The following is a 72,089-nucleotide window of genomic DNA, read 5'->3' as shown; positions in this document are numbered from 1 at the left end:
ATACATTATTGTTGATATATATGTGTATGTGTGTGTGCGTGTGTGTGTAAATTATAATTTACACACACACACACACACACACACACATATATATATCAAAAATAATGAATTTATATATTACAAAGTGTCTGCTATTTGTGATTAATATGAATGATCTAGATGAAAATATAGTGGTGGATTAGTAAGTATGCTGATGATACAAAGATTGGTGAAGCTGTGACTATCATAGAAGACTGCCAAAGGATAGAGTGGGATATTGATCAGTAAATTATATATATAATTTACATATATATACTATAGATATTATTGTTTCTTGAGGAGAGACTACAGAACGCAAGTAAATAGTTCAACCCAAAGTCCTCCTTCAACTACCAGATTATAGACAATATGATTTTAATTCTATTTATCTTCCATGCTTCTGTTAATCCTTAAAACCCTTAAAATCTAACATTCACAGTTTTGAAACATAATAACTTCAAGCCTCAACTTTTTGGAGAAATCATTCAGTCTTATTCAGCTGTCATCTTTAAAGATGATGGACTGTTGGTTCAATTTGGGTTGGGAAGGTGCTTTGAAATAGATAGCAGGCTCACTATCAGCATATGCAAAACGGTGCTTGATATGATATCCCTATTCTTCTATGCTTAACTGTTTAACCATGTGGAGGGCGTTGCTCTTTCAGTGCAGCGTACCATCAGATGAAGAGCCACCTGCTTTTAGAGCAGTGTTTACCAACCTGGGGTTCACAGACCCCTCGGTTAGTGGTAGGGGTCCATGGCATAAAAAAGATTGGAAACCCCTGCTTTAGGCCAACGAGCACACCATCAGCACATGCATAGGCCATTGTATCAACTCTAGTTAAAACCATGACGGATATCGGGGCAAGTTTATGCTTCAATGTTGTTGTCCACTGTGACCAACACAGAATATTTATGGAAGGAAGAAAAGCCTGTTAACTAACGATACTTTATGTTTTGTATTCTAACAGCTGTGCTTATAAATTCACTATTTTCCTTGGGGAGATGTTCACTTACACATTTTACTCTGGTTGTCCTGATGCTGATCAACCTATTGGATTCTTTTCTTTGGGGGGGGGGGTACATCAACTTCTGGTTTATTTGGTGAACGAATTCAATGAACTGAATTCATGAGGTGATTACATACAGAGTGAAACATACTCGCAAGCTTCAAATACTGAGAGACAAGGATGAATTTCCTTGCTGCCCCAGTTCTAACTCTCTCTCTTTGTCTCTCTCCTAATAACCTCTGATACGGATGATACTGTGCTACTGTTCTTGGATGCAATCCAGAAAACTCAGCACAATTGCCAACAGCTAAGTTTAATGGAACTGTTCAATTTTTTCAACTTCTGTATCTCAGAATCAGAATCAGATTTACTATCACATACTTATGAAATGTGTAATCTGTTTTTTTACATTGTAAAAATATGAAATTGCTATAAAAATACAAAAAATAAATAAATGGTGCAAAAGCAAATAACGGAACGGTGTTAATGTCCATTCAGAAATCTGATGGCAGAGGGGAAGCTGTTTCTGAAATTTCCTTATGGGAGGGTTGTGTTCTTGATGGAGCTTGCTGACTCTACAACCTGCAACCTTTTGGAGTCTTGTGGGATGGAGAATCCATACTAGACTGTGATGCAATCAGAATGCTCCCCAATGTTCATTCATAGAAATTTGTGCGAGCCTTTGATGATATACTGAATTTCTTCAAACTCCAAATGAATGGAGGGATTATGACACCACTTCTGTACCACAATAATATATCCATGATATTTGCCATTTAAACAGATTTCTTCTCTTTATGTTCTGGGGGATTTAACAATTAAAATAAAAAAGACATTATATTTGATGTTCTGCAAAGGAAGAGATCAAACAAGCTGCAGAAATCATTTCATTTGAAACTATCTATTGTTAAATAGACTGTGACAACAGGCTACAATTCTGTATAAGCCATTCATAACTTTATCTCTTTACATCAGGTCTATTTTACCTGACAAATCTTATCTACTAAAAGAAATTGGCAATCGGTTAACATCCCTGTATATGGGTGGCCAGATTTTACTCTAAACCCACCTACAAGTTTACAGATGATACCAATGCAGTAGGTCCAATCTCAAGTAACAGTGAGTCAGAGTACAGGAACGAGACAGAGAGCTTAGAGACATGGTGTCATGGCAACAATCTACCCCTCAAAAGAGCAAACCTGAGCAGAGGTTATTGACAAATAAGAGAAAATCTGCAGATGCTGGAAATCCAAGCAACACACACACAATACTGGAGGAACTTATCAGGCCAGGCAGCATCTATAGAAAAGAATACAGTCGATGTTTTGGGGTGAGACCCTTCGTCAGTTGGTTATAAGTTTCAGGAAGGAGGCCAGTGCTCATCCTCCTGTTTACATCAGTGATACTGAGATTGAGGGCTTCAGATTCTTAGGTGTCAACATCACCACTTGTCCAGGTTCAACCACATTGATGTCACAGCCAAGAAAACTCACCAATGCATCTGCTTCCTCGGGAGGCTAAAGAAATTCAGCATGTCCCTGCCAACTCTGACCATTCTGCCTAGATGCTCAATAGCTTGGCATGGAAACTGCTCAGTGTGAGATTGCAAGAAACTGCGGAGATTTGTGAACACAGCTGGGCACATCGCAGGAGCCTGCCTCCCTTCTATGGAGTCTGTCTATACTTTTCACCACATCAGTAAAGCAGCCAGCATAATCAAAATCCCCAGCCACACTGGATGTTCTACTTTCTCCCCTCTCCTATTGGGCAGAAGATACAAAATCCTGAAAGCATGTACCACCAGGCTCAAGGACAGCTTCTATCCCACTGTCAGCAGACTCTTGTGCAATAAGATGGACTCTGCGAACACACACACACACACACACACACACACACACACACACACACACACACACACACACAACACACACACAACACACACACACACACACACACACACACACACACACACACACACACACACTCACACACACACACACACACACACACACACACACACTCACACACACACACACACACACACACACACACTTACTTTGATGGTAGTTATTGAATGCTAATGTCTTTTTGTGAAGAGTTTGTCCTAAGGGGAATGTTTCGAATTGGATCTGCAAGAATTATCAACAGTGAATGCTAGTAAGTCACGTTTTTGGCAATAACATCTCCACAGGAATTGTTCCACTTTCTGTATCCACTAGCTGATGATTATCTTTTTGAACTCAAACATGAAATATAGTGGATGAAAATAGAATAGAATCCTGCAGATGCTGGAAATATGAACAAAAGCAGAAAATAGAGGAAAACAGCAGCTGAACCATCATTTGTGGAAAGAGAAACTGTCAACATTTTGAGTCTGTGACCCTTTATCACTGATCTTCAAACGTATTTAGCTAGAAACATATTGTAAGTATTTAAGAGAGGCTGGGAGAGACGAGCACTGCAAGTAGAATCCTCAAACAAAAAGCAGCGACGTAGAAGGAGGAAGTTTTGTGCAATAAATCTCATGTGACCAGCTTGCCTTTATGTAGGATCTCTTGCACTCCTCTGCTACCTTAACGTCCTTTTGAAGTGCAATCACTTATCCAATAGTGACTCATTGGCCACTTTGTTGGGTACCTCCGGCAGTTAGTAAAGTGGCCACTGAGTGTATGTTCTTGGTCTTCTACTGCTGTAGCCCATCCACTTCAAGGTTCAACATGTCGTGCATTCAGAGATGTGGTTCAGCGTACCACTGGTGTCGCCTTCCTGTCAGCTTGAACTAGTCTGGCCATTCTCATCTGACCTCCCTCATTAACAAGGCATCTTCCCTCACAGATCTGCTGTTCACTGGATTTTTTTTTTGTTTTTGCACCTTTCTCTGTAAATACTAGAAACTGTTGTGCATGAAAATCCGAGGAGATCAGCAGTTTCTGCGATACTCAAACCACTCAGGCTGGCACCAATAATCACTGGTCAATGTCACTCAAATTTCTTCCCCATTCTGATGTTTGGTCTGAACAACAACCAAGCCTCTTGACCACATCTGTATGCTTTTACAAATTGAATTGCTGCCACGTGACTGGCTGGTTAAGTATTTGCATTTACGAGCAGGTGTCTGGTGGACATAATAGAGTGTATTTTAGTTGGTTCTTCAGCCTTAACTCCTGTAATCTCACTTCCCTTGGTTGAATTACCTTAAACAACACTTCAGTCCTTACCTCTCAGTGTCCATCCAAGAATCTGTGTCCTTTGGAGAACCTCCGTTGAATCCTTATTGATTGACACCACGACTGAGATCATTTTTTTTCCTGAATGTGCAGCTTTGCTTTAATTGAGAAGACTAGCATCGGTAGTCTTACCAAAGCTGAGTGTCAGCTGCATTGAACAAGCGTTGAGCGTGCATGGGTGACAAAAGTTATATTCCCAACCAATTACAGCCAAAGGTCCTTCAACAACAAATGACCTGCTGCAATGACAGACTGAGGTCATTGCTCAAGAACACAGATGCAGACAAAATAAACACAAGAGATTCTGCAGACGCTGGAAATCTTGAGCGACATACACAAAATACTCCGCAAGTCAGGCGACATCTATGGAGGGGAATAAACACTCCTGAGGAAGGTCTTGGCACAAAATGTCGACTGATTATTCACCTCCATAGATGCTGCCTGACTTGCGGAGTTCCTCCGGCAGTTATGTGTGTTGGTGCAGAGAATGTAACGTTGGAACAGCAGAGGACCAACTAATTTTAATGGTGCTAAGATCACAAGCTGCTTCAAAGAGGAACCCTTTGCTCTTAAAACTGGGGGAGAAAAAAGCAGGTAAGGAGAAAGAACTGTGGCTAACGGTCAGATATTCCACATGGAAACAACTGCAATTTCTACAACTGCACAGGTGCCAGAATTACCCTTGGATCATCTAGGAACCATGAGCGAGGTCGTTCTCAAATCAAATGATTGCTGATGATGGATGATTCACTGAATGTGTGCTGGCTGCTGTCTTTGTCAATAGTGCCCATGTCCTATAAGTGGACAATAGCAAGTCGATTTGTTTTCATGTAACGTAAGATTTCACTGGATTTCAAACATCAGCAGAGATACATATTACTTCCAGACCACCTGTCCCCAAATTCAAGTAGTTGCTTTAATTTTTATGGGCTTTTGGCCATCCTGAACCTAATAATTCATGTTGTTAGTTGATGTGTTAAAAGTGGAACAATTTTAGCATGGTTCTGGAAGTTAAACCTTCTCAGTCTGCATATTTGAAGTGTATTATTCATACTTCAACATCTGTCATTCGACTACTCTTCTTCAGACCTTGAAATATGCAGTACATCTATATTGCAGGATGAGCACCAAAGAAAATGAAGCTGATTTATGTTCAAGACAGAGAAAACTGAAAGAAAGCGATAGTGACTGTTTATGGTAGTGGCAATCTGCAAAGGCAGCTTTATATAATCCTCAGAGTTAAAATATTGTCAACTGTAAACATGTTTAAATATGAATATTTTATACATGTTAATAATGGACATGTCTCGTTGCTCCCCATGACAATCAACAGCTGATTTCTCTCAATGGTTAGTGTTAATTCTCCAATTAACTACCCCGCAGTGAGTGAACAGTCCTTGGCTCCAATGTACTGGGTTTAGCTGCTTTGCCCCTCTCACACATGGGCTGGTGAGTTGTGATCCCGAACCAGAGACTGATGAAATACCCACAGCGGCTTCCGCTGGCCCACTGACTGCCCTTCTCTGTCAGGACAGCCCAACTCTCCAAAAGCTTTGCAGTCCTTCATTAAAACAATTTTTAAAAAAGATTAAATTTAAAGATTAGCTTTATTTGTCACATCAACATCAAAACATACAGTGAAATACGTCATTTGCATCAAACGAATCGAGCAGGGTTGAGCTGGGCAGTTGAGCACCGACATTGCAAGCCCACAGTTTACTAACCCCAACCCGTTCATCTTTGCAATGTGGGTGGGCACCGTTGCATCCGGAGGGAGTGCAGGTGGACAGAGGGAAAAAATACAAACTCCTCACAGGAAACAGTGAGAACTGAGCCCTGCTCACTGATTGCTGGCACTGTAAAGCGATGCACTACATTATCTCTGGTCTGAAGGTCAGTACTACCTTATCAATATTTCTTACTTTGTGCAAAAGTTTGAAATACTCAAAATTTGACATGTTCTACACTTTCCCCTCCTCTATGGCTCATTCTATTGACATTTGGTGCTGGTGAAATTTGTGCAAACATTTTTTTTGTGGGGATGCCAGTGTTTCTGGTGTGCACGTGTGTACAGTCCTGTGCAAAGGTCTTAGGCGTGTATGTATATCTAGGTTCCCTAAAGCTTTTGTACAGTATTGTATTTGCCAACGTGGAACAGAGAGAGAGTTTGTAAATCTGGCTGGACAAATATTGAGAATAACGAAGGTGGGGCATTGTGGGAGGGTTTGGGGACAGGTGGCACAGAAGGAATGTCAGTGGTGTGGCCGGGGAGGGAGGGTGGCATGGGTGTAGACACACCCAGACCTGAGAGATCACGCAAGGTCATTCAATTCCAAACAATTGCTTTGTTGAACATTACAAAATGTCTCCCTGGTGCTTCCCGCTTCTTCCCCTTTTCCCAACCATCATTCCCCCTCTCCCTGCCCCTTTCCCACTCTCAGTCCACAGTAGAGACCCATATCAGAATCAGGTTTATCATCATTCATATACGCCATGATTTTTTTTTGGCAATAGTACAGTGGAACAGATTAAATTACTTGTAGTATTGTGCAAAAGTCTTAGGCACCCAAGCTATATATATATATATATATATATATATATATATGCCTAAGTCTTTTGAACAGTACTTTATGTGCCTGTGAAATTAAACCATGATGTCAAGGTTGACCTATTCTACACAGTTTTTCCTGAATCAATGGTTTATTGGCAAATTCAGCATTCAGACATGAGAAAGTTGTGGTTTGCAACAATTACTCACTACATTTGTCAGAATGAGTTAGCATGGGCCCACTCAGACTCAAGTCTTGATTAGTGTCAAATAATCCCTGAATGTTCAGTTTTGCAAGTGTTGAAACCATTCCTTCATGTTTTAATTGTTGTTGGAAATTCTAAAAAATCTAACTCAAACTGATTTAGTTTTCTTTGTATCTTTCTTACATCTTTCCCAATCCCATTCTCCTTCCTCCTGTTTTGATGTTTATATGATATTACACTGAGTTAGATATAATGTAGACTATTTGTTTGAGATGTATGCCTCAGTAAGGATTCTTTAGTCTGAATGGTTTAACACTTAATCAACACAGGTGCACCTCAAGGATGCAAAGATGCCCGTTCTACTCTCTACACAATCACGACTGTTTGGCTAGGCACAGCTCCAATGCCATCTCTAAATTCCTCAATGACACCAGTGTTTTTGGCAGAATCTCAGGTGGCAACAAGGAAAGAGATAGATTGGCTGGTTGAATGATGTAGCAACAACAACAACCTCACAATCAACATCAGCAAAACCAAAGAATTGATTGTGAACTTCTGGAAGGGAAAGTCACTAAAACACACACGAGTATGTTGTTGACGTAGGGGTCAGTGGTGGAAAGGGTGTACCTGGATGTCAACATCTCAGAGCATCTCAGGGCCAAAATATTGATTCAGTTATGAAGAAGGCATGCCAGAAGCTAAACTAAACTTGAGGAGATTAGGTATCTCACCTATGATTCTGGCAAATTTCTACAAATTTACTGTGGAGACCATTCTGACTGGTTGCATTATCACCTGGTATGGAGGCATCAATGCCTAGGATGGAAAGAGTTTGTAGACTCAACCAACTCTATCATGGGCACAAGCCTCTCCACCATTGAAGATATCTTCAAATGGCAGCTCCATCATTAAGGACCTTCACTATCTTGGATATGCCCTCGTCTCATTACAACCATCAGAGAGGAGGTACAAGGGTCCGAAGACACACACCCGACGTTTTAGAAACAGCTTCTTCCCTTCTGCCATTAGACTTCAGAATGGTCCATGAATACTACCTCACTATTTCTCTTCTGCACCACTTACTGATTTTATTTTTTATTGTAACTTGTAGCAATTTTTATTTCTTACACTGTACTGCTGCCACAGAACAACCAATTTCACCACATATGCCTGTGAAAATAAACTAGGTTCTGGTTCTAAAGCCATACATTGCTGCTTTCCCTGCTCATGAGGTTCCTGATCCTCTGTGGAGGTCACTGTCTTGCTTGAGTTTCCAAATAATGAGAACTTGCCATAAAAATGCCACTGGGAATCTGTGCAGAGCCATAAATGCGATACATGGCTTGTCCCCCTTGTTGTTGATTGTAAAATAAGGACGTACAGAGTGATAGAATCAAGCATAATCAATTCACCTACCAATAACTGAATTGCAAAGAAATCTATTATTTATCTATTCTTGTGGTATTTTATGAGAGCCTTCATCCATTTTTTTAATTTCAGTTGTGATATTTGAACAGAATCCCCAACTCCCTATTTATGTAGATAGAAAAAAAAATTAAATAATGACATAGGTGTGATATTCAACAAAAGAAAAGATTTAGCATTGCCAAAGAAAGAAATCATTTCACTTAAATCTATTCCATTGCAAACAGAGTAACAACAGCCTGCAATTCTGCATTCACCAAAAGTAATCTTCACCCTCTGTGCATAAAATATGCTTATTTCCTCTGGCGAATTCAAACTAAAATGTAAACTGCTACCCAAAACAAATCAATCAACGTAACCAAGCAAAAAATAAACAAAATACATCAAAACATATGGTGCAACAGAATATTCAAACATCTCAGGTTCTTAAATGATCTTCTTTGAAAAAATTATCTTCAGTGGAATTTAGCCATCTGACATCTTATAGGTAAACAGATAATGTTATTCTGAAAAGGTTGATTATTACATGATTGGCTTGAAATTTTCTGAAAAATATGCTGACGTATCTCCAGGAAATTGCCAGCATTTGCTATTGCACACGTCTGGAAGCTTTGGATTGCTGTTTATGTATATTTGAATGCATTTGGGTGGAGCAATTGAGATGGAATTTAACCCCAGAAAGTCCAATGTGCTTCAGATACACTATGAAAGCTAGCACCTGAGGGAATATTGAGGAAACGAGTATCCATAGACCCCTGAAAATGGCAGCACAGGTAGAATGGTGTATGAAATGCTGGCTATCAACCAGGGAGTGAAATATAACAGTATGGAAGTCAAGTTACAACTTTATAACACAGTCCTTTCATTGAGCCACAGCTAAAGTATTGTCCGTTCTTGTCTCCTTACTCATAGGAAAGGCATGTATGCACTGAAATCTGTGGAGGGGAAAATGACCAGGATGGTGGAGTGGTTCAGTTACGAGGAAAGACACGACATCCTGTGGTTGTTTTCCTTGGAGAGAAGACTGATGGGGCTCTGATGGAGATATAAAAATTAAGAGGCACATGGACAGAATGGATAAAGAGAAGCTTTCCTCCATAGTGGAGACAACTAAACTTAGAGAGAGTAAATTTAAGGTGTGGTTAGTGAGGATCTGAAGAATAACTTTATTGTAACATTAGTTACAATCTAGGGGGCATAGCAAAAAAAAGGGTGATAAAGCAAGTACTCTCATAAAACTACCAATCATAACACCATTACTTTCAAGATAATTATGGAAAAGGATGGGTCGGGTTCTCGGGTTGAGATTCTAAATTAGAGAAAGCCCAATTTTGGTGGCATTAGAAAGGATTTGGGAAGTGTGAATTGGGATGGGTTATTTTCTGACAACGGAATACTCGGTAAATGGGAGGTCTTCAAAACTGAGATTTTGAGAGTACAGAGTTTTTATGTTCCTGTCAGAATAAAAGGCAAGGGTAACAGGATTACGGAACCTTGGTTTTTGAGAGATATTGAGGCCCTGGTTAAGAAGAACATTGTCCACAGCATGTATAGGCAAGCAGGAACAAATAAGGTACTTGAGGAGTACGAAAAATGCAGAACACTTAAGAAGGAAATCAGGAGGACTAAAAGAAGGCGTGAGGTTGCTCTAGCAGACAAGATGAAGGAGAATCCCAAGGGCTTCTACAGATATATTAAGAGCAAAAGGAGAACAAGGGACAATATTACTTCTCTAGAAGATTAGAGTAGCAGTCTATGCAAGGAGCTGAAAGAGGTGGAGCAGATCTTAAATGGATCTTTTGCATCTATACTTCCTCAGGAGATGGATACAGAGTCTATAGATGTAAGGAAATGCAGCAGTGAGGTCATGGACCCTACATAAATTACAGAGAAGGACGTGTTTGCTTTCTTGAGTTAAATTAGGGTTGATAAATCTCCAGGGCTTGGACCCTGTGGGAGGCTCGTGCAGAAATCTATGGGGCCCTAGCAGAGAGATTTAAAACACCATTTGCAACAGGTGAGGTGACGGAGTAGTGGAGGATAGCTAATATTGTTCTATTGTTTAAGAAAGGCTCTAAGGATAAATCAGGAAATTATAGTCCAGTGAGCCTGACATCAGTAGTGGGGAAAGATATTGGAAAGTATTCTAATGGACCGAATATATAAAAATTTGCACAGTCAGGGACTGATTAGGGATAGTCAACATGGCCTTATGCATGGTAAGCCATGTCTAACCAATCTTATAGAATTTTTTGAGCAAGTTGTCAGGGAGGTTGATAAAAGCAAGGCAGTGGGGGATGTTGTCTGCATGGACTTTAGAAAGGCCTCTGACAAGGTCTCACACGTGAGGTTGGTCAAGAAGGTCCAGCCACTTGGCATTCAAGATGAGGTAGTAAATTGGATTAGACTTTGACTTTGAGGAAAAGACAGAGAGTGATGGTAGATGATTGCCTCTCTGACTGGAGGCCTGTGAACAGCGGTGTGCCACAGGAATCAATGCTGGGTCCTTTGTTCTTTGTCATCTATTTCAGGCACCTAGTTGACAATGTGGTGAAGTAAATCAGCAAATTTGCAGATGACACGAAGGCTGGGTAGCAAGGCAGACTATCAAAGCTTGCAGCGGAATCTGAACAATGGAAAAATGGGCTGGAAAATGGCAGATGGAACTTACTGCAAACAAATGAGAGGTGATGCACTTTGGGAGGACCAACCAGGCTAGGACTTCCACTGTGAGCACTAGGACACTGAGGAGTGTGGTAGAACAGAGGGACCTAGGAATGCAGATCCATAATTCCTTGAAAAGTGGTGTCACAGGAAGACATAGTCATAAAGAAAGGTTTTGGCACATTGGACTCTATAAATCAATGTAGTGAATGCAGAAGATGGGATGTTATGTTGAAGTTGTATAAGACATTGACAAGGCCCAATCTGGAGTATTGTGTGCAATTTTGGTCATCTACCTGCAGGAAAGATGTAAATAAGATTGAAAGAGTGCAGAGAAAATTTATATAGATATTGATGGGACTTGAGGACCTGAGTTATAGGGAAAGATTGTATAGGTTAGGACTTTATTCCCTAGAGTAACTTCTCTCAACCTTTTTGCCCTGGAGGAACCCTTGAAATAATTTTCATGTCTCAGGGAACCCCTGCTTAAAAATTATTATATCTACAGCTCACTGTACATGAGTGTGATCAGTAAGTTGTAGATATAGTAATCTAAAAAATAATTGTCTATGCTCTTTTGAGTAGAGAATGAATTTCCAGCCAATGTTTCTTGAAAAAACAGGTGGTTAAGCTTAGCTTACCTTTCTTGAAATTAATCTCTTTCTTTCCCTGTCATAAATTTTTAAAACTCATAAAGCAAACATATAATAAATTTCATTAAATAATTAAGCCAAAATAAGATTGAATTTTTCTAAAGGTAGGCTTGGTAGATTTAGTTTAAATAAAGGTTGTAAATTGATTTTAATTAATGCTATTTACAACATGAAAATTTATTGAAAATGTTGAAAAGTAAACTTACTAAAGACCAGAAGCTAAAGCAATAGGGATGAAAATATAGCCTAAGACACAATTTTATACAAGACTTTGAGAAAGCATTTTCTTACTAAGTGACATAATCAGGCTCAAATATAGGTCTAGCCTGTGAAACCTGTGCTTGTTTTTTTTGCTGCTCAAATATTCAATACTGATCAAACTTGAGATGAACACACATGGATTTCACCTTGAGTTGAGATGAGACAATCTCTATCCTTGCTCTTAATGCATGTTAAACAAGATAAAGCTTGCTCACACATGTAAGAAGTTGAAAACTGCAGCAAAATACTCATTGCTTTCTTATGAATGGCAGGATACTCTTCTTTCAGAGAAATCCAGAACTTGTCCAGGGGCTGGTCAGTAACTCTCATCTTGACTGCATCTCATGAAGTTCTTCCTCTTCTCTCAAAGTCAAGTTCTCAGGCTGAGCAGAAGATTCAGAGAAAGAGTCCCTCACCCAGTCAAACACTTATGTTGAAAGGGAGGAAAAATGCTTTTCACGTTTGTTCTTCAGTGCTTCCAAGTGGTTTTCAATAAGACTTGAAACTTTCAGAGCCTTTCTCACACTCAAACCCAAGCAGCAGTGGAAACATTTCAAGATTTCCTTTTGCAATATAATCTTTCCAAAGATTTAGTTTCTTTTTAAATCTAGAACTGTGTTACTTGAAGTCAAAATATTCTCTCCAGGGACTTGCAGAGAATTGTTCAACTGGTTCATATCATGAAAAATGTCTGCAAAGCAAGCTACTTTCTGCAGCCTTTCTTCATCTTCAAAGCACTCAGCAAAATCTGGCCTGCTATTTTCTTGAAAGTACTCCTGCAATTCACCTTTCAACTTAAACACCCAGCTGAGAACTCTTGCTCTGCCAAGCCACCAGATTTCTGTATGTAGCGGGAGATTGTTGTGCCTTTTGTTCAGGTTTTCACAGGTTTTTAAACATTCATGAGTGAACTGGTCTTTGTTTAATAAAGTTGACTATTTTTATAGCATCATCCAGAACTTTTTTCATTTCATCTCCATGAGTTTTGGGCATCAGCATTTCTCTGTGAAGAAAGCAGTGTGTTGTGACAACATCAGGATTTTAGGATTTTCTATATTTACAAGTGAAACAAAGCCTCTCATGGAGCCAACCATTGATGGGGCACCATTAGTACAGGTGCCAACACTGTTCCTCTAAGACAGACCTTTTGTTTGCAGGTATGAAGACAAAACATTAAATATATTTTGGCATTTGTTTTTTAGGGCAGCCCTTTGCAAAAAAAAAAAAGTTTTCTTGAATTTCACCGTCATTTACATATCTTACAAATGCTACAACATGACATGAAATCTGTTGACTCATTAATCTGGACAGAGAAGCTGCTGTGTTTTTGTTTTATCACACAAAACCTCTTCAGCATCATGTAACAACACATACAAAATGCTGGTGGAACACAGCAGGCCAGGCAGCATCTATATGGAGAAGCACTGTCGACGTTTCGGGCCGAGACCCTTCGTCAGGGCTAACTGAAAGGAAAGATAGTAAGAGATTTGAAAGTAGTGAGGGGAGGGGGAAATGTGAAATGATAGGAGAAGACCGGAGGGGGTAGGATGAAGCTAAGAGCTGGAAAAGTGATTGGTGAAAGTGATACCGAGCTGGAGAAGGGAAAGGATCATGGGATGGGAGGCCTGGGGAAAAAGAAAGGGGGGGTGAAGCACCAGAGGGAGATGGAGAACAGGCAAACAACTAAATATGTCAGGGATGGGGTAAGAAGGGGAGGAGGGGCATTAATGGAAGTTAGAGAAGTCAATGTTCATGCCATCAGGTTGGAGGCTACCTAGCCGGTATATAAGGTGTTGTTCCTCCAACCTGAGTTTGGATTCATTTTGACACTAGAGGAGGCCATGGATAGACATATCAGAATGGGAATGGGACGTGGATCATGTAACATGTCATTATTATGTTGACATATCCTACTGTTTGAGAGTGCCCACCTTCTTTCCCGAAGAACAGCCACACAAGAGTTCATTCTTGAGCTACTACAAGCAGATGACTGTGCTCTTCTCACGCACACAAAGGACGCGTAACAGGCTGCAGTCACTCAGTTTGCCTAGGATGCAGGAGCTTTTGGGTTAATGGCCAGTCTGAAGAAAACAATGACCCTCCATCAAGTCCCCTGTGACATTTACGACCCACCTCAGATCACCATTGACGACCACCCTCTCACCACGGTTGAGCAGTTCACCTACCTGGACAGCGTCATCGCCAACGAGCTCTCTCAGGGAAAGAGAGACTGTGGTGCCCTGTACGAGAGGGGCAAAGACCAACGTAAGCAGCAGCTCTCTCAGGCAAATATCGAGGTCAATATGTGGCGGCAGCTGGCTTGTGACAAAGACCACTGATCCATGGCAGAGCCAAGAACTTTGAGGAATCCAGAGGAGCGCCTGCTTAAGAGAAGAGGAGACGCAGGAAGGATCCCACTACCCAAGCGCCCATATCCCAGCTGTTCCCGTGTCCCTACTGTTCCAGAGTCTGCAGATCCAGAATTGGACCCTACAGTCACCAACGATCGTGCCGTCGCTCCTGAGGACTCTTCTTCCCTCCTGATCTTCACAAGCGAAGAATCAGCCATCACCATCCTTGAGCGTGAAACCTTTTTAATTACTCATACTGCATCTTGTCCTAGCATTTTACCCACTATAATTTTACATGCTTGGATTATTAGGTTCTCAGACCCTGTATGACTTTTCCTTTAGTGGGTATTAAGTTCAGCTACTAAATAGCTTAATTCCTGTGTCCTTCTACTGACTGTAACTTTATAAACAAAAGCTTTACTCTGTTTGTTTTGAGATTCCCATAACCATTTAAAATTGTCAGCACTTTTATGTGTCATACGGCTGTGATTTGTAGTTTAGTGCCTGTTTCAATTTTGCTGGAGCTATTGCTGCATTAGTAAGTTGTTTGCTACAGACTATCACAGTGGAACAGGACAACTCAGATCACCAGTCCATGCAAATGCCATTGTATGTTATGGCAATACATACGCCAATGATAAGTAACTTTCATTGTAAAGATGGACTTTTTTGTGTCAGTTGTTCCACTAGTGCAGTGAGATGACTCAGAAGATTGTAATTCAAATATTGCCACATTGAGCCATCAGACATGTCTGTAAAACACAAGGGTTAATAAAATATAAAAATGAGTGAGGCCATTCAGTGCTTGGAAAATGCACTTCTTGCTCTTCAGCAGCCTACCATCCTCCCCTCTGTGTGATACAGCACTCACCAATTATCAGCCTTCCATCCTCCCCTCTGTGTGATACAGCACTCACCAATTATCAGCCTACCATCCTCCCCTCTGTGTGATACAGCACTCACCAATTATCAGCCTACCATCCTCCCCTCTGTGTGATACAGCGCTCACCAATTATCAGCCTACCATCCTCCCCTCTGTGTGATACAGCGCTCACCAATTATCAGCCTACCATCCTCCCCTCTGTGTGATACAGCGCTCACCAATTATCAGCCTTCCATCCTCCCCTCTGTGTGATACAGCACTCACCAATTATCAGCCTTCCATCCTCCCCTCCGTGTGATACAGCGCTCACCAATTATCAGCCTTCCATCCTCCCCTCCGTGTGATACAGCGCTCACCAATTATCAGCCTTCCATCCTCCCCTCTGTGTGATACAGCACTCACCAATTATCAGCCTACCATCCTCCCCTCTGTGTGATACAGCACTCACCAATTATCAGCCTTCCATCCTCCCCTCTGTGTGATACAGCACTCACCAATTATCAGCCTTCCATCCTCCCCTCTGTGTGATACAGCACTCACCAATTATCAGCCTACCATCCTCCCCTCTGTGTGATACAGCACTCACCAATTATCAGCCTACCATCCTCCCCTCCGTGTGATACAGCACTCACCAATTATCAGCCTACCATCCTCCCCTCTGTGTGATACAGCACTCACCAATTATCAGCCTACCATCCCCCCCCTTCATGCAATACAGCGCTCACCAATTATCAGCCTACCATCCTCCCCTCTGTGTGGTACAGCACTCACCAATTATCAGCCTTCCATCCTCCCCTCTGTGTGATACAGCACTCACCAATTATCAGCCTACCATCCTCCCCTCTGTGTGATACAGCACTCACCAATTATCAGCCTACCATCCTCCCCTCTGTGTGATACAGCACTCACCAATTATCAGCCTACCATCCTCCCCTCTGTGTGGTACAGCACTCACCAATTATCAGCCTTCCATCCTCCCCTCTGTGTGATACAGCGCTCACCAATTATCAGCCTACCATCCTCCCCTCTGTGTGATACAGCACTCACCAATTATCAGCCTTCCATCCTCCCCTCTGTGTGATACAGCACTCACCAATTATCAGCCTTCCATCCTCCCCTCCGTGTGATACAGCACTCACCAATTATCAGCCTACCATCCTCCCCTCTGTGTGATACAGCACTCACCAATTATCAGCCTTCCATCCTCCCCTCTGTGTGATACAGCACTCACCAATTATCAGCCTACCATCCTCCCCTCTGTGTGATACAGCACGCACCAATTATCAGCCTACCATCCTCCCCTCTGTGTGATACAGCACTCACCAATTATCAGCCTACCATCCCCCCCCTTCATGCAATACAGCGCTCACCAATTATCAGCCTACCATCCTCCCCTTCATGCAATACAGCGCTCACCAATTATCAGCCTACCATCCTCCCCTTCATGCAATACAGCGCTCACCAATTATCAATGGCCTGCCCTATTCACGCATCAGAAACTGAGAATGGACTGAACCAAATACACACACTTCTACTGCGCACTGCCGCACTGGGCTGAGAGACCTCTAACGAGATCGCGAACGGGGCTGCTGCCCACCACTGTGAGTGCTAGCATCGCGTGTTGCGCGAAGTTCAAAAAATTATATTTTAAAAAATCATGACCCTTTGAAGAACCCTGAGCGCCCCCTTGCAGGACCATAGGGTTCCACAGAACTCCGGATGAGAAACCCCGTCCTAGAACAAAGAAGATTGAAAGGAGATTTGATAGAGGTATACAAAACTATGTATAAAAATGGTAAATGGAAGCAGGGCTCTTCCTCTGAGACTACAACTAGAGGTCATAGGTTAAGGGTGAAAGGTAAAATCTTTAAGAGGAGTATGAGTGGTAACTCCTTCACAGAAGGTGGTGAGAGCATGGAACGAGTTGCCAGTGCCAAGTGGTAGATGCGGTGTTGATTTCAACTTTTAAGAGAAATATGAATACACACATGGATTACAGGGGTATGGATAGGACCAGGCAGATTAATAGTTTGGCACAGACTAGATGGGCTGAAGGGCCTGTTTCTGTGCTGTAGTGTTCTATGACTCTAAATAAAAAATATCTGGATAAACAACTAAATCACCAAAGTATTAAAGGTAATTGGTCGAGTAATGGTAAATGGATCAGTGTGGATGCATTCTTGGCATGGAGATAGTGGACCAGAGGGCCTATTTCTGTGCTTTGTGACGCTCGGTGATAAATAGAAATCTCAGACTTGGTCACAGCTAATCCCCCTCTTTCAACTGTGTTCTGGTGTTGGACACTCACGGTGCTTAGTGGCAAAGTACCAAATGTCTCAGGGAAATACACCAATTGAATCTGTACCAGGATAGACCTGAAGCAGGTTCAGTAACATTTTAGTGGAGTAAGATTCCCGCAGAGGCGAAAGGTAATTTTCAGGTTTTTCATGGTTTTTAAAAAATTTGATTTAGCAGACTTTAATTGTTTAATGTTCTGCATTTTAATTGTCTTCATTTTTATTTTTTTAAATCATTTAATAATACACCATTTAATAGTGTATGTGATTTTCTCCTATCTGAAATAACATACACAAAAGCTCATAAAGTAGCATAAAAAGATGCTTAGAATATATTGGCATGACCAAAGACTGGTAAACTTTAACTCATTCAAACACTTTCAACGGAACAGTGCATATGTTCAAATACAAACAGGAGAAAATCTGTAGCTGCTGGAAATCCGAGCAACACACACAAAATGCTGAAGGAACTCAGCAGGCCAGGCGCCATCTATGGAAAAGAGTACAGTCGATGTTTTGGGCCGAGACCCTACAGCAGGATTGGGGTCTAGGTCTGAAACGTCGTCTGTATTCTTTTCCATAGATGCTGCCTGGACAGCTGAGTTCCTCCAGCATTTTGTGTGTGTTGCATATGTTCAAATATATTGATTTCAATACCATGTTAAAAACATCTCAGTTTTTTTTTCTCTCTCATTAATCTATTTGAACAATAGTTTCCATTTTCTCTTTTTTTCTCTTTTTGATCTCTTACATAAGCCACATTATCCCTCTAAGGAAACAATAATCAAAAATAAACTTCCCTTTCTAATAATCAAGAGTGAAATGTTGGACTATAACAACTTATTTTATGCTGGGTATACTCTTGGATGATTTACTAATGGTAGTAGATTTCATTGATATTAAGTAATAGTTTTTTTATTTATTGCTTAGAAATTAACAGTTTGGTAACGTTAATCTGTGTATTTGAAACAGTTGAGAACTGAGGAAATAGTCTCAAAGCCAGAGCAGTATTGTTTTGATTTTTGCATCAACTTAAATGTATATTTCTTAGAAGAATTCAGGTATTTATTATTCCAAAGTTAAATGTAACAGACACAGGCAGTGGTGCCAATAATACAAGTAGCAGAAATGATTTTCATTGTGATTATATAAGGTGCTCATATGGAGATGAGAAGGCTTACAGGAGCGAGATATACCAGCTAGCTGATTGATGACACAGCAACAACCTTGCACTCAACATCAGTAAGACCAAAGAGCTGATTGTGGACTTCAGAATGAGTAGGACGAGGGATCACAAACCAATCCCCATAGAGATCAGAAGTGGAGAGAGTGAGCAATTTCAAGTTCCTGGGTGTTAAGATCTCTGAGGATCTAACCGTGTCCCAACATATCAATGCAGCTATAAAGAAGGCAAGACAGCGGCTATATCTCATTAGGAGTTTGAGGAGATTTAATTTGTCACCGAAGACACTTGAAAACTTATATAGATGTACTGTGGAGAGCATTCTGACAGGCTGCATCACTGTCTGGTATGGAGGTGGGTGCTACTTCACAGGACCGAAAGAAGAGAGTGGTAGCTGTGTGGAATGAGCTTCCAGTAGAAGTGGTAGAGGCAGGTTCGGTATTGTCATTTAGGGTAAAATTGGATAGGTATATGGACAGGAAAGGAATGGAGGGTTATGGGCTGAGTGCGGGCCAGCGGGACTAGGTGAGTGTAAGCGTCGGCACGGACTAGAAGGGCCGAGATGGCCTGTTTCCGTGCTGTAATTGTTATATGGTTATTTATGATTATAAGACACAGAAAGTTGTTAAATTAGTCAGCTCCATCTTGGGTACTAGCCTTCATGGTATCCAAGACATTTTCAAGGAATGGTGCCTCAGGAAGGTGGCGTCCATCATTAAAGATCACCATCACCCAGGACATGCCCTCTTCTCATTGTAACCATCAGGAAGGAGGTACAGAAGCCTGAAGGCACAAACTCACCATTTAAGGAATAGTTTCTTCCCTCTGATATCCAATTTCTAAATGGACATTGAACCCGTGAACACTACCTCACTTTTAATATTTCTGTTTTTGCACTATTTTTAACTTAACTATTTAAAACGTACCATAATTCATTTACTTTTTTTCTATATCATCATATATTGTGTTGTATTGCTGCTAAGTACACAAATTTCACAACATATGAGAAGATATTAAACCTAATTCTGATAATATTACTGAAAAATTGCTTGATGTTTTGTTTCTCAATTAAAATTGCATTGCTATGTTTAAAAGAAAACTTTTCCTGAAGGCTGTACATCTCAGACAATTATCTGGAAATGGGTATTACCAATTGACCTAAGTGAATGGGCAATCTCACCAGTCCCCTGCAGAGATTCTGTATAGGATAAATTAAGTCGCACTGTTGTGTGTCATTATGGTCAGGAAATGTAACAATCGAAAATGTGGCAAATAGGCTGTCAGGAAGATCCTCCTGAAAGTGAAAGGAGATAGTGTGAAGGCAGCTTGATCTTTTATTTAATGCAATTATACTTGACTAAATCTGCTTGTCGCATTTACCCAGTGCAAAGATGAAAATGTGAAAGAATGAAAGCATGCTTTTTGTTCAGGACATTGATGTCTGCGGTAATTATTTGGAAATGTCATTATTTCAAGAAGACTTCTGTGATATTATATTTGTTGAAATTTTTTTTGTGTATTTTATAATCTTACTTGTTAATTCTTCAGTGCAGAATTTTCACAAAGGTTAAATTCAAGGACAGCCTTAAGCTGAGCCAAACTGCTAACTGGTTTGATAACATTTTCAGACATTTATCAAAGCCGATACAAAATGTAGGCAAATACCCATGTCACTTTTGTTGAAGAGTAGATTGGCATCCAAGAACTTCCTTAATTCAGGTACCTTTGGGTATTTTAGCAAACACATTCACAATGGATAGAACAATATTAAACAAGTATTGCACTGCAAGATAATCTTTGTTGTGATATGGAACTGTTGAATTAATATGCCTGGTTGAGTGGGCAATTGCATTCCACTCGGACATACAGATGACATTGGCCTTGAACTCTGAACTCTGATGCCCTTAGCCGTAATATCATTGTGCTAACCACTATACTGTCTTGGCGCCCATTCTTAAGATTATAATAGGCCAGATAATCTGCCAACTCATGCCGTGTTTGAAGAATTAATTCCATAACTACCACCCTCAGGAAGGCAGGTGGTAATCACAGAATGAATATTGGGGAATTCCCAATTATGAATGTGAAATTAAAGATGGATTATATTTAGCTCCCAGTTTATTCTTTCTTGGTTATGCCTGAAGCACTATCTCCAGCCAAGTGTAACCCAGGTTAATTAAATCCAAAATCGTTATGTGAGAAAGTTCTACCTGCAGAGGGATGAAAACGAGGTTTACTAATTAAAAAAAAGAGACTTTGAAAAAAACACTATGTGAGGGTGGGACAGGCTGGACACAGAACGGACAAGGAGGGAATCGCAGCATCGATTAGAAGCTGAAGACATGAACTGTTAAGAGAGGAATTAGTAGTGAGTACCTTTACCCTACTAACTTGAAACCCTCAGGGTGAAACCTCTGGAGGAGAGACAATAGCTATAAAAGATTTATTGAAGCTACAACTATAACAGGCAACAGCTTTAACGAGACAATATCGGCAAAGATCCAGGGTCCAAAATCCCTACCATGTAGTTGGGAAACAGTTCTACAAAAGCATACCAAGGGATCTGGTCAAGTTTTGTACAAGTTTGTGAATTGACTTTTTGTGGACGATCAACTATTTCATTCCAATGAACCAAGAAACGCGATGCAAGCCACCCCAGATGAAGAACTAGCGCAGGAACGAAATGTGTAATGACGCAGATGATGTAATGCGGTTGGTTGTATAAGTTTAGTTTCTTTCAAAGAATTTGATTTTCTGCAAGAGCTGATTATTTTTGCAAAGACTTTGATAAGTTACTGAATGAGATTTACTTTGTTTAAGAGTTGTGATGTTGGAGAATTGTCCTGAAAGAAGTTAAACTGTGTATATATAATTTTTGAATTTGAATTTAAACCTGTAGATATACTGCCTGGAAGTGACACTGAAGTTAACCACAATTCTTGAGAATAGGAATTATCTTCGGTTTTCTAACTAACTAGGGATAAGTAAAAATGGAAGTTTAGTCTGTAAACTTTTAAATAGGGAATAACACTAGATCCAATTAGTTAGAGAAATTGAAGTACCAAAGGTTGTTCTAATGACTATCACTAATTTTAATTAAAAATTTTGTTATGGTTTGATAACCAAGATTTGGAAACTAAACAGGATTTTTGAATGTTTGAATTTTGAATTGTTCTTGCTCATGTAAATATTCTCATAAACAAAACTTATTTCCAGAGGTGTGTGGTTTCTATTCACTGCCTCCTTCCGATACCTGGATTCTTCTGATGGCCTATTAGCATCTAGTGTAATTTGATTTTCTCTAAAGAGTGTGACGACTAGTCGCACATGATAAGACTGGTGCTACAAAGGTGTTACACAAGACTGCTGGAAGTCTAAGGGCTTCTGAACCCATTGTCCCCTCTGAGATGGTATAACACGACCCACTACAATATAACGTTCCTTTATTTTGCTGCATGAATATGTCTCAGCCACAGAAGCTCATACCTAATGGGCTCATACTCCACTTCAAGTTCACACCAACCAGCTTGTAGTCTTTGACTAAAGTTGTCAAGAAATAAACAGAAAAAAAATCGCACTAGTTTCCTCCAGGGACCAAATGAAAGAAGAATTTTTTGTCTTTCAAGTTTGCATCAATTTTGAACTCAAATCCCAGAAATAAAATGTATTTTAATGGATCCCTTAACATTTTTTCCATCAACAGTATTTCTGCTTTGTTGAGCTGATGTGTTGGATCCAGTTTCCATTGACCTTTGCTAACAGGTTCACCTCACAAAGTGTAGCTTGTGAATTTGCAGAAAGCACTATAGTTTTAGATATATATGGTTGCAGGTAGTTGGACAATATTAAATATGAAGGATCTATCATGAACAATTGTGTCATTAGACATTAAATGGAATGTTTCATCTGCCACGATGTGCAATGACTGCCCCATTTAACAGGAAGCTGAAACATTAACATGTATAACAAAGTTCACTCAAATATCTCAGCACCCTTAACTATGAAATTAAAACATGTTACATTACAGGGATAAGGATTGGATTGAACCGGGATTTTTGCCATTCTGAATCTTTGGATGGAAAGTATATGTTTTACTTGAGGTGAATGCACTAATTGGATTTTGGTTTATGGCTTTTTTTTTACATTTTTTCTGAAAATTTGGTTGTAAAAAAAGCTAATATTTTGATTGTTACACATTTCTTCCAAAGAACATGATTTCATATAAAAGTTATTAGCTAAATGAAAGGTGCATAATGTTACAAATTAAATAAATCTTTACAAGTGAGCTACATTAGCTAAATATCTTGCACCACATGGCAACGGTGTTCTTTGTTGTGGAACAATTTTCTCAGAGATGAACAACTTAGAAATGTTCAATTACCTTCAATTAGATAAACCTGAATGATATCAGTGTAACTAAGTGTGGAAAAAATAAATCAAATGTATACATGGTCATTATGTATCAGTAAACCTGTTGAAAATAATTGCCATTCATTTGATTTATAGTTTGCTAGGCTCCGTTCAAAATACATAATAGCCAAATAACCTATGAATGAAATGGATGGTGATTTTACCATTACATATTGATCTTCTATGAAATTACCCTCACATGATATTCACCTAAGTTAACTTCATTCACTCTCAACAGAACTGGTCGCATGTACACTTCCATCTCTGTTTGAAGAGATTGTCGAATTCAACCATTGGTAGCATTGGCAAAAAGGGGAAGGAATAATGTGGGTAGACAATAGGGGTTAGCTTCCATGTCCTGTGGCTCAGCTTTTATAGAAGAGGTTGCTTGCAATCATGGACTTCTCTGCCACAGAGCAGTGAGCAGCCTTGGAGCTGGAATCTGAGGAAATGTTCAATCTGCCACCCCTCATCTACATGTTCTGTTCCACCAGATAACATCCAAATGATGTACCTTATCCTGTCCCTCACTATAACATACTTTCCGCCTTTGTCATGAGGTTCATTGCCGTCTCCTGCTCAGCTGCAACCTTGCTGAGCCATGGGATACAGTGAACAAAGAGAAACTGCTGTTCCTCTCTGTGCCTTGTGGTGCATCGGGCAGCAACCTTGCCGTTTCTTTCGCAGTTGTCTGTGTTTTTTTTTATGAGGCTGAGTTACAGCTCGATGCTCAAGCCAGTAAGGAAGGAAAGCATGAAAGGAGCCAGCCGGATTTGAACCCGGAACCGCTCGCCTCGAAAGCCACTACACCACGGGCTGGCCTGAACAATGAGAAAGACTGGCCATATTTGCATCAATCACTGCTAACTGTAAGGGGAGCTCAACAGGCACGGAGGTTTCCCATTTCTGTGGACTCAGCCAGACGCTGGGAGAAAGTGCTCAGACGCTAATGTTTCGAAGTGTGGTAACATGAACCACTCAGCAAAATCTCTTCTCGAGGATGTGCTGGAAGCCTCCTCTAAGCTCCTGGTGGCCTTTGGCTGTAACTTCAATAGTGGTGTGAAATCTGACCGGGGACAAGGACTGGAGTGAAGGACTAGGGACGGAGAAGGTAACAGTCTGATTGCCTGACAATAAAGAGGAATTAGATACCTAAAGAATAGCTATACTTGTCATACGTACATCGAATCATTCAATAAAATGTGTTGTTGGCGTTAAATCGAGTCAGCTAAGACTGTGCTGGGCATCCCCTTGCTTCTGGCACCAGCATAGCACGCCCACAGCTCACTAGCCCCAGCTGAAAGTCTTTGGAATGTGGGAGGAAACCAGAGCACCAGGAGGAAACCAACATGGTCATGTGGAGAACTCGCTACAGACAGCAGCGGGAATTGAATCCCGATCTGCGATCACTGGTGCTGGACAGTGAAGCGCTAACCACTAAGTTACTGAGCTGTACCTGATGTGACGGATCCAACAAATGAATTGACAGCAAAGACATCCTGAGAGTTTCCTGGTTAAGTGATTTAACCACTGGCGTGTTCAGACAGTCACACATAGCGACATTTTCAGGAAGTGACAGCCTTGGTGGTTCTTGGGCTTGTAGAACCTGTGGTCCATCACTCTCTAAACTCACATACCTATAACACTTCAATAGGTACATTTAATGTCAGAGGAATGTATACAGTATACATCATGAAATTCTTTTCTTTACAAACATCCATGAAAACAGAGGAGTGCCCCAAAGAATGAATGACAGTTAAACATTGGAACCCCAAAGCCTCCTCCCAGTTCCCCCCTCCCACACACAAACAGCAGCAAGGCATTGACCCCCACCCTCCCCCGCCCGCAAGACAAGGCATTGGCGCCCCCCACTGGGCACTCAAGCATGCTGCAGAGCATCAATAAAGACACAGGCTTGCAGTACCCCAAAGACCACTCTCACCCCGGACACCGGCGTGCCTCAAGGCTGTGTGCTGAGCCCTAATCTGTACTCCCTTTTCACCTATAACTACATTCCTGTACATGGTTCTAACTCCATAATCAAGTTCGCAGACGACACCACGGTGGTTTGCCTGATCAGAGGGGATGACGAGACGGCCTACAGGGATGAGGTCCAGCACCTGGCCACATGGTGTGCCGACAACAACCTGGCCCTTAACACCCAGAAGACCAAGGAGATAATTGTCGACTTCAGGCATGCTAGGAGCCACACTCACATTCCCATTCACATCAATGGAGCAGTAGTGGAGCATGTATCAAGCTTCAAATTCCTTGGTGTCCACATTTCCGAGGATCTCACCTGGTCCCTGAACTCCTCCATCCTGATCAAAAAGGCACAACAGCACCTTTATTTCCTGTGGAGCATCAGGAAAGCTCACCTCTGTCCCAGGATACCTTCAGACTTCTACTGCTGTACTATTGAGAACATACTCACCAACTGCATCTCAGTGTGGCATGGCAATTGTCCTGTATCGGACTGCAAAGCACTCCAGCGGGTGGTGAAAACTACCCAGCAGATTATCGGCACCCAATTGCCCACCATTGAGAACATCTACCATAAACGCTGCCTGGACAGGGTGAAAAGCATTATCGAGGATGCATCTCACCCTAACCGTGGACTTTTTACTCTCCTCCCATCCAGTAGGCACTACAGGAGCCTCCGCACCCGCACCAGCAGTCTCAGGAAGAGCTTCTTCCCTGAGGCTGTGACCCTGCAGAACCTCACACCACAGCACTAAGCAGTATTGCACCCATATTGTACTGTCTCAGTACTTTTATATTTGTGTGCTGTAGCACTTACTTTTTATTCACAGTTATTTTGTAAATAACACTATTCTTTGCATTTCTGGTTAGATACTAACTGCATTTCATTGGCTTTGTATCTGTACTCGGCACAATGACAATAAAGTTGAATCTAACCTAATCTAATCTAATTGGTCGTTCCAAATTGTCCTGCGAACAGGGTAGGGTTAAGTCAGTGGGTTGCTGGCGTCACAGATCAAAGGGCCAGAAGGGAAGGAAGGAGGGAGGGAGGAGAGAAGGAAGGAGGATAGAAGGATGAATTATTAGGGGTTTGGCCCATGGAAAGTTTCTCCTTCCATTTTCTCTGTCAAGTTGCCTTTGCTTTGGAGTTTTCCCTATTCATTCAAATGATGGATATAAATGGTAGGTTTACCTAGAAGAGCAAAGAAATATATCATTGATTTTTCTGGCCACACAGTGAAAGAACGCTGAGCTAAAACTGATCACCTGCAATGAATTTTCATTACTTGAACGATTCTTTGTAGTTCAAACTGACTGTGATGTTCAATGTTTATTGCTCGGGGACCAAAAATATAGGAGCTATTATGATAATACATTAAATTCATATATCCTGTCTTCTTGCAGAGCCAAGATGCTCAGGATTGGATTCGGTAGGTGTTAGTCTTCCAACTCTCCAGTGAGTTAATCCAAAACATGTTTGTTGGCAGTTGCAAGGAATCATTACTTTACATTCCTACTGAAGTTGAAAGCATTCATTCATCTTTGATGTCATGTCAAAGATGCTCATAACTGTGTAAGGGAATAACGCTTCTTTATCCAAACCCTTGGCTTTGATGATGATGTGTTGCGGAAGATCAGGAGACATCCTGGTTACATATCCATTCAGTCGCCACACCTTTCCCCCTCCATTGTTGTAGCCAAATTACAATAATCACACCAATTTGAACCTGACAAGATCTGAGGATGTGAACAGCTGTAAAATGGATATGGCTCAAACCTGAAAGTGTCTTGATTAGGATGTTGACAGAGTGGGTTCTAGTGCTCCCCAACAGGCCCACAAATGAATGATGGCTCCTTTAAATAGGTTCAAAAGCAGAGCCTAGCCCTGTTGTGAACACTAGCCGGTTTATATGTTGTCCATACTGAGTGCTAATTGGGAAGTGTTCCAAATGACAGTTATATTCAATATTTATATATTAATTGGCTATCACTCTCACTCAGTGAAACATTTCGTGCTTCACGATTAAATTACAAAACCATTATCTTTTTAAAAAAATTTAGATTTTCTGAATGATGGGAAAATTCAGCTTTTCTGATCAAGAAATGTAAGCAATTCAAATAAGTATCTTAAATATAATGAAATCTGTCAACTATTTTCAGGTTTTGAAAGTTATCACTGAGCTTTAAGGAGCCAAAGACCTTCAGATGGCAAATATGAGGCTTTAAGCAGGGAATTTCCTCTCATGATCAGTTAAACATGTCTGGTCCTTTTGCTGGGAGCCATCATTACAAATGAGGTGTAACTGATAGCACAGTGCTGCTTTAGTAGAAGAAATTCAGTGAAGGAGTTAAACTGCACACCTTTGCTGGCTGCTTGAGTTGAAAAATAGCTGCGTCTCAGATCAGGGCCTGGCTCAGCGCAGCAGCTGGTATGTAAGGCGATGGGATGAGAGATTGACAGATGATACCAGGTAGCTGCAGTTTGTTCATGCAAGGCAGCTGGAAGCCAGCAGGTAGGAAGGAAGAAGGTGGAATACAGTCAAGGAGACTGACATCAAGGACTATTCAAAACTGTCATCGTACCACATGATTGATCACTTAAGAATAATCTCTGCATTAAAACTCAAATATTTAGAAAATGCCTCCATCGACACAAACTCCGGCTGAAAATAATTTAAAATACCATCTGTGTCCATCATAGAGCTGCTGGAGCATAGTTATTGGTCATCGTTAAATCCAAGCTGATATTAATAGAGGATTAGCATGACAGGGGAGGAGACGGGTGGATTGGACAAGAGCAAAATAGCTAATTGTAGATGTTACATCATTTGATGTTAATTCACATAAAATGTCAGAACAGCAAGATTTCAAGTAGCTGATTATGTGCTTTGTAGTTTCTCAAGAAAGAGGGTAAAGTTGCGACTTTTGATGATTCAGGGTGTCCCTGTTGAAAGTAAGTCAATTTGCAAAAGAAAATTGTTTTAAGAATGCCTGCCAGAATGGAGAATCAAAAATACTCAGCTGATTTTTCGGACTTCAATAAAAAGAAAAGCAGGCTTACTTCACAGGACATTGTGAGGAAGGTTTTCTGTGTTGGAGGCCAATATGTCGTGAGGAGCTCCAGCGTCACAAAGCGAGCCAAAGCAAACGCTGCACACAAAATGAATCCACGATTTGACAGTCAATTAAGTCATACCCCTAGACTAGGCCGAAGGTGTGAAAAGTGTATGAAATTTCCAAGATACGTTCAAAAACTTTAAAAAAAATAGAAACAAAATGTTGAAAAATGTGTGTTAAAAGGCTTTTTAAAACAAAAAAGGTAAATAAAAAGAAACGTGGAAAGAAGTATGTATTTTTTAAATAAAAAACTTGAGGCCTATCTAAAGCCAGCTGAAAAGATGTATTTTTACTTGAGGCTTCAGGTAAAGGGAACAATTATACCATTTGGGGGCAACGACAGAATGTTACTTTCAGCATTACCACATAGACCGCAATAGTTCAAGAAGGGATTTTGTCATCTTTTGAAGAATACTATCATTGAACGTTCCGCTTTTTCACATGTAGTGAAAACTGAGAAGATATCTGATTTGCTTTGGTTTCCTTCCCCATTCCAAAGGTGTACCAGTTAGCATGCTAACTGCTCATTGTAAATTGTCCCGTGATTAGGCTAGGGTTAAACAAGTGAGTTGCTGGGTGGTGCTACTCGTTGGGTTCTGTGTCTATAAATAAATAAATATCAGAAAAGGAGAATTGCATAGTATGGGCTTTTTGGCCCACGATGTTGTGTCTACCTTTCAGCCGACAGTAAGATCAATCTAACCCATTCCTCCCACATTGCCCTTCACTTTTCTATCATCCATGTGCCTATCTGAGAGTTTCTTCAATGTCCCTTAATTATCTGTCTCTAACACCATCCTTGGCAGTGCATGTCATGCACCCACCACTCTCTGTTAAAAAAAACTTAACCTCTGACAACCCCCCCTATACTTTCTTCCAATCATCTTAAAATTATGCCCCCTTGTATTTATGATGTCGACTCTGGAAAAAAGTCTCTGGATGTCTACTTGATCGATGCTTCTTATCATCTTATACACTTCTATCCAGTCATCTCTCATCTTCCTTCGTTCCAAAGGGAAAAGCCCCGCTTGCTCAACCCAGACAGAATTATAGGTATTTGATTTAGATATATCTAGGCTTTTGCACAGATATAACTTTACAGCAATGGTAGCAAGGGAACATTGATGAGCCATGTCTGTTGTGCTTAAAAGTCTGCTTCAGCTTATTACACTCACATGATTCCAGTAACTGTGGTCAGATATTCTACGTCTTGACCTTGAGTTAAGTTCAATTACGTAGTTTACTGTTGAGTTGAAACAAAGACTAAATTTTCTTAGGTTGTGTGGTTGCATACACACTTACTGAGCCCACTTACTGTGGCATCTGTGCAACAGAGATTCATTTCTTTTACTGATGAACAGAGATAAGGGTAAATGTACCAGCTCTCACCTGCTCTAAGACCAGATCCGAAAGGCTGCCCCTCTATCCTGAGGCTGTGCCTCTTATCCTAGACTCTCCCACCATGGGAAACACCCTTTCCAGGCCTTTTGGCATTCAAGAGGTTTCAATGAGATCCCCCCTCATCCTTTTGAATTCCAGCAAGTACAGATCCAGAGCCATCAAAAGTTCCCCATATTGTAACCCTTTCATTCCTGGAATCATCCCCGTGAATCTCATCTGGACCCTCTCCAGTGCCGGCACATCTTTTCAAAGATGAGGGGTCCAAAACTGTTCACAATACCCACCAGTGCCTTATAAAGCCTCAACACCATATCCTTGCTCTTGTATTATATACCTCGTGAAATGAATGCTAACATGGCATTTGCCTTCCTCACCACCGACTCAAACTACAAGCTAACCTTTAGGGTGTTCTGCACAAGGACTCCCAAGTCCCTCTGCATCTCAGATTCTTGGATTTTCTCCACGTTTAGAAAATGTGGAGAAAATGTCTGTACATTTATTTCTACTACCAAAGCCCATGACCATGCATTTCCCAACATTGTATTTCATTTGCCACTTTATTGCCCATTCTCCTAATCTGTGTAAGTCTTTCTGCATCCTACCTATTTCCTCAACACTACCTGCCCCTCCACCAATCTTTGTATCATTTGCAAACTTGGCAACAAAGCTATCTATTCCATAATCTATATTATTGTTATAGAGCATAAAAAGAAGCAGTCCCAACACTGACCCCTGCGGAATACCCCTAGTCACTGGCAGCCAATCAGAAAAGGATCCTTTTATTCCCACTCACTGCCTCCTACCAATCAGCCAATGCTCTAACCATGTTAGTAACTTTCCTGTAATACCATGGGCTCTTAACTTGGTAAGCAGCCTCTTGTGTGGTATCTTGTTAAAGGCCTTCTGAAAGTCCAAATATACAACATCCACTACATCCCCTTTATCGATCCTACTTGTAATCTCTTCAAAGAATTCCAACAAGTTCATCAGGCAGTATTTTCCCTGAAGGAAACCATGCTGACTTTGTACTATCTTGTTCTGTGTCACCAAGTACTCCATCATCCCATCCTTAACAATTGACTCTAACATCTCCCCAACCACTGAGGTCAGGCTAACTGGTCTATAATTTTCTTTCTGATGCCTTCCTCCTTTCTTAAAGAGTGGAGAAACATTTTTAATTTTCCAGTCTTTTGGCATCATGCCAGAGTCCAATAATTTTTGAAAGATCATTTCAAATGCCACAATCTCTAACGCTACCTCTTTGCACTAGGGTGCAGTTCATCTAGTCCGGGTGACTTATGTACCTTTAAGTTTTTCAGCTCTTTGAGCATCTACTCTCTTGTAACAGCAACTTCACCTACTTCTCTTCCTTCACAAACTACAACATCAAGCACACTGCTAGTGTCTTCCACAGCGAAAACTGATGTAAAATGCTCATTTAGTTCAGCAGCCATCTCCTTGTCCTGCATTATTATTTTTCCTGCCTCATTTTCTAGAGGTCCTATATCCACTCTCATTTCTCTTTTATTTTTAACATACTTGAAAAAACTTTTACTATCCACTTTGATAGTATTTGCTAGCTTGCTTTCGTTTTGCATCTTTTCCCTTCTAATGATTTTTTAGTTGCTCTCTGTAGATTTTTAAAAACTTCCCAATCCTCTACCTTTCGACTAACTTTTGCTTTGTTGTATGCCCTTTATTTTGCTTTAACAATAGCTTTGGCTTCTCTTGCCAGCCACGGTTGTACTATTTTACCATTTGAGTATTTCTTCATTTTTGGAATACACATGTCCTGCACCTTCCTAATTTTTCCCAGAAATGCATGCCGTTGCTGCTGTGCTGACATCCCTGCCAGCAGCTCCTTCCAATTTACTTTGGCCAACTCCTCTCTCATACCACTGTAATTTCCCTTACTCCACTGAAATACTGCTACATCAGACTTTACTTTCTCCCTATCAAATTTCAAGTTGAACACAATCATATTGTGATCACTGGTTCCTAAGGGATCTTTTACCTTTAGCTCCGTAATCACCTCCGGTTCATTACATAACACCCAATCCAGTATAGCTGATGCCCTAGTGGGCTCAACAACAAACTGCTCTAAAAAGCTATCTCTTAGGCATTAAACAAACTCACTCTCTTGAGATCCATTACCAACCTGATTTTCCCAATTGACCTGCAGGTTAAAATCTCCCATGACTACCATAACATTGCCCTTTTGACTCGCCTTTTCTATTTCCTGTTGTAACCTGAGGTCCACCTCCAAGCTGTCATTGGGAGGCCTGTATATAACTGCCATCAACGTCCTTTTACCCTTGCAGTTTCTTAACTCAACCCACAAGGATTCAACATAGCACTGGCATTCATAGCAAAAGGATTTGAGTACAGGAGCAGGGAGATTCTACTGCAGTTGTACAAGGCCTTGGTGAGACCGCACCTAGAATATTGTGTGCAGTTTTGGTCCCCTAATCTGAGGAGGGACATTCTTGCCATAGAGGGAGTATAGAGAAGGTTCACCAGATTGATTCCTGGGATGGCAGGACTTTCATATGAAGAAAGACTGGATCGACTAGGCTTATACTCACTGCAATTTAGAAGATTGAGGGGGGATCTTATTGAAACGTATAAAATTCTAAATGGATTGGACAGGCTAGATGCAGGAAGATTGTTTCCAATGTTGGGGAAGTCCAGAACGAGGGGTCACAGTTTAAGGATAAAGGGGAAGCCTTTTAAGACCAAGATGAGGAAAAACTTCTTCACACAGAGAGTGGTGAATCTGTGGAATTCTCTGCCACAGGAAACAGTTGAGGCCGGTTCATTGGCTATATTTAAGAGGAAGTTAGATAAGGCCCTTGTGGCTAAAGGGATCAGGGGGTATGGAGAGAAAGCAGGTACAGGGTTTTGAGTTGGATGATCAGCCATGATCATACTGAATGGCGGTGCAGGCTCGAAGGGCCAAATGGCCTACTCCTGCACCTATTTTCTATGTTTCTATGTAACATCTTCCGATCCTAGGTCAAAGTCTCCGCACCCTTCGTGTAGCATGGTGAGCAAAGTTGCGCATGGTACTCCAAACGTGGCCTAGCTAAAGTTTTATACATCTACAATGAGTCATTCTGACTTTTATACTCAATGCCACAACAAACAAAGACATGCCTTCTTTACCACTCTACCACTGTTGGCAGAATCTCAGATGGAGATGAGAGGGCATGCAGGAGTGAGATATACCAGCTAGCTGAGTGATGTCACAGCAGAAACCTTGCACTCTATGTCAGTAAGACCAAAGTGCTGATTGTGGTCTTCAAGAAGGTTAGGACAAAGGAATACTCATAGAAGGATCAGAAGTGGAGAGAGTGAGTAATTTCACGTTTCTGGGAGTCAATATCTCTGAAGGCCCAACCTGGTCCCAACACATCGAAGCAGCTATAAGGAAGGCAAGACTGCAGCTATATTGTATTAGGAATTTGAAGAGAGGTAGTTTGTCGCCTAACACACTCAAACAATGTAAATGTACCGAGGAGTGCATTCTGACAGACTACAACACTGCTTGGTACAGGGGGTGGGGTAAAATTAGTCAGCTCCATCCTAGGTACTAGCCTCCAAGACTATCCAAGACATCTTAAGGAGCAGTGCCTCAGAAAGCCGGCATTGATTATGAAGAACACCATCACTCAGGACACGCTCTCTTCTCATTGTTACCACTGGAAGGCGGTACAGAAACCTAAAGGCACTCACTCAGCAATTCAGGAACAACTCCTTCCCCTTTATCATACAATTCCTAAATGGACATTGAACCCATGAACACGCCCTCATTTTTTAATTATTTCTGCTTCTGCACTATTTTTAATTTAGCTATTTAAATTACACACATATATACTTACTGTAATTGATCTACATATTTATTTTTTCCTTTCTATATTATCATATATTGCATTGTTCTGCTGCTGCTGCTAACAAATGCCATGGTATATGCCAGTGATATTAAACGTGATTTTGATTCTGATGGCCTCTGACCATTCAGAGTGAAGTAAAACTAAAACATCCCAGGAAATTCCCTCAATTTCAAAGAACCCTGAAATATCATTTAAAACATTTTATACTCTAAGTCTTTATAGCAATTTTTCTGATACAGTGCATTGGTCCTATCTGCTGCCTATGCTTCACAGTTCTCCCACCTATTTTGCTTATTTCTTTCTCTGTCTTTTTCTAAAATGCAATCAGCTTTGCCTTGAGTGCTCTATCATTACTGACATGTGGGGATGCCAATAATATTGACCGAGGTTCTCCAAAATGAAGTTAATTATAATACCTAATTGCAGCTTTTACTTCAGTATTGCAAATGTAACTTCGGAGAGTTTGAAGTAATCCTTAGGATGAAGGCTGATGCAGAGTTGGACAAAAAAGTCCACAGATGTTAATCAGGTCCATTTTAGTGTTAGACATTGCAATTAACCCTTGTATTTTATTTGTTTTTATCCTTTTTATATTTATTTTTATATTTAAATAGAAATATTGACAACAACTTTCAAAGAAAGTTTCCAATCCACATTGCTTTGTGGATCCAGAACTGGCTTGCCCACAAGAAGGCAAAGAGTGGTTGTAGATGAGTCATTTTCTGCATGGAGGTCGGTGACCAGTGGTGTGCCTCAGGGATCTGTCCTGGGATCCTTACTCTTCGTGATTTTTATAACTGACCTGGATGAGGAAGTGGAGGGATGGGTTAGTAAGTTTGCTGATGACACAAAGGTTGGAGGTATTGTGGATAGTGTGGGGGCTGTCAGAGGTTACAGTGGGACATTGGTAGGATGCAAAACTGGCTTAGAAGTGGCAGATGGAGTTCAACCCAGATAAGTGTGTAGTGGTTCATTTTGGTAGGTCAAATACAATGGCAGAATATAGCATTAATGGTAAGACTCTTGGCAGTGTGAAGGATCAGAGGGATCTTGGGGTCTGAGTCCATAGGATGCTCAAAGCAGCTGCACAGGTTGACCTTGTGGTTAAGAAGGCATACAGTGTATTGGCCTTCATCAAATGTGGAATTGAATTTAGGAGCCAAGAGGTAATGTTGCAGCTATATAGGATCCTGGTCAGACCCCACTTGGAGTACTGTGCTCAGTTCTGGTTGCCTCACTACAGGAAGGATGTGGAAGCCATAGAAAGGGTGCAGAGGAGATTTACAAGGATGTTGCCTGGATTGGGGAGCATGCCTTATGGGAATAGGTTGAGTGAACTCGGCCTTTTCTCCTTGGAGCGACGGGGGATGAGAGGTGACCAAATAGAGGTGTATAAGATGATGAGAGGCATTGATCGTGTGGATAGTCAGAGGCTTTTTCCCAGGGCTGAAATGGTTGCCACAAGAGGTCACAGGTTTAAGATGCTGGGGAGTAGATACAGAGGAGATGTCAGGGGTAAGTTTTTTACACAGAGAGTCATGAGTGCGTGGAATAGGCTGCCAGCAATGGTGGTGGAGGCGTATACGATAGGGTCTTTTAAGAGACCTTTGGATAGGTACATGGAGCTTAGAAAAATAGAGAGCTATGGGTAAGCCTAGTAATTTCTAAGGTAGGGACATATTTGGCACAACTTTGTGGGGTGAAGGGCCTGTATTTGACTGGAGGTTTTCTATGTTTCTATGTTTTAACATATGGCTTTAACTGGCTTACAATATCTTCTCTGTTTTACCAGTTTAAGGGTCATAGTTCTTCAGATGGTGTAATTTTAACAGGTTTATTTTACAAAATGGTACAATTATAAATTCCAGTGAGTAACGTGTAAAAGCAACCATAGTCAACTCACTAGAAAGTAACGGTTTGTAGAAAGTAAAGGAATGTATGTGGAAGCTGTTTGGCACATTCCAAATAAATACTGTATATAGCTTTTCCAGAATAAAATAAATTTCCTTCAAATATTGAGTAACAGTTCATATGTAATAGTGAAAAATGTAACATTATATCCTCTGAGGTGGAGTGATGATCTCAGAGCAACAGGTAAATGACTTGGGGGATTTCCACTACAAAAATCATTAAATTAAATGTTGTATGAATTGAATATTTTAGTACTCTTTCTTTGCCAAAATGCAGGACACAGCCTTGGCAAAACCTATAACTGCCATTATGTCAACACTGAGTACCTCAGGGTTCCCATTGTAAATATTTCTGTTGTGTTTAGCTTGACTCTTGAGATTCATTGCAAAGTAAGCTCAAACATGTAACAAGCTCCAAAAGTAATAAAAGGTCTTGAAATCCAATTCAACAGAAAGAAATATAGCTTATAAGTCAGCCATTTTGAAGCAGTGACCTTGGCCATAGAATGTAGTCAGGGTTGCTCTCAGTTGTATGGTGTTTTAGTTCTGAGTTATCTTGGGGCCATGTTAGATTGTTTTTTTTTTAAGTGGATTCCTTTTTGTGTGTGAAGTAGACTGTGCTTAATCTGGAAATCTGCCATCTCCTGTAAGAGTGACTGCTGTGTCCCAAAAGCCTGCAAATGAGCAGCAAGGAGCAGAAAGAGAATTCTGGATTAGCAGCTGAAGACAATTTCACAGCTCACAGGTCTCACTTTCCCACGTTCACCCGTCTGTTAGGGATAATAAAGTTGAGATGCCTTTCCTGCTGCATCCCATTGATTGTAAGAACAGATTTCCGCAAGCGCAGGCAGACTCCGACTTATGATTTTTGTTTAATCTGAGCTATAAAGTATTTAACTTGTGAAGTGTAGAATGACTGATGAATGAGGAAGTTCTAATTGCTGTGGTATTTGCATATGTTATTGAAGCCCAGGAACTGATTAATTAATGAAAGATGGGCTAAATTATATCCTATTTTAAAAACCCACATTTGCTTTTATATCCATGTAACTTTAGTTGTTTTGCCAAAATAGGTTTTTCAATGTGTAAAGAACTGCTGTTAAATGTTATTTCTGTGGTTATTTTGTAAATTGGTGTGGGTATCGATTTTTATTATTGTCACATGGACCAATATAGAGTTGCAAGATTTTTGTTTTGTGTGCTCTCCATACAGATCATGGCATACACAATTACACTGAGGTAGTAGAAAGAAAAACAACAGATTGGAGCTAGTAGCATTGCAGTGACAGAGTAAATGTAATGCATAGCCAGACAAAAAATGTACAAGGGCCAAAATGCAGTGGCCTGGGAGTTTAAATGTTTATCCTTCAGCATGAGGGGTCCTTTCAAGAGTCCAACAAGTTTGATAGAAGTTGTTTTTGAGTCTAGTGGATTGTGCTCTCATGTTTCTCTATCTTCTACTCAATGAGACAATTTCAGAAGTTGTATAAATTGATTCTCAAGAAGAAAAGGGGCAAAGTTTACCAGGATGGAGAGTTGAGGTTATAATTAGATGTCCAATCAATTTGAGTAGATTGTCCATTCTGCTTGGGCTTGAGGTAATCTGTTGTTACAATCAATGGACATTTAACAGGAAAGTTGTCGCCAACTTTTTTATCTGTAATTGACAGGTGAAAGTGGAAAAGTGAAATACATGAGCTGTGAAATTTTCTTCACTTGCCATTCCATAATTCTCTTTCTGTTCCTTGTTGAATGGTAGAGAGCATACTTGAAGATCCAATTGGCCTTCTCTTGCTCCTAACATTAGATTCAAACATTCAAACGCTTGACAGTCATTCCTTGATTTACAAAAATGAATATGTTCCTGGAAAACATTTTGTTAAGTAATATTTTATAAATTGGAGGAATTGGTTGACATTTTGGGAATCATGGGTCTATATATTCAAAGTTCAAAGTACAAAGTAAATTTTATTATCGAAGTATATATATGTCACTATATACAACCGTGAGATTCATCTTTTTGTGGGCACACTCAGCAAATCTATAGAATAGTAACTATAACAGGATCAATAAAGGATGAACTAGAGTTCAGAAGACAACTGTAGAAATGAAAATGTAAATAAATAACAATAAATAACAAGAACATGAGATAGTGAGATAAAGAGATCTTGAAAGTGACATCATTGGTTGTGGGAATATTTCAAAGATGGGGCAAGTGAAGTTAAGTGTAGTTATCCCCTTTAATTCAAGAGACTGATGGATGATGGGTAGTAACTTTTCTTGAACCTGAGGCTCTTGTATCTTCTATCTGATGGCAGCAGTGAGAAGAGAGCATGGCCTGGGTGGTGGGCATCTCTGATGATGGATGCTGCTTTCCTATGACAGCATTTCATGTAGACCTGCTCTATGTTGGGTGGGTTTTATCCGTGATATGCTGGACTGAAACTATTACTTCCTGTAGGATTTTCTGCTTAAAGGCAGTAGTGTTTCCATACCAGGGCTGTGATGCAGCAAGTCAATATACTCACCACTACACTACACTATAGATAGAAGTTTGTCAAAGTTGTAGATGTCATGTGGAATCTCCGCAAACTCCTGAGGAAGCTGAGGCTCTGCCGTGCTTTATTCACAATTGCATTTATGTGTTAGGTCCAGGAGAGGTCCTCTGAAATAGTAACACTCAGGAATTTAAAATTGTTAACTTTCTCCACCTCCGATCCTCTGATGAGGAGTGGAGCATGGACTTGCTGGTTTCCCTCTCCTGATGTTATAATCAGTTCCTTGGCCTTGCTGACATTGAGTGACTCCTCTACATACAAGTTTTTTTTTGTTATCCATCACACTGAAATATAGCTTTGTAAATCAAAGGCACATATCCTGAAGAGTCAACACTGTTGACTCTTCAGGATATACAAAATTGATAAATTGAATGCTTGTAAATCAATGAATCTGTATATAGCATAGTTCACTGTATCATATGGTGTACTCAGTACATTCTCTCAGTGACCTCTTAGGTACCTTTTGTACCTAATGCAGTGGCTACTGAGTGTATGTCTGTGATCTTCTGCTGCTGTAGCCCGTCCACTTCAAAATTCGACATGTTGTGCATTCACACCACCTTTAACACACCACTATTGTAATGCATGGTTAATTCAGTTACTATTGCTTTCCTGCCAACTTGAACCAGTCTGGCTATTCTCCTCTGACCCCTCTCATTTGCAAGGTGTGTTCTGCCCACAGAACTGCCACTCACTTTGTTTTTTTGCACCATTCTCTGCAAACTCTAGAGACTGTTGTGTGTGAAAATCCCAGGACATTAGCGGTTTCTGAGATACTCAAACCATCCCATCGGACACCATCTGATTCCACAGTCAAAGTTACTTAGATCAAATTTCTTCGCCATTCTGATGTTTGGTATGAACAACAAATTAACCTCTTGAACATGGTTGCATGCTTTTATACATTGAATTGCTGTCACATGATTGGCTGATTTGTGTTAACAAGCAGGTGTGCCTGATGAAGTGGCCCCAAAGTGTAGTTTGGTGCACTCAACTGCAGTAGAAGGGGCTTGCTCCTGAACTTCCGTGAAACACAGGACAGGAAAAAGTCCTTCAGAGATTGCTGCACTATTTCTCTAGCTTTCTACCTTTATTCTCTGCAGTTACAAACACAGTTGCGTGCCGTTCTATCAGTCCTGCCTAAACTTGTTGAACTCCTAGTAGGATTTATTCTCCATCTTTTCTTGCTCTGCACACACATTGTTGGTATATATTAAAGACCATAAGGCCAGCCATTCTACATGCTAACCATATAATTTCTTTTATTATGCAGATAATTGTTATGAAAACTCTTTCTGATGTTTCTTGGCTGCACAAGGATGAACACAAAGACACATGGTCACCTCATAACTCCTGCACCGGGAAACATTCCTGTGAAGTCAGAGATGTGAGGCTCCATCTCAGGATATTTTAATTCAGGTAATTGGGAGGCAAGTGGCAGTAAAAAAAATTATATTTATTCCAAACTTCTGTCAGTGTTTTATTGAGCACCCCACATCTACTTGAATCTGGCTCTGTGGTGCCAGGCTGTGCTGAAGCCTGGAGCTAAGCCATCCAGCTAAATCCAAACCCAGGCATCAGTGAGAAGTTATTGGTGAGCATGTGCTGTTTGTTAGCCCTGTCAACACCACCTTCCATCACTTTGCTGATGGCCAGGAGTGAACTGGTTGGGAACTAATTAACTAGATTGGATTTGTCCGGCCTTTTGCTAACAAGGCATACTTGGGCATTTTTCAGACGGTTGGATTGATGCCAGTTGAATAACTGCTTGAAGAGCTTGGCTTGAGGCAGAGCTAGTTCTGGAATGCAGGTCGCCAGGGAAGTTAATCAGTCCCATAGCTATTGCCTTGTGTAATGCTCCCAGCCATTTATTGATATTTATTGTGGAGAAAATTGAGATCAGAGAAGTCTGGATTCTGTGATGGTGGAGTTCTCAAGAGAAAGGCAAGATGGATCAAACAGTCCATACTACTGGCACTCACACCTAGGGGTACACAGTATGCTTGTCTTGCCTTCAGCACTCACTAGGTCTGGCCATCACTGAAGAATGCATGTTCTTGGAGTGCCATTCTCTTACTTGCAGTTTAATTGTCCAAGTCCAAGACTAGATTTGGCAGGTCTGCAGAGTTTTGACCTGATTTTCTGGCTGTTACCTTAGCTCCGAGCTGTTTTTGCTGTTCCTATTGTTTAGAATGCTTTGTGGTGCTGTGTGTAATATCTCCATCAGATTGGCTCCTCACTCTTCGTTATCTCCAACATTTACCCAGGCATGCCTTCTGCGCTCTTCGTTGGTCTTCTGGCTTGACGGTATTGAAAGAGTGAGAAATATGCCGCACTGTGGTGGTGTACATTTCTGTTGCTGCCGATGGCTCACGGTGCCTCACAGTTGCACCATAGTGCAGCTGATGGAACTGCTAGCTCACTACTCCAGTGACTTGGGTTCAGTCCTAACCTGCAATGCTATTTGTGCGGTGTCTGCATGTTCCCTCCTTGGCCACGTGGGCTTATTCCGGGTGCTTTAGCTTCCTCTCACATCTCAAAATTGTTCTGATGGTTGGCAATCTATAAAGGTCCAGGGATCAGCCCAAGGGCACACCCTCAGCACCATCTCATTCCTAAAATGCTTGCAAGTAATACTAAAATCAAAACAGAAAATGCCGGAGAGACTCAGCATGTCTGCCAGCATCCAGGGAGAGAAAAACACCGTTAACAATATAGACGAATGACCTTTCATTGATTCTGTATGTCTCTCAATAGATACTGTCCAATCTGGTAAGTGTTTTGACATCTTCTATTTTTATTTGAGCTTTTCTTTATCTGTAGTATTTGCTTGCAAAGGCAATTCTGTGCTGGAATAATTTGACTGAGGTACCAAGATCTCTTTTTACCTATCACACCTAAAAAAAAGAACTCAAATAGAAGTAGAACTGGGCTATTTTGGCCCATGTCAGCTCTGCATTACAACATGATAATATGTAATATTTTACCACAGCAGCAATTTTCTGCCGCAATTTTATATTAATTGAATTCCTTAACCCATATTTCTCTTCCAAGCATTTTTAAAAAGTGAGGTTATAACCAGAACAATAAGTAAAGCAAAAATCACTCTTTGGCAATATTTCAGCCAGCAAATCAACACACCAAATAAAAAAGAAATGTGTAAAATTTCACAATAAGCTGTGTTAGAAAAATGGAAAAGGTGCGATGTTGTCAGACATTTTCAAAGAAATTGAAAATTGGTTTTTGCAATAGTCAAAAAGCCAAAATAATTGGAAGGCAAAATAATCTCCTGAGCCTTTCCATTGACTGCTGTGGTCCTTAGTCCAGCTCAACCAATGCAACACTTGGATCACATGCCACAAAGACATCAATCTAACCTGTTTCATCTTCAGTACAGTACAGCAAGTTATTTATGAGTGTCTTGTAACAGATTAAAAAAATTAGAAATAGTAAAGCCAAGAACTGAGTTTGCAAGTCAAAGAGTGTCAAAAGATTAATGGCACATAGAAAGAAATTTACCTTCTTGACTTGGGAACAGTCTTGGTGGTCTTTGGCTTATCTTTAAGTCTTTTATTCTGCAACAACTTTGACCTGTCAGATTTTGATTGTAATGATGTTCTTTGTATTTAATCCACATTTAATTGAAGGAGGTCATTTCTGGTTAAGCCCATGTTGGATGCACACTGAAGTCATTGCAACTCATTAATAATCCCTGGGTTCCTTAAGATTGTTATAGCTGGGAGTAGTGGTGGGGACAAGCTCCCAATATTAAATGCTCCCAATAGTGTGCGCCTCAAATAGCCTCTGACAAACAAGTCCAGCTCCTGGCCTTCGTGTGTGGCTTAGTTACTAGGCCTGGCAGAACTGTTTCTTCTGACAGGAGAAGGGGCAAAGGTGGGTACTGGTGCCTTAAAACCAGTTGTTTTGGGCAGATGAGGCTTGTCAACTATGGTTGGCAGCTCATCTAGGAGAAGGAAAACTCTGATCTTGAACCTCTTCTGCCTTGTGGCTACACCCACTCATGGGGAAGATTTCGGGAGTAAACCCGGAGGGGAAAATCCGGAGCTGGAGTAAGGCAACCCTACGTTGAGTTCAATGCTGACTGGCAACTCCTGAATTGCTGCTGGTACTAAACTGTATCAGCCTCTGCTGTGCCTTTGGGTTCATCAGCTGTGTAGAGAGGGGAATCTTGCTACATGGGCAAAGCTTGCCCAGGCTTGCATATCTAGACAGCTAGGACGCAACTTCCATGGTCGAACCTGGCTGACGGTGGCCTCACGAAATAATCCCAGTAGCTTCTAACACTATGACTTTAAAGGATTGAACAACACATTAAAAAATGCTGGAGGAACTCAGTAAGCCAGGCTTCATAATGGAGGGGAAAAACAGTCAATGTTTTGGGCTGAAATTCTCAGGGGTTCCCAACCTTTTACATGCTTTGGACCCCTACCATTAATGAAGGGGTCTGTGGACCTCAGGTTTGGAACCCCCCACAGGACACTTCAACTCAGCCTGAAATATCAACTGTTTATTCCCTTCCTAAATGCTGCCTGATTTGCTGAGTTCCTCCAGCATTTTATGCATGTTGCTCAAGGCTTTCAGCATCTGCAGAATCCAATATGTTCGACTTTAAGGGATTGATTCTTTAGTGCTTTGCTTTGAGACTACAGTATGACCAGTGTGCTGAGACATGATGATGTGAAACAAACGTTCCCTATGCACAAGATGTCATATTTTCTTCCCCTCTGATGGACAACATTCCTGTAAGCTATTGCTGTTGCTTGTTCTCCACGTAGAGAGTGTATGACTGATTAGATTTGAACAAGGTGCTCATACCATAACCAAGCCCGCGATGCAGCCAACAACTGCTTAGCCATGTAGCAAAAAGAAGACAAATCTACTCTGCTCCAAATCTGACTCCAGCTCATCCATACTGCTGAAGATTCCTAGTGTGCATCCCCTGATAGATGGCAGCCATTTGGGTCTGATCATCATTCCGTTGTTGATTCCTCTGCAGAATCATCCACGGAGCTCCTTCAAAGGGGCAGGTTGTAAAGGAGAGCCAATTCACCCCTTTCTTCTGTCCCACTTCAAATAATCTACAACAGAAAGGGAAAAAAATGATTTAAACACTCACTGGCACTCGTGATGCATCGCACACTGGTCGCTGAAGAATCATCTTTCATTTCATCCTGATTGTACATTTAATTAGAGGAGCACAACAGAATGGCTGGCAATGGATTGTGATTAACTGTGCCCAGAACAACAGGATTTGTTTCATTCAAACTGTGTTGCTTAACTATCCACAATCACGCATACTTAAAGAAAGCTGCTCATAGTTCCTGATTAATTTAGTTCCAGCATGAATTGGCAGCCAGCAGAGATCAAATAAAGTCAAGGTCTTAAGTCAGCAGTGTGTCACCTGTCTTGTTGGCAGCGAGAAGTTTCTCCTGACTTCCTTCCCGATAGGCTCATCAGCATTTTGGGGAAAATTATGACAGAAAGAGCTATGTAGGGCATCAAATGCAAATAAATATCAGCAGCTACTGGAAATCGGAAACAAGTATGGAAAGTGCTAGAAACACTCAGCAGGTCAGTAACATCTCTGGAAAGAGAAACAGAATTAGTGTTTCAGGTTGAAGACCATTTGTCAGAACTGGCAAAGAAACAAAACAAGGTATATTTTTTAAGTTGCAGTGAAGGCAGGGAGAGGAGAAAGGGAATATCCCTGATAAAGTGAGTCCATGATCATCATGGGAATAAATACAGGTCACCTTGCTGATGGATTAATGGAGACAGTTTAGAAGGTGTGAATATGAGCAAGGAACAAAGGAAAAGTGTGAACTGTGGAGCTGTTGGACTTCTGGAGCAGGCCAACCTAACAGAGAGAGAGTGAGAGGAACCTGAGCCAATATCACGGCCAGATGACTTTCAATAAAAGTAGCCAGTTCGGATACAGGCAGGGGAAGGAAATTGTCTGAAATTGCAGATTTTGTTAGTGAGGTTGGAGGGCCGCAATGTTCCCAGAAGACGAGGCGATGTTCTTCAAGTTGATGCTGGGCATTGTTGTAACTGTGCCAGGTGCTACAGGCACATTGATCAGATGGGGAGGTTTGGGAATTGCTCGGTGATCTCTGAGTGGTGTATGTGGACAGGCTTGAGGCTTTCTGTAAGACAGTCCTACAATACATTGGCTTCTCCAGTGAGGAGGAGACCACGTTATAAAGACTGAATGTACAGTAGATTGGAACAAGTGTAAGTGACTTGCCTCTTCAGTTGGAAGAACTGTTTGGTTCTTGGTTGGTGGGAATTAAAGAGGCCTAAGGACAGGAATTCAGTCACCTGTGTTTGCATGGGCATATGTCTTAAGAAAGAAAGGAGGGAATTGAATAGAGAATCTGAGAACTATAAAGGGATGGAAAAATAATCTAGAGATGGAATCTTGATAGAGCTGTGGAAAATTGAAAAGGGTGAGCCACTGAATATGAAGGCTGGTTAGATGGTAGGACCAGAGAAACTTAATCCCTGTCCTGCTCAGGAAGAGAGGGTCTAAGAAAAGGGGGTGTGGAAAGCAGATAAGATGTAGTCATGGGTTCTGTCAACTGCAGTGCAGGGGAATCCAAGATTCAAGAACAAAGAAGACATCTTAACAGCTGCAGCAGAGTTGGGTTGGATTTCTGAACTGGGTAAACATATTGTATAGCTTTGTGAACATTAAATATGAGAATAAATAACAAAGCATATAAAATTACTTTTAAAGTGAAGTAGATTGTTCAAAGAAAATGCAAGCAAGATTAAAAGTTTACCAAGCAGACTTAAGTTAACTCAGAGAGGAATGTTTACTGCATTCATTTTCTGCCTCAAGTAAGCGGCAGTTTTTTTTTTAATCACACTTTCCTTTTGACCTCTCAACTGTGTTCCTTCCTGGAAGAGTGATATACTGTAGATTATTTCTCTTTTAGTGAAGTTCCCATGCATTGAATAAATTCCAAAGGGAAGAATGAGTTTTCCTTATTTTCAATCTTATTCTCATTGTAAAATTGACCGTAACTTTTCAAAGGGGACTGTAAAGGTGACTACTGTGAACGTGGAGAGGTCATATCAGAGTACTCTTCCATTAGGAGATAATGGTATCTTATGTTTAATACAATCTGTCCCTGTTCTGATTTGTTAATGGTTACAAAAGCATTATTGTATTTTTCACCATGATGAGTCATTGAGTCTAATTGTCTAATAATCAAAAGGTGGAAGTCTGAGATAAAGGGAGGACAGACACTGGTATTTCTAAGTGTTTTTGGTACTGCTGGACTCACCACTGAAGCCAGGAAGATTGTTGAAAGGACAGTGAGGTAATAGAGGGCGATAACATCAAGGTGCAAGAGAGGATCTGGAACAAGGACAATCTGGCCCATTTCTCTATTAGTGGAGAAAATGGCAGAAATTATGAACAGAAACCTAGCAAATCGTTAATCAGCGTAGTAACATCATTAGCAATTGAAGGCATTTAGATTTAATCATCACCTAAAACACTTCAAATATAATGAATGTGAGGGCTGGAGCATAAAGTATCCAAAGTGACACAAAGACAAGTGATCACTAGAAATCTTTTACTGGATTCCGGCTGTGGTAAACTAAATCATAAAACATAAAATGTCTGAAAGTTAGCGGGTTTTAGTAGTGACCTCAAATTAATATGCTTCAGGTAATTGGAGCAAAGTATAGTTTGTGATTCTCGGAGAGAAGTGTAAATGTACTGACAGATGGGATGCCGCAGTGCTGAGGAATGATAGCAAAATACAGGGAAGGATAATAGTTTGAATTTATGCTTGGATGAATTTCAGAGGAAATAAGGAATAGAGTGAGCTGCTTAATGACGAATGGAATGGATGTGATAAGGTAAATGCCATTTAAAAATGTGATTAAGGAATAAAGGAGAAGAGGAGATTTGAAATTATTAAGGGAAATAAATTATTTTAGCACTCTCTCATATGAAGTATATGAATGAGTTGATCATTTGTAGGGAATCCTGAGGCAAATATATTGGAGAACTGGTTCCTGGTCCGTAGATTCAAAGAGAGGCTTGTTAAATTTTAACCTAGCAAAAAAATATACAGCCTTTTAAGCTTGTTCTGCTCATCAGTTAGCCCACGGCTATGCTGTTACCCACCCCCAATATGTATGCCTTTCCCCACATATGTAATTAAATTTTCTTCTTAAAATTCCTCCAGTCTTGCATTTGAAATGGACGTTTGACTGAGTGTCTATTACCATTTGTAGGAGAGAGTCCCATTCTGTGTTCATCTGATAAAAATGCTCACTAATCTCATTCCTGGTCCCCAGCCACAGGAAGTTATTTCTATTCACCTTTTTTATTTTCATTTAATACCTTGAAAACCTTGATCAAATAGCCAATCTACTTACCTATCTAAATTGCTGGAACAAAGCTCTGGTTTATGGAACCACCTTGTCTCCCCTTCTGAGAATATGTTGTTCATGTACAATGCACTCACTTCAAGATCTATATACCAGCCTCCTTTGTCTCAACCAGGAGAATTCTGCCCTAAGTTTTCAAATTGAAACATTGCTTGATCCATTTCAGCCAGCTATGGAGTCTTGCTGGATAATTTTAATCTTCAATTACCTGCAAGAGGGCTTTATCTTTAAGTAACATTGCATAAATTTGGTTCAATCTCAAGCAATTAGTTTTCCTGTAAGTGCCAAGACTGTATATGTGAGGGAGGAAGTATGTAATCTAGTATGCCCTAAAGCAGTGGTTCCCAACCTTTTCTATGCCCCACACCCCTAGGAAATGTTTGATTAATGTTCGCACCCCCTACAAAAGTAATATCACATTTGAAGATGAAGAAGTCTAATTTCTAATTTTTGAACCACAAATTGAACCACGTACAATACTGTGGGTGAACAAATTGAACTTTAAAAAAAAAGCTTTTAATTCAGTGCATAAAATGCAAATATAAACTGAGCAATTAAATTCTAATTTATTCAGAAAAAATTGTAAACAGTAAAATCAATCCCAACTGTGAACATAAAATTCAACGACTTCTTTGCTCCTGCTTCTCATTCATGATTTTGTCAAAACATGGAACTTTCTTGCTGACTGCGATCCACAGGTCTGCCTGTGGATTCAGGTGATTCCTAGATTTTGTCTTGATTGACAAAAGAGAACTGAATCCGGATTCACACAAGTATGTTGTTGCAAATGGAGTGAGGACATGAAGTGCTTTTCCACCAAGTCTTGGGAACATATCCAGTGCTGCACACCAAAACTCCTCCAAAGTCTTGCTTTCAAATTGCACTTCAAGAGCTCGATTTGTCCACAAATCAATAAGATCTTCCTTCAGCTCTTCATCATCTGACATTTTCTCCAAATTGTAGGATTATGGATTCATGATCCATTCTTCTGAAATCTTCAGGTCTCCAGCAGCAAAATATCCATCAAACGATTCTGACAGCACTTCCAAATGAGCCACAATTTCTTCACGCACAGTAGGAGTTATGGATCCAGCATCATCAACCATGTCTTCTAGTGAAGGAAAATTTGAGAGACTGCCTCTTTCCATCCTTCGATGCCAAAGGGGTAACTTTTCTTTGAAGGCATTCAACTTTTCACAAGCCTTCAATATGTTTATCCCTTTTCCTTGAAAAGAAACACTCAGGTCATTCATACGAGTGAAAATGTCAGCTAAGGAAGCCAGCATTTGGGCGAATTCCTGTGATTCCATTGCCCCAACCAGATCGCATTCACGCTCCTCCAGAAAAACTTTGATTTCTTCCCGCAGTTCAAAGAAGCGGGTTAAAGCTTGCCCTTGTGACAACCAATGGACAAAGTGTGGAAAAGCAAACCTGAATGCTCACTTCTCAGATCCTCACAAAATGATTTGAAGATGCAATGGTCCAAAGCACGTCCCCTGATCCAGTTGATGATCTTCACACAATTATCAACGACTTTCTTCAAATTTGGAGGCAATGTTTTTGATGCCAAAGCATGCCGATGAAGAAAACAATGGGTAACTTGCAAGTCAGGAATCTCCTTTTTCATCAATGCAGAAAAGCCAGATTTATTTCCAAGCATTGCAGGTGCCCCATCAGTGCACACAGAACCAATGACTTTGATATCTAAATCATGTCTGGCAAAGACATCTTTCACCAGCTGCATCACATCCTTTGCAGTTGTGTTTGTTTTCAGATCTTTACAAAACAGGAAATCTTCCTTCACAGCACCATTATTGACATACCTCACTAATGTGATGAATTGACTACAACTGGAGACATCAGTTGACTCATCCAACTGAATAGAGATTTTAAGAGGACTAGCTCTGACATCTGAGATGACTTGGTCCAAAATATCTTCACTCTAATCACTGATTCGGTTGTGAATGACATTATTTGATAGGGGCACCTGTTCAAATTTTTTTCTTGCTTCTTTGCCCGGGATAATTGTTGCCATTTCCAGTGCACATGACTTGATGAGATCTTCTGCAATTGTATGGGGCTTCTTGGATTTTGCCACTTTATATGCCACTTGGTATGAAGCAAGAAGTAGTGGTCTTTCAACAGAAACAAAACCTAATTTTGGAAGAGTTACTTGTGAATCAAAACGAGATCTTTGGATTTTCAATGACCCAACATCATGTCCTTCAACATCAGCTCTGCCATACTTGTTCTTGAAGTGCTCTTGAAGCTTGGATGGCTTCAGATTTGAGTTGGAAAACACAACGCTACAAAGAATGCACTGGGTTTTTTGCGAGCCATTATTTCCTGTTGTTCAAGTGAAACCAAAGCACACATAGTCATCATTCCATTTCCTTCTTTTTGACATGATGAAGGGTTAATGAAGGGAAAAATATGAGCTAATGTGAGAAAAACTATCTGACTAAGTCAGGGATGACCGCTTTACTCAACCAGACACGCCTATAGCAAAGTAATATTATATTACAAAATTATCTGCGGTTAAGTCAAGATAAATCGTCAGGTGGAAATGCTACGGGGATGCAACGTGAATTATTAGGCTACTCTCTATTGAATTTACACACCTATTTCTGATGATTACTGGAGATATGAACTCCCATCACACGATTCAAAATCCTCAGTGCTAACCATGATACCTCCTCAACTAACATAATTCAAAATTATCAACGATTCAAGAAAAAACCTTTTAAGAGAAAAAAAACCTTTGAAATTCAAAACCTTCTTTAATGCATTGAGACAAATATGAATGAATGACTTCAGCTGCTTTTTATCAAAATGCGGCTTTTAAAAATTTTATAATTGAATAATTTACCTACTGTTTGTGGGTTTGGTTTTAACGCAAAGTCGTTACTTGATGGTTGATTCGGGATATATAAAGATTTTGACATTATGAGATGATTTTTAACTCTGAGATGTAACCTTCTAGCTAACAATGAAGAGACTCCTCAACTCTGAGGTGTAACTTTCCAGGTAACACTAATGAGAATCCTCAATGCTTGGGCAGCGGGAGACTGGAGTGTGCTTGGGACAAACGTTACTACCACTTCTCAAGGCACACTGGCAGCTGGCTGAGTGATGACTGGTGACTCGTCACTCAAGGACACAAGCCACTCTTTGTCGCACCCCCTGAAATTCCATCTCGCACCCCAGGTTGGCAACCCCTGCCCTAAAGTACGGTTGTGGTGAGTGGTCTCCCTGACTGGAGGCCTGTAAGTTGTGGTATGCAACAGAAATGGATGCTGGGTCCATCGCTGTTTATCATCGATATTATGGATTTGGGTGATAATGTGGTAAATTTAATCAGCAAATTTAGAGATGACCCCAAGATTGAGGGCGTCGAGAAAGGCAACTAAAGCTTGCAAAGTAGTCTGGGGCAGCTGAGAAAATAGTTTGAAGAACGGTAGATAGGTTTGATGCAGATGAGAGTGAGGTGTTGTACTTTCGAAAGACAGATCAGCATGACTTACACAGTGCATGGTGGGGCATTGAGGTGTGCTGTAGAACAAAGGGATGTGGAAACACATATTGATAATTCCTTGAAAGTGACATCACAGATAGACAGGGTATAAAGAGAGCTTTTGGCACATTGGCCTTCATAAATCAAGGTATGGAGTAGAAGCATTGGAATGTTATGTTGAAGTTGCATAAGACTACGGTGAGGCCAAATTTGGAGTACTGTGTGCAGTTCTAGTCTCCTATCTACAGGAAAGTTGTCAGTAAACTTGAATGAGTGTAGAGAAAATTTAGAAGGATGTTGCCGGACTTGAAGATGAGTTATAGGGAAAGGTTGGATAGGTTAGTATTTTATGCCCTGAAGCACAGGAGAATGAGGGGAGATCACATAGTGATATGAAAAATTATGAAGGGTATAGGTAGGATGAATGCTTGCTGACATTTCCCCTTCAGTTTGGGTGAAACTAGAACTCGAGGTTCTAATATTTAAGAATCTAAGGAGAACTTCTTCACTCAGAGGGTGGTGTAAGTGTGGAACAAACTGGCAATGGAAGCTTGCCGCTGGATGCAACGACAGTTGCAACATTTAAGAGAAGGTTTGATAGACAATTGGATGAGAGAGGAATGGAGGGTTATGGTCAGTGCATGTAGATGGGACTAAGGTGAAGACCAGGTTGGCATGGACTAGATGGGCTGAAGGGACTGTTTCTATGCTATAGTACTCTGTAAGAGTGGACACTAACAAAAATGTGCCAGCCAGGACTGGGTTGAAGTTGAAGGAGAAGTTGAGACTGAGCTGGAGTGTGGGGAAGGGAATGAGAAGATTCATAGTCATAAGCCCAGTTGAAGCTTGGATCAGTTCTAGATTTGGGCAAGTTACTAGGGTTGGAGTGGATCTGCATTTGAGATCAGGTTCTAGGGCTAGGTTACAAACCAGGTGAATGGCTGAGGGGAGAAGGAGGGATGTTTGATGAGTCATTGATGCCAGGTCTCCTTTGGCATAATGGGGAGATTGCTGGATCTGAACTTCCACCGACTGAGAACTGGTTACCCTCTCACATCTCTTTGCCTCCTCTGCCATCATGACCTGCATCAACACCATTTCGCTCCCTTCCACTTTCCCTTTATTCCGCGGTCCACTGACCTCTTCTATTTGATTCCTTCTTCAGCCCTTTAACAAGTCCACTTATCAACTCCTAGCTTCTTGCATTATCCCCCTTCCCCTGCAGATCCACCTTCTGCTTCAGCCGGTTTCACCTACCAGTTGCCAGTTTGTGATCCCCACTGGACCCCTCGCCCACCCCACCATCCCCACACTGGCTTCTGCCCCTTTCTTTTCAGCCTGATGAGGGATCTGGGCCCAAAACTTCAACTGCTTATTTCCCTCCACAGATGCTTCCTGACCTGTCAAGATCCTCCAGCATTTTGTGTGTGTTGCTCAAGATTTCCAGCATCTGTAGAACCTCTTGTGTCTAGTACAGTACTTGCTTCAGTTGGGTCCAAATTATTATCCTAGGGGTGCCAGATAGTCAGTCCTGAGAAAAAAAAAGTCTTGCTTCCCTCAGATGTTCCAAAATGCATGCTACAAGTAGAATGATATAATCTGGTATGCATCTAATGTGGAAATCACTTCTGTTTTGCATTGGAGAACACCCAGCTGTATTCGCAGAGTAATGCAAAATCATCCAGAACTGCTTGCTAACACTTTTCAATCCTCAGTCTGAATGTCTTTAATCATACAGCACTGCAATAAACATTGCTCTCTTTTCTGCTTACTTGATGTCTCCGTGCTCTGTTTATGGTAATGGATCTTCTGTTTCTAAAAAAAAAAATCAGAACACATATTAAGGGGGATGTAAAATGTGGATGATTTAATCTACCAAGAAAAATCGAAATCAACGAATGAATTTGTTGGTGTTCATAAAATTAATCTCATGCACCCAGAATTAGAAATCCACATTCTTAGGAAAACAAATGCCAGACTATAATGTTCCTCTGCACCTGATTAAATATCAATTACGGTATATTAAAAAAGTAAGTTGAATTTTCAGAATAAATTGTTTGATTTAAATCATTAGGAATGAATAGAGGGAAGAGGCTAAAACAGCTGAGGTCATACGGAGTAAAGTGTACCACAAATGTTAAATTAGATATCAGAGTCAAGCTAGCTTTCCCTTTCTTCAGTCAGAGACATAATGATACAGTTAAAGGGTGAGACCTCTCTTCTTGTGTGGTGACAAGATAATTGCAGAGGAGAACGGTCATCTGGTCTATTTTGTCTGGGCTATCAGTGAAGAGGCTAGAATTGCCTTGTAGCTGAATACAATTAGTTTCTAAATGATAGTTCTGCTTTGTCTGACAAATTTATTTGGGAATGCAGTCCATGTTTTGATCTCGATGTGAAGAATTTCTACTGGCGTGAAATTCCACATTATATTGTTGACTGGAGAAATGAGAATAAAACACTCTTTTAAATGTCCATGCAATTGCCACTAAAGTAGCTTTAAACAAGGTTAAAACATCTAAGTTTTCCCAACGACGTAGAGTTTTGGCAGCTGGTACAGTATCAGGTTTGTGGCTTTTGTGAAGCAAGAGTGTTTGACTTGCTGTCTTCTATTGCCAACGTAACGTACAAAAGGCTGACAGTTTTATTGATGCCTGGTGTCTCTGTGACTGAGATTGATTGATTTGCTTGTTCATGAAATATTTCAATCTGCTTTGAATGTTATCCTGCTTGGACAAAATTCAACTATTCCTAAATCAGAACTTTCTCCGTCCTCTTTTTCTGTTCCGCAAATGAGTGTGGAGCAGTTCAGTCTACACCCCGAGCTACCAATACACAAGTTAAAAAAGACAAAAATCTGGCCTTATTCTGCTTTGTAAAAGATAGGGTCATACCTCACTTCGGACATTAATGCTGCAGTCCATGCAACAAACTCTGTTTTGTTATTTATCCACGGTCATTTGTAAAGCTACAACAATTATTTAGTTTAAGATTACCCTGATGACCCTGACTTATATGTATGCATATTCTGTACATACATATTCTTATTGGCCTTTATATACGTATATAATTTTATTGTGTACAGGAGGTAGATGGATAGATGGAAATTCCAAGATGTTCTCAAAATCTCCGTGAAGAGGCGTAGAGTCTTTAGGCCACGTGGGAGGGTCCCTGACTCAACACTACCCAAAGTAGAACAAGATTTGTTCAGAATGGAAATGAGAATATCTGTTCTTCAGGAGCATACACTACCATGAGTGCACTACCTCATAAACTATCCACCCCAAAAGTGGACAGAGCCTTTAGTTCCTACTTTAGACTCAACAGTGATCTCAGTACCATAAGACCATAAAGTATAGGAGCAGAATTAGGCCATTCGGCCTATTGAGTCTGCTCCGCCATTCAATCATGGGCTGATCCAATTCTTCCAATCATCCCCACTCCCCTGCCTTCTCCCGTACCCTTTGATACCCAGGCTAATTAAGAACCTATCTACCTCTGCCTTAAATGCACCCAGTGACTTGGCCTCCACAGCCACTTGTGGCAACAAATTCCACAGATTTACCACCCTCTGACTAAAGTAATTTCTCTGCATCTCTGTTCCAAATGGATGTCCTTCAGTCCTGAAGTTGTGCCCTCTTGTCCTAGACTCCCCTGCCATGGGAAATAGCTTTCCCATATCTAATCTGTTCAGGCCTTTTAACATTCGGAATGTTTCTATGAGACTCCCCTTCATTCTCCTGAACTCCAGGAATACAGCCCAAGAGCGGCCAGATGTTCCTCATACGGTAACCCTTTCATTCCTGGAATCAATCTCATGAATCTTCTCTGAACCTCCTCCAATGTCCGTATATCCTTTCTAAAATAAGGAGCCCAAAACTGCACACAATACTCCGTGTGGTTTCACGAGTGCCTTATAGAGCCTCACCATCACATCCCTGCTCTTATATTCTATACCTCTAGAAATGAATGCCAACATTGCATTCACCTTCAACCTGGAGGTTAACCTTTAGGCTATCCTGCACATGGATTCTCAAGTCCCTTTGCATCTCTGCATTTTGAATTCTCTCCCCATTTAAATAATAGTCTGCCCATTTATTTCTTCCACCGAAGTGCATGGCCATAAACTTTCCAACATTGTATTTCATTTCTACTTCTTTGCCCATTCCCCTAAACTATCTAAATCTCTCTGAAGGCTCTCTGTTTCCTCAACACTACCCACTCTTCCAGCTATCTTTGTATCATTGGCAAATTTAGCCACAAATCCATTAATCCCATAGTCCAAATCATTGATATACATCGTTAAAAGCAGCAGTCCCAACACCGACCCCTGTGGAACTCCACTGGTAACTGGCAGCCGGCCAGAATAGGATCCCTTTATTCCCACTCTCTGTTTTCTGCTGATCAGCCAATGCTCCACCCATGCTAGTAACTTCCCTGTAATTCCATGGGCTCTTATCTTGCTAAGCAGCCTCATATGTGGCACCTTGTCAAAGGCCTTCTGAAAATCCAAGTACACCACATCTACTGCATCTCCTTTGTCTACCCTGCTTGTAATTTCCTCACAATATTGCAGTGAGTTAGACAGGCAGGATTTTCCTTTCAGGAAACCATGCTGGCTTTGGCCTATCTTGTCATGTGCCTCCAGATACTCCATAATCCCATTCCTAATCAATTCCAACAACTTCCCAGCCACTGATATCAGGCTAACAGGTCTATAGTTTCCTTTCTGCTGCCTCCCAACCTTCTTAATTAGTAGACTAACATTTGCAATTTTCCAGTCATCCGGTACTATGCCAGAATCTATCGATTCTTCAAAGATCATTGTTAGTGCCCCTGTAATCTATCCAGCTACTTCCTTCAGAACCCGAAGGTGTATTCCATCAGGTCCAGAAGATTTATCAACCCTCAGACCATTAAGCTTTCTGAGCACCTTCTCAGTTGTAATTTTCACTGCACTTTCTTCACTTCCCTAACACTCTTGTATGTCCAGTGTACTGCCGATGTCTTCCACTATGGACTGATGCAAAAAACGCATTCAGTTCCTCTGCCTTCTCTGCATGTCTCATTACAATACCTCCAGTGTCAGTTTCTATTGTTCCTATATCTACCCTCAACTCTCTTTTACCCTTTATATACTTTAAAAAAAGCTTTTAGTATCTTCTTTTATATTAATCACCAGCATCCTTTCATAATTCATCTTTTCCTTCCTAATGACCTTCTTAGTTTCCTTCTGCAAGTTTTTAAAAGCTTCCCAATCCTTTATCTTCCTGCTAGCTTTGACTTCCTTGTATGCCCTCTCTTTTGCTTTTACTTTGGCTCTGACTTCACGTGTCAGCCACGGTAGTGTCCTTCTTCCATTGAAAATTTCTTCTTATTTGGAATATATCTGTCTTGCACATTCTTCATTTTTCGCAGAAACTGCTGGAGTGGAAGTAATTCATCCTCAATCCAGACGCCAACCATGTTCCAAAAGTACAGCTTAACATCCTTCACACTACCCAGCACAGCTGTCACTGATCTTCACATCAAGTCGAGTTGCACGCTGTGCAAGGGAATCCACTTTCCAATCCTGTGTCCATCCAGGTGTTGCAAAAGGTGAGAAACCCCAGCCATTTGAAATGGATGCCCTGACCTGGGAACTATTGGACTAATGAATGATTAGTGTAAATGGGTGGTTAATTATTGGTACGGACTTACTAGGGTGAATGGGCCTGTTTCCATGTTATATCTCTCTATGAATGTGGACATCACAAAGAAAAGGATAACTTTTTACTAACTTTTTAACTATTTAATTTGCTTTTTTTTAATTTCCAGCAATTTTAGTGCATTTGATTTACTTCATTATTTTTATTGTAATTAATTGAACTTTGAAGTTATTTTACCAGCTATTGTTGAGAGTTGGCCACATTCAATACATGGATGTTGCCAGGTCTGGAGGACCTGAGTTATAAGGAAAGATTGAATAGGTTAGGACCATATTCCATAGAACATAGAAGATGGAGAAGAGATTTGATAGAGGTATACAAAATTATGAGACATACAGATAGTGTAAATACAAACAGGCTTTTTCTACTGAAGTTGGGTGGATTTACAACCAAAGGTCATGGGTTAAGGTTGAAAGGTGAAAAGTGTAAGGGAAACATGGTGGAAAACTTCTCCAGTCAGTGGGCTGTGAGAGTGTGGAATGAGCTGCCAGCACACGTGGTGTATGCGAGCTTGATTTCAACACTTAAGAGAAGTTTGGATAGGCACGCGGATGGTAGGGGTATGGAGGGCTATAGTCCTGGTACAAGCCAATGGGAGTAGGCAGTTTAAATGGTCTTGGCATGGATTAAATGGGCCAAAGGGCCTGTTTCAGTGCTGTACTTAATGACTCTATGACTGTGTTTCTTTGGTTGCTTATTAAACAACAGTCTGCATATTTTTGTCTTTAAGCAAGATTTAACAGGTGATGATGGGAACTACGATGAGGGACCTGGTGACCTGCTTCACTTCAGAGATTAGCAGCCATGGGAACAGTAAAACAGTTTTCCTTAATTGTTCTTTCTGAATTCTTCCCTCTCTCATAAGGTGTTAATGCTTCCTACAAATTAAACATTTGTCATCATACATTTTTCCATCTGTTCACCATAATTTTCATGAACTCTGCCTTCTCCCATCTGCCCTCCCCAGCACCACTACCTCCAGCCCAATCTGCTTCAATGCCTACAGTCAATAATCCACTGGCGCTGAGAGACCTTGTGAGTTAGATATTACAACACCACCTGTACACAGTGTAATGCTGTCAATCAAATGTTAATTTCAAATAAGCAGTACTTGGTCTCTCAAGCGTGGTTCTGTCTTTCATTTTAATGTCAGTTCACTGTCCCGTGCTTTACACAATATTAACAATTTAGATTATCTTTGCTAGGAAATAGGGAAACAAGTTCCAGGCATTAATCTTGATTTATGCTTATCAAAATGGAGGAATAATTTCTCCAGGATTCCAAACTAATATGTTAAAATATCTGCTTATCATGGTATCATTTATTTTGAGAATTTATGAAGGAAAACTTGGGTGGAAGAAATGAAATTGCTAGGTACAGAAAACATTGATGGCAGATGCCTTAAACAAAAGTGGTAGTGTAATGTATTGTGCTCCTGAACCTATTGTTTTAAATCTAAATAAAGAAAATCGGAATGCCTGAGGTCTGATTTGACTATTGCTGATTGGAAGCTGTATTACGATCTACAACAAACGAGAAAATCTGCAGATGCTGGAAACCCAAGCAACGCACACAAAATGCTGGAGGAACTCAGCAAGGCAGCATCTATGAAAAAGAGTACATTTAACATTTCAGGCTGGAGAAAAACAGCTAAGGAGTAGATCTAAAAGGCACGGGCTACAACAATTGATTAGCAACACTTAACTTTTAATGAATCAATACAAACTTTGCCATAAAACAATATTCCTTTAAGGCACAAAATCCCAACAGGAAATGTGGTCCAGCCACTGGCTAACAAGAGAAGTTACAGGCCGCATTACATTTAAGGAAACAGCTTACAGACTGAAGAAAGGGAAAGCTTGAGAGATGGGCAAAAGCCGACCATGTTTGATAAGGAAAAGTAAAGTAATACTGTACTTGTGTAATTTAGCAAGGAAAAGTAACACACAACTAGAGCGAAAGGAAAAGATTCACTAAATTTAGCAAAGATTAAAAATTGTGGCAGAAAAGTTACTATATATACATAGAACAGTACACTACACACAGGAGAAGGCCCTTTGGCCCACAGTGTTATGCAAACCAATTGAATTAGTAATCAAACAAAACTAATCTCTTCTGCCTACACAGTATCCATATCCTTCCTTTTCCTCACTTCCATGTGCCTATCTAAATATAACCCTCAGGTTCAGCCGGCAGTGTTAGTCTAGGGGAAGACAGTCTCCAGCCCTGTCAAACTTGCGAAATCTCGTTTGTGTGGATGCTGCGTGATGAGAACTGTTGTATATATTATCCAGCTTTTGGACATTGTTTTTTCAATTCTGCATTTGACTTCATGCAAATGAGAGAGCACAATGACAGACCCCCCAGATATTTTTGCCTGCAGTCGATGTATCAGGAACCAGCAACACCACAATCATCCCAGGCAGAGGACTGAGTGATCAGCCTCACCCCTTAAACTGTAAACCTCTCTTTATTCAAGTGTGTGTTGAGTTACTCATAATTCAGTTCAGCTTACCCTGTAACCACTGTCCAATTAAAGGCTCAGAAGTGTTTCTTGCAGGTCTTGAATAAGGGGTCTAAGTAATACATTGTTCCTTTCAAGCATCAAAAGCAGTGATATAAAATGAGAAAAATATGTATTTTGTATGTTCATGCAAATTTAATTCTTTATGTTGAGAACATGTTTTGCACAAGCCTCTACAACTACACACTGTTGATCATCATACCAAATGCTTCCCTTGTTCTATTTACCATTTGACTTATGATCCCATCAGCCATCTTAAATCTTCCAAAAGAGAGAAGCAGGCTCTGTTAATACACTAGGATTCTGTTGTGGACTATTATTGAAATTCTTCATGTGATTGGAAGTGATCTAATATTTAAAATCACATTTTAATGGATGTATTTGGTTGGTAATTGTAACATGAAGAAATAATCTTATCTTTCATACAAACAATATAATTCACTTGTGACCTCGCCATGTGAATGATCTGGATTACCTGAGTCATGAATAAATCCTTTATTTTATAGATCCCTGCTATATTGTTTATGAATATCGATGTTACTTCACAACAATAGATGATTTGGTGAGATGAGTTATCTCAGTCAGTCCCAGTGTTTTACCATGAATTTAATATCTTCACTTGCTATTCACTGCATGACGCACACAGCTGGTGGCCTATTCCAGTGCACTTGTCCCTTAAGATTAGTTATTGATCGTAGAAAGCACAGCCGGACAATATTCAAGGGGGAATTCACAAACACATTTTTGTGAACCTGCTCTGTAGAACTTTCGAGCTGTTGCACTGAAATGTTAACCTCCTTGTTATTGTTAAGTATGACAGTTTAAAGTGCAATGCATTCATAGTACAGAAGAAGCATGCCACTCTGCTCATGGTCCATGATGGAGCTTATGATCTACAAAAGTCTCCTCCCGTTCAACTTCATCTCTTTCCTTTGTTTTGCATGAATCTAAGCTATTCTTTTCCAGGAAAAAAAATTCCCTGAATTCACTAGCAACCGGCTTAATATACAGCCAGCCACAGATGACAAAGCTTTCTACGTGTCTATCTGACCAGTTCTTTCCGCAATCTGAAAGATTCATTAGGGTTTGTCATTCCATTAACTGTCACACGGCAACATGAGACATCATCTCTGAATTTTCTCAAACTCTGACTTTTTTAATGCACGAATCATATTAGTGTGCACTATGTACTATTCTCAACACTAATGAATTTTGATCAAATGCTATTGTGCCTCAGCAGTCCCTTCCTCAACTTCTTTTAAAATGCATAGGTGTAATCCATCCAGACCAAGGATTTTTTTAACTTTAACTTTAATTAGGTTTTAAATCATTCCCTGTTTCTTTCTTAAGTCTCCTTATATCCTTTATGCTCACTGCTCCTGTTTTTGCATCCACTGTATTAGTTCGGCTGATACGTGCTGAGGCAAAGTGATTATTTAGTATTTCTGCTGCTACCTGTGGATTTACTGTGTCTCTCTCTTGGGGACTAAACAATGTATCTTGCAGTCCAGCGGATGCTGTTGTTCCCAAAGCCTCATTTACAGTGATGCAAACTGATTTGAAGTAGTAAAAATGTCAGCTCTGGAAGCACACACTATTGTGTGAAGTTAAATGAAGCACAGCATCTAAGCAAAAAGATGATGCTACTTCAGGATTCCAGCTAGAAATTCTATTCTGAGTGATTGTAACTTTAGATTAGACATACATGAACAAGCCAAATGCCGGCCGGTGTTGAAGTGACATCCGCACTGGACTTTGAGGCCGGTGATTCCAGGTTTAAATCCAGCTGCTTCCTTGCACGCTTTCCATCTGTGCTGGGTTGAGCTGTGAGCTAGCAACTTGGCCTCATAAAAAAACTGACAAAAATGCTCAAGAAAAGGCAAGGTTGCCCCCAATGTGCCACAAGGCGTGGAAAGGAACAACCACAAACAACCCTAGTGCCATAAATCAAGGTGGCGTATTGTCCAGTTAGACTGATTTGTTAACATGTTATTAACCTTCTCCAAGAATCGTCACCTTGACATGCTGGAGAGGCTTGTGAGTTCCTAAGATCCCGAGAGCAATGTTGTCTGGAGCTTATCTTTTGCTAGGGTTATCCATGGCAGTGAGGTCAAGGGAAAAGTTCAAGACAAAGAGCAGTCAGAACCAAGGCCTCAACGGTGGAGCTGCTGGAAGATGATGACACATCATTACAAGAGAGAAGACAGAGGAAGGCTGCAGCAGTGAAGGGTCCCCAGTCGTCTTGCATTCCATGCCACTGGACCCTGACCCTGATCTGTTAAGAACTGTGTGGCAGCTGGCTGTGCATATGCCCCCCCCGCCCCCATTCCACCCCACTCCATGTTAAATGAACTCATGCACAGACATACTTCACTAAGGGAATAACCCCTTGGGAGTGTATCATATTCAATTCGAGTGATCGTAACATCACTACAATTTTTAACATTGTAAGCTTGATGAAGACCTTTGCAAACAACAATGAAAAGAAATAATAAAATTGTGAAATATTTTGAAAATGAAACTGAAATAAATGTTTTTTTGTCATATTTAGAGCACAAGGAATAGAAGCTGGACTAGGCCCAATGAGCATGCCCTGCTCAATGAGGTTGTGGCTGATTTGGTGTTCACCGCAGACTGAGTCTCCCTTAAAGTTAAAATAAAAACTGTGTACCTCAGTGATGAACACATTCAATGCTTCAGCTCCCAGAGCCTTCAGCAGCAGAGAATGCCAAAGATTAACAACTCTCTGAGAGAAGAAATTCCTCCTCACCTTTGTCTTATCCCTTCTGAAAACATGCCCACTTATCCACGTTCCCCTTTGAGAGGAAAAAGCCTCTCATTATCTACTTTGTCAAGTCTCCTCAGAATCTGTAAGTTTTAATAAGAATCCAGAACGTGGCCCTGAAGAGCTCAACACAAATAAACACTTCAGATTTTATTACTTTTTTATCGTTACTTTGAGATACAGCATGGTAGCAGGCCCTTTTAGCCCAAGGAGCTCGCGCTGCCAATTATACCCATTATAACCTACTAACCTAGAGATGTTTTGAATCTGGGAGGAAACCTGTACAGTCATGGGAGAGATACAACATCCTTACAGACACAGTGGAATTGAACACAGGTCGCTGCTTTTGTAAAAGCGTAACACTAACCCCAACACTACCGCGCCATCCTGAAGTCGTGCAGTGGACTTCATTACCAGCCCTGGAATAAGATACTAAAAAGGAAAAGGTGTATTTCTGCCTATTAGCTGAAATTATGCTAGTATTTTAAATTATTCTGTTCCTTTTATAACCAATTCCTTGGTCTCTTTTTATCGTGTCTACAGACACGATATACAGACAGTTATACAGACAGTCTATACATGGCCCAGCTATACAATGAACCCTCCATTCCTTTCCCGTCCATATACCTATCCAATTTTTTTTTAAATGACAATATCAAACATGCTTCTACCACTTCTACTGGAAGCTCGTTCCACACAGCTACCACTCTCTGAGTAAAGAAGTTCCCCCTCGTGTTACCCCTAAACTTTTGCCCCTTAACTCTCAACTTGTGTCCTCTTGTTTGAATCTCCCCTAGGAGATGCAGGAGATGTTGCATAGTTTGTGGCTCAGTTCCACATTCACAAGTTGTCGGGCTGGTTGTATATCCCCATTTGCTTAGTGACACCTTTGAACGACCTACACCAGTCCTCAGTCTGTTAAGGCACTTCTATGTTGCCCAGTCGCAATTAGCTCCCGGGGAAAGGCTTTCATCCGGTGGAATTTCCATCGTTGGGCACTTGTTTGAGACTGCCGAGCTGGTCTGTCCACAAGGTGATACGGGCTTCAGATGGGGTTGATTGTAATGTTCATGAAGCTCGTCCTTGACTTTAGGCGGTTGGGTGTAGGTGTCCTTGGTGTACTTGCTCAACTGGCAGGTGTGTTTACAGACATTTTTAATCTCTCCCTCTCCCTCCTAGAGTGCTCTCCTGCTTCCAATTATCCACCATTGTCCCTGTACCAAAGAAAGACCAAGGTAATATGCCTGAACGACTGGTCTCCTGTCACACTTACCTCAATAATAAGCAAATGCTTTGAGAGGCTGGTCAAGGACTACATCTGCAGCATGATGCCACCCAAACTGGACCCTCTACAATTAGCCTACTGACATAACTGATTGTCAGACGGTGCAATAGCCACAGCTCTACATTCTGTCCTTACGCATCTGGAAAAGGAGGATGCTAATGTGAGAATGCTGCTCTTGGACTACAGTTCCGTATTCAACACCACAGTTCCAACCAGGCTTGACAAGAAGCTCAGAGACCTCAGCCGTGACCCTGCCTTGTGCAGCTGGATCTTGGACTTCCTGTTAGATCGCCAGCAGTTTGTAAGAGTGGGCTCCCTCACCTCCAACCCTCTGACTCTCAATACAGGAGCCCCTCAGGGCTGTGTACTAAGTCCTCTCCTTTACTCCCTGTATACCCATGACTGTGTCGCTACCCACAGCTCTAATCTGCTAATTGAAATTGCCGACAACACTACATTGATTGGCCTTATCTCACGCAATAACGAGGTGGCTTACAGGGAAGAAGTCATCTCTGTGACACAGTGGTGTCAAGAAAACAACCTCTCCCTCAATGTCACAAAAACAAAAGAGCTAGTTGTGGATTACAGGAGGAATGGAGACGGGGTAACCCCTATTGACATCAATGGATCTGGGGTTGAGAGGGTGAACAGCTTTAAGTTCCTCAGCATCAACATCATCGAGGACCTCACGTGGTCTGTACATACCAGCTGTGAGGTAAAAAAGGCACAACAGTGCCTCTTTCACCTCAGACTGTTGAGGAAATTTCGTACGGGCCCCTAAATCCTAAGAACGTTCTACAGGGGCACAATTGAGAGCATCCTGACTGGGTGCATCACTGCCTGGTATGGGAACTGTACCTCCCTCAATCGCAGGACTCTGCAGGGAGTGGTGCGGACAGCCCAGTGCATCCGCAGATGTGAACTTCCCATGATTCAGGACATTTACAAAGACAGATGTGTATAAAGGGCCCATAGGATCACTGGGGACCGGAATCACCCCAACCACAATCTATTCCAGCAGCTACCATCCCGGGAAACGGTACCACAGCATAAAAGCCAGGACCAACAGGCTCCGGGAGAACTTCTTCCACCAGGCCATCAGACTGATGAACTCATGCTGATTTGAGTGTACTTCTATGTTACATCGACTGTTCTATTTGTTATAAATTATTACAAATTACTATGATTGCACATTGCACATTTAGACGGAGATGTAACGTAAAGATTTTTACTCCTCATGTATGTGAAGGATGTAAGAAATAAAGTCAATTCAATTCAATTCAAGAAATATTGAGTTTTCATTGTTACTTTGGTTACAGTCCTGAGTAGGAGATTATACGGTTACGGTTATGCTTTCCCATTCAGATGATCTTACAAGAATTGGTGCCAAATTCTTTACTAGGCTTTCTACTAGATAATTGGCTTTTCAATAGTTAAGGGTTCGCCCCCAGCTTCCAAACAAAAGTCCACCTTAAATCCTTGACCTGAATTGCGAGGACAGTTGCTTTGATTGCAGTTTGAAAATTCCTGCTGACTGGTGTTAAGTTTCCTTGCTTCCACTTTCCATCAGTTTTGCACAAGTGGTTGATCATGGAAACGAGGAGGAAGCCAAGAAGTTAAAATCTGAAGTACTATAATGCCAAAAAGAGCATGAGCTTCTCTGGTGCCCTCCAGGACTCCCTGGCATCAGACTTCTGCCCAGATTTAAAGTGGCACAGCCCTCCCCACCGTCAAGGACATCTTCAAGAGGTAGTAACTCGAGAAGGCAGCATCCATCATTAAAAATCCTCACCATCCAGGTCATGCCTTCCTCTCACTACCATCAATGAGGAGGTACAAGAGTCTGAAGATGCACATTCAATGTTTTAAGAACAGCTACTTGCCCCCTGCCAGCAGATTATTGAACACTACCTTACTATTCCTCTTTTTCTCTATTTAACTTGTTAGTTATTTAGGTCGTTACTATTTAGTTTGTTAGTTATCTGTCTATTTCTTGTAACTTATGGTAATATTTATGTTGTGCACAGTGCTGCTGTCATAAAACAACAAATTTCATTATGGATATCTGTGATAATAATCCTGATTCTGAGACTACCAAGTAACCAGAGCACATTAGAGGTTCCAAATACTTGAACCAGGTCCACATCAGCTCACGTATTCTGGTGTTGTTCTGAAACTGATTTACGTTTGGTTACTGCACTGCAGGATTGTACTGAGGATTCATGCCTATTCAGCAGTAACTGAGATTACTGTGGATATTTGTCTATCATTTAAAGATATTATCAGAAAAAAACACCTACAGATTTTTAATTAAAAACAAAGAATTTTGCTGAGGCTGGTCTTTAATTGTACTTTTAATTCTTTGATCACACTCCATAGGTATTATTGAACAGATTGCAATTTTCAACAGGGCAGCTGATTGGATTATCTTATAATCAGTTCTCTGCTTCAAGGTCTGCTCAGTCATATGATGGAAGCTTGCTGTGCCGAATTGCCATGCAATTCTACCTCTGGCAAAACTCTCTAGTGCAGTAACTAATTTGATTCATACTCAAAAAGTTGCAAAGTCATTAACTACTTATTTTCAAACTCCTGAAAAACTTGATCTTTTCGGAAATTCTCTCAACCAATGTGATTGATGTGGCTTTCAAAAGCATGGTACCCCAGATGTTCACAGCATAGAAGGAGACCATTCAGTCCAAGGCTTGGGGTGTATGTCACTATCTCAAAATGTTAATAATTCCTTTCCCACCAGCTGATGCTGCTCGACCTGCTGAGTTCCTCAGCAGATTGTTTGTTCCTCCAGATCTCAGCATCTGCAGTGTCTTGTGGCTCTAATTCAGAAATTTCCCCACACATTTCACCTTACCTTGCAGGCCTGGATCTCTCCAAATCCTACTTTCCACTACCCACCTTGCTCCATCCCAATATCTTTTTCTCATCTCAATCCACTCCTGTTCTTCTCCTCATTTTTCACTACCCCTGTCCTCCCCACCAATGCTGAAATTTCTGTTTCCTCTTCTTTTGAAGGTATATTGGTCTCTGTGGTACCTTCTAGTCCAAGCCAATAATAATTTACTTGCAGGAAGGTGTTCTCTTCTTTCATTTACAATCTTCTTAAGTTGATCACCAATTACCTCTGACTCCTTATGTATGATGATATAATGTATGTATGTATTCTTGTCTAATTTGCCTAATTAAAACTGATTTGCTTTCTACATGCCAAAAGCCGAGCCGCGGAGACAATTTTATTCTGTTATGAATGTACCACAGCTCTGAGGGGCCGAAGGGTGCGGGACCAGCCCCCTCCTTCCAGAGAATCGCAAGATCGCTATTAATTCGGGTCTTGGACCCAGGAAATGAGAGACAATGCAACGGATTTGACCATTGTTCTTAGAGGCACCTGTGTGAATTGCAACTCTATAGTACGTGCCAGCTATCAGGGACATGGACACCCTCAGGCAATGTGGGGTGGGGATTGTATCACCCTACCTTGATTGACATTTACAATCTGCCAGTCATGATAAAAAGGAGACTGCGGGAGGCAGTACTCCAGCGACGCACCAGACAGAGACACATTCGCTCATCGCTCCCGTAAGGACGGGAAGCTGTTCAGGAGCCACGTGTGATTCGGTTCCCCTAGCTTGGGAAATGAGTGGCTGATAACCCCGAAAAGGATTTCGAACTGACAACGGGGAACTCACGTTCCCGATTCAATGATTTGAGTCCAAAAGGCTGGCAAGTTTATTTTCTCTCTCCAACCCGTGAACACCCAGCGGTTCCCAAACGGCTAAAAGCCTTCATGAACTGGCGAGACTTTTATATTTCCATCGGACAATAGTTTTACCCCTAGACAAACGATAGAGCTACTTCTTATTGTTGATTATTACTATACCTGCACTTTAGATTGAGTATTGACGACGTATATTATCTGAATGTTTGTATTAATCTTATTTTTGTGCCCCTTTATAAATAAAAACGTTTTAAAAATAGTACCATCAGACTTCAGCGGACCTCTCTCTCTTTGCTGGTAAGTGACCCAGTTACGGGGTTCGTAACAACATCACGTCCCATTCCCATTCTGATATGTCTATCCATGGCCTCCTCTACTGTCAAGATGAAGCCACACTCAGGTTGGAGGAACAACACCTTATATACCGGCTGGGTAGCCTCCAACCTGATGGCATGAACATTGACTTCTCTAACTTCCATTAATGCCCCTCCTCCCCTTCTAACCCCATCCCTGATATATTTAGTTTTTTTCCCCTCCCTTTTTTTCCTTTCCCTCTCTGCCCATCACTCTGCCTGTTCTCCATCTCCCTCTGGTGCTCCCCTCCCCCTTTCTTTCTCCCTAGGCCTCCTTTCCCTTCTCTAGCTCTGTATCCCTTTTGCCGATCACCTTTCTGGCTCTCAGCTTCACCCCACCCCCTCCGGTCTTCTCCTATCATTTTGCATTTTCTCCTCCCACTCCTACTTTCAAATCTCTTACTATCTTTCCTTTCAGTTAGTCCTGACGAAGGGTCTCGGCCTAAAACATCAACAGCGCTTCTCCCTATAGATGCTGCCTGGCCTGCTGCGTTCCACCAGCATTTTGTGTGTGTTGTTGTTTGAATTTCCAGTATCTGCAGATTTCCTCGTGTTTGCCACTGAGACAATTGAGTGGTAAAAAATATTTGGCTAATAAACTGCAAAGTAACAAGACACAAGGGGCAAGAGAGAACAGGTATTGAACATGTCAGGCAAAAAGTTAGCTGAAGGCTAGGAGCAACTAGTTGATGCTGGCTAGTCCAATGGGTGAACAAGGATTGTGGATGGCAGCTGGGTTTAAATAGGCTGCAGGTGATGAGAAGGAAATGAGTAGCAGATGACTCTTGTTAGCTGGGTGGAGACTGGGATGTATCTACCTATGCAGGCTTGACCAGATCACCCCCCCCCCCCCCACCCAATAGCCCAAGGACTGGAGGCTGGAGATCCAATGTCTGGGAATCTGGGGCCAATAACTGAGGACTGAAGGTGGCCTGTCTTGGGGTTGGAGGTGTATCTGTGTGAGGGGATGGGTGTGTGGGAAAGGGGTTTGTTTTGCTGTAGTTATCTTGTTTTGTTCTGTTGTTGTGCTGAACATGTGTGGTGGTGACTCTTGGAGACTGCCCCAGCAAATCCTCACTTTATGTTTTGATGTACATGTGATAAATAAATTGAAGTCTGAATCTATGCCCTCAATGTCCCTCTGTTGTTGACAACTATGATGGACCCAGTAGGATTCCAGATTTCAAGGTCTTAACTGAATTTGCAAATTAGCAATTGGAAGTAATGTGGACAATAGTCACTTATTAGTTCTAAAGTGTTCTTTTCTATCACTTAATGAAGAGGCAAACCCAACATCAGTTAACCATATAACAATTACAGCACGGAAACAGGCCATCTCGGCCCTTCTAGTCCATGCCAAATGCTTACTCTCACCTAGTCCCACCTACCTGCAATCAGCCCATAACCAGCCATTCCTTTCCTGTCCATATACCTATCCAATTTTGTTTTAAATGACAAAATTGAACCTGCCTCTACCACTTCTACTGGAAGCTCCTTCCACACAGCTACAACTCTCTGAGTAAAAAAGTTCCCCCTCGTGTTACCCGTAAACTTTTGCCCCTTAATTCTCAACTCATGTCCACTTGGTTGAATCTCCCCTACTTTCAATGGAAAAAGCCTATCCACGTCAACTCTATCTATCCCCTTCATAATTTTAAATACTTCTATCAAGTCCCCCCTCAGCCTTCTACACTCCAAAGAATAAAGACCTAACTTGTTTAACCTTTCTCTGTAACTTAGGTGCTGAAACCCAGGTAACATTCTAGTAAATCTCTTCGGTACTCTCTCTATTTTGTTGACATCTTTCCTATAATTCGGTGACCAGAACTGTACACAATACTCCAAAATTTGGCCTCACCAATGCCTTGTACAATTTTAACATTACATCCCAACTCCTATACTCAATGCTCTGATTTATAAAGGTCAGCATACCAAAAGCTTTCTTCACCTCCCTATCCATAACTGACTTCATGATAACTGGTTTAGCAAGTCATTAAAATATTAAAAAAGCGGGAAAGCACACTGACAATATAATTTCATTTTAGGTCATTGAGCCACAGTTACCATAGACATTTGAATAAGAAATAGCAATCTAATCTAGTGAGGACTAGCAGGTGTGTGTTAAAGACAAGTCTGAAATATTTGCAGTCATGTTCAGCCAGAAATGCCAAGTGAATGGTCCGTGTCAACTTCCTCTGAAGATCCTAACCATCACCAAAACTAACTGAATTCATATCAAATGATACGAAGAAATAGCTGAGAGCATTAGGCAGTGTAAAGTCTGTGCATCCCATACATAATATTGAAGACCTTTGACTCAGCACCTGCTACCCTTCTTGCCATGCTGTTGCATAGGCATTTTTAGAAAAAATCCAACGTATGTTATGTAATCCAGACTAGTTAATCTCTGCTAATCACTCTGTTCTCAATCATCACCAAGTGGTGAAGGGTGCAGTGGACACTGCTAACAAATGGCACTCGTTCACCTGAAATTTGCACTTCAGATTAGCAGCTTGGAGCTCACCAGGACAACTCAGCCCCTGATGCCATCATAACGTTCACCCAAATATGAACCAAATGCTCAATACTAGAGGTGAAGTCAGGATGAAGGGTCTCGGCCCGAAACGTCGACAGTGCTTCTCCTTACAGATGCTGCCTGGCCTGCAGTGTTCCACCAGCATTTTGTGTGTGTTCGCACAAATTGAAATGGTTCTGGTTGCCAAATCGACTGTTCATTTCCCTGCAGGGTTGCTGCCTAAACCTTGAAGTCCCTCCAGCATCTGCAGTCTATTGTGTCAACATAGATTCTGTAACTGTACAAACAACTTAGATTCATGATGCTCAGGATCCTGTAGCAGGTGACACACGTCCTGACATCCTGAGGTCATTGTGCTGTCAATACAGTAGAAGTCGGGAGTATCATCTAAAGTTCCCCATTTGGTTGCATGAGTGCATCAGCCCTCTAACAGCATCCCAAGGTGCTCCAGTAACACTCACAACATCAAGGACGTGTAGCCTCACAGCCTCTCTTGCACTGTACACATTTATCTCTCCACCACTAGGATACCAGTACCTGTGCCATCTGCTGTACCACAGCTGTCCGTCAAAACAATGCTGGATTCTGAAAGGCAAAGGGAATAGGCCACCTTCCAGCTGTCATAGTGAAGACTTGTGCTTTTTTGATCACTACCTCCAAGGACACAAGAGAAGCACAGAAACACCAGCTGAAACAGATCCCTCTCCAGGATACATGTTGTGTTAACTTGGAGGTATACCATAACTTCTTCATTGTCCAGATCTTGGAAATCCTTTACTCGAAAGAAGGTTATTGTTTAAGAAGGTTTAAGGTTCAACATTTCAAAATAAATTTATTTTCAGAGTACGTTTATGTCACCATGTACTACCCTGAGACTCATTTTCTTGCAGGCATTCACAATAGAACTAAGAACTATAATAGATTCAATGAAAAACTACACACAAAAGCAAAGACTGACAAATAACTAATGTACAAAAGAAGACAAAGTGTGCAAATACAAACAAACAAATAAGCAAATACTGAGAACACAAGTTGTAGATTCCATGACAGTGAGTCCATGGTTGCGGAATCAGTTTAGCGTTGAGGCTGATGAAATTGCCCACACTGGTTCAGGAGCCTGATCGTTGAAGGATAATAACTGATCCTGTATCTGGCTCTTGTACCTCCTACTCGAAGAAAAGAGCATGGCCAGGATGGTGGCGTCCTTGATGATGGATGCTGCTCCCTTATGGCATCTCTCCTTGTAGATATGCTCAATGGTGAGGAGGCTTTTCCTGTCATGGATTAGGCTGCATCCACTACTTTTTGTAGGTTCTTGGGGATTGCTGTTTCCATACCAGGCCGTGATACAACCAGTCAAGATACTATCCACCGTGTATCTATAGAAGTGCTGTTGATGTCTCACCACCAACTTCAGAAAGACATAGGAGATAAATGCTGGCCTTACCAACCGTGCAAAAACAGATTAACTTGAAGCAAAGCCTCCGTGCAGAGTTGGCTAAACTGAGAATGATTTTCATGTCCATAACAAAAGATTATTTGAAGAGTCCAGCTAACCAAAGTGGTACAAACTGAATGTGCTAATTGTCCAAGCTATAGATTCTAAGAAACTTCCATCATGATTTAAATCGAATAATAAAAGGTAAGCCCATTTAAAAACATAGCCACCAATAAGAAGCATGCTTGCAACTTGGACAAACTGAGCATGAAGTGCAGACAAATAATTTTAATCAGCCGAGCTTTCATTCAGCCATGAAACTTGTTAGAATGTTCATTATAAAGATTAGTAAAGAAATCAATTTTCCATTTCTTCTTTAGAATGCTGGCAATGCCTGAGACGGTTTGAAATAATGCAGAAGTGACTGAGTCATTTGAATTGACTGTGTTTATTTGTTATCTAGCCAATGATATAGTCCATTTCTTCTTTCAGTCTGTTTTGATCAGATAATTATGATTTATCATATTTGACATAATTGAATAACATTTAAAAAATTTTGGCACTGATTTTCCATTAGAACAGAAATGCTCATGCAAGCAGGGAAGAAATAGATTAAAGGCACATTAAGTGTAAGAAATACTGTGCTGAAATACTCCAGATTCTGGAAATTGGAAATAAAATTGCTGGAGTTTCTGAGAAGTTCAGGCAGTGTCTGTGCAAAGAGAGTTGATCAGTAACTTTGTGCCTGAACTGCTGATAACTTCATTGTTTTCTGGATATTGAAATGAACTAAAATTAAAACTGTAGATACAGGAAATCTGAGATCAGTGCAGAAAATGATGGAAAAGACATCAGGTCAGTCAGTGTAAATGGAAAGAGAAGTAGAGCTAATGTATTTATATATATTTGTATATGTATATAAATATAATTGTACATTCTCCCCATGACCGTGTGTTTTTCCTCCAACTGCTCCAGTTTTCTTCACGTTCCAAGGATGTACTGTTAGGATTAATAAGTTATGGGCATGCTATGTTGGTGCCAGAAGCATGACGACTTGCAGGCTATCCAGCACAATCTTTACTAATTTGATTTGAGGCAAATGGTGCATCTAGCTCCATGTTTCCATGTACATGCGACAAATCTTTAATATTCCAGCTGAAGAAGCTTGTTTGAAATAACCCATTTCATTTGTTTAAAGTCCAGTTAAATTATGGTTCTGGGTTAATTATGATACTTAATTTCAATAGGCCAGCCCTGAGCAAAACTAATGATAGAATTAAACATCATTATATATTTTTTTGAAACGACAAATCTTTTCTGCTTGAAGAAAAAGGATAAATGACAAAGGAATACATAAATTTATTTAATCCAGCAGAATCTGTCTTATTTATTAGCCCAGAATGTGACTGGGATTCCAGAACGCAAGCTGAATGTGTGGCCAGAGCTGGACATGACAAATGGATTAGGGATTGAGTCCGGCTGGGTGTGTGGCCAGAGTCAGGGTTTTGGATCTTCTATATCTCAGATGGTCAGAAAATGATGAGTTTGCTGTTGGAGCTGAGTCAGTAGTGCTGACGTGTTTCGCACTCTCTTTAAACTCTCTGGATCTATTGGAAAATTTATGACACCATTGTGTAACATGAATAAAAAAAGTCAAATAAAGGTGTGCTGGATATTCATAGGAGTATCATCCAAAAGTCTATAAATTCTGCAGGCCCAACATCACTGAAGTCCCAAGAGTGCTGAGCAACATGTGTTTTCGTGTAATTATGGAATATTACAG

The 72,089-nt window shown here is 40.9% G+C and overlaps 1 long non-coding RNA gene across 1 annotated transcript; it reads left to right on the top strand.

The window, feature by feature from the left end:
- The first annotated feature begins 39,310 nt into the window (after positions 1-39,310).
- Positions 39,311-56,471, top strand: LOC140714885 (uncharacterized). The gene is made up of 3 exons (XR_012096019.1): positions 39,311-39,416; positions 55,363-55,542; positions 56,383-56,471. It is a non-coding gene; the product is annotated as an uncharacterized lncRNA (long non-coding RNA).
- The last annotated feature ends 15,618 nt before the right edge of the window (positions 56,472-72,089 follow it).

The sequence above is a fragment of the Hemitrygon akajei genome, chromosome 22 (genome assembly GCF_048418815.1).
Source record: "Hemitrygon akajei chromosome 22, sHemAka1.3, whole genome shotgun sequence".
Classification (NCBI taxonomy): Eukaryota; Metazoa; Chordata; class Chondrichthyes; order Myliobatiformes; family Dasyatidae; genus Hemitrygon; species Hemitrygon akajei.
This window is presented reverse-complemented; position numbering and strand designations above follow the sequence as displayed.